At 46.0% G+C, this 64,917-nt stretch overlaps 2 protein-coding genes across 2 annotated transcripts in view; both read right to left on the bottom strand.

The window, feature by feature from the left end:
* Window positions 1–5,484: 5,484 nt before the first annotated feature.
* Window positions 5,485–31,638, bottom strand: LOC143290339 (uncharacterized). The gene is made up of 5 exons (XM_076599692.1): window positions 31,525–31,638; window positions 10,933–12,316; window positions 8,937–9,123; window positions 7,605–7,825; window positions 5,485–6,822 (listed from the first exon to the last, which is right to left on the bottom strand). Exons 1-5 carry the CDS (start codon window positions 31,533–31,535, stop codon window positions 5,485–5,487), a joined length of 3,141 nt encoding a protein of 1,046 aa, XP_076455807.1. The 5' UTR covers window positions 31,536–31,638.
* Window positions 31,639–47,359: 15,721 nt separating this feature from the next.
* LOC143290338 (uncharacterized) overlaps window positions 47,360–64,917 on the bottom strand; it is a 23,999-nt gene continuing 6,441 nt past the window's right edge. Inside the window, exons 3-6 of the mRNA XM_076599690.1 lie at window positions 60,990–61,189; window positions 56,607–56,714; window positions 55,608–55,754; window positions 47,360–47,668 (exon numbers count right to left, since the gene is read on the bottom strand). Coding sequence (XP_076455805.1) covers window positions 47,360–47,668; window positions 55,608–55,754; window positions 56,607–56,714; window positions 60,990–61,189 — 764 coding nt within the window. The remainder of the gene's footprint in view (window positions 47,669–55,607; window positions 55,755–56,606; window positions 56,715–60,989; window positions 61,190–64,917) is intronic.

The raw sequence follows: 64,917 nt of genomic DNA, 5'->3' as shown, positions 1-64,917 counted from the left end.
CTTCATGTCTTACTATGTATGTATGACAGTCTGTCATGTCTTACTATGTATGTATGACAGTCCTTCATGTCTTACTATGTATGTATGACAGTCCTTCATGTCTTACTATGTATGTATGACAGTCCTTCATGTCTTACTATGTATGTATGACAGTCCTTCATGTCTTACTGTGTATGTATGACAGTCTGTCATGTCTTACTGTGTATGTATGACAGTCCTTCATGTCTTATTGTGTATGTATGACAGTCTGTCATGACTTACTGTGTATGTATGACAGTCCTTCATGTCTTACTATGTATGTATGACAGTCCTTCATGTCTATGTATGTATGACAGTCCTTCATGTCTTACTATGTATGTATGACAGTCCTTCATGTCTATGTATGTATGACAGTCCTTCATGTCTATGTATGTATGACAGTCCTTCATGTCTTACTATGTATGTATGACAGTCCTTCATGTCTATGTATGTATGACAGTTCTTCATGTCTATGTATGTATGACAGTCTGTCATGTCTTACTGTGTATGTATGACAGTCCTTCATGTCTTATTGTGTATGTATGACAGTCCTTCATGTCTTACTGTGTATGTATGACAGTCCTTCATGTCTTACTATGTATGTATGACAGTCCTTCATGTCTATGTATGTATGACAGTCCTTCATGTCTTACTATGTATGTATGACAGTCCTTCATGTCTTATTGTGTATGTATGACAGTCCTTCATGTCTTATTGTGTATGTATGACAGTCCTTCATGTCTTAGTATGTATGTATGACAGTCCTTCATGTCTTACTATGTATGTATGACAGTCCTTCATGTCTTACTATGTATGTATGACAGTCCTTCATGTCTTACTGTGTATGTATGACAGTCCTTCATGTCTATGTATGTATGACAGTCCTTCATGTCTTACTATGTATGTATGACAGTCCTTCATGTCTTATTGTGTATGTATGACAGTCCTTCATGTCTTATTGTGTATGTATGACAGTCCTTCATGTCTTACTGTGTATGTATGACAGTCCTTCATGTCTTACTGTGTATGTATGACAGTCCTTCATGTCTATGTATGTATGACAGTCCTTCATGTCTTACTGTGTATGTATGACAGTCCTTCATGTCTTACTGTGTATGTATGACAGTCCTTCATGTCTTACTGTGTATGTATGACAGTCTGTCATGTCTTACTGTGTATGTATGACAGTCCTTCATGTCTTACTGTGTATGTATGACAGTCTGTCATGTCTTACTGTGTATGTATGACAGTCTGTCATGTCTTACTGTGTATGTATGACAGTCTGTCATGTCTTATTGTGTATGTATGACAGTCCTTCATGTCTTACTGTGTATGTATGACAGTCCTTCATGTCTTACTGTGTATGTATGACAGTCCTTCATGTCTTACTGTGTATGTATGACAGTCTGTCATGTCTTACTATGTATGTATGACAGTCCTTCATGTCTTACTATGTATGTATGACAGTACGTCATGTCTTACTGTGTATTTATGACAGTCTGTCGTGTCTTACTATGTATGTATGACTAATCCGTGTCTTACTATGTATGTATGACTAATCCGTGTCTTACTATGTATGTATGACAGTCTGTCATGTCTTACTATGTATGTATGACTAATCCGTGTCTTACTATCACCACCATAACAACAAAAGAGGCAACTGATGTCCCGACTATCTGAGCTAGAATTGGATTATAGTAGAGTGTCTTGCTCAAGTTATATCATTACTCTCTCAGCCAAGAAGGCTTCAGGACAGTCAGCACTGGGATGGTCCTCTAAGGCCAGCTAGCCCCCAAGGCTGCAGCACTAAGAACCAGTGCAATCTTGTCCCCCTAGTTTGAGAGTCATAGTTCTTCACAAAATACAAACTTGTAAATGAATTCCCATTGTGTGGATAAACCTTTCATCACACAGCTCACTTTTGCTGTTGGCCTAACTGCAAGCTGATGTCAGTCTCTGACGAAGTCTAGTAAGCTGAGCCAGTATATTGTGTCGTAATAACAAATTGTGGTGCCTTCTTATGTGTTATCTTGTGTGAAATTTTGCTGTCAGTCTCAAGACAATTTTCCTGCCATGAATAATTATATTGCATAGTTTTAACTCATAGTGGTCCTTATTCCATGCTAGTTTTGTCTGATATTTTGCTGTCAATCTCAAGACAATTTTCCTTCATTAAAAGAAAATGTATAGATTGTTACTGTGTTGCTTAATTTTGTGAGAGTGTGTGTGTGTGTGTGTGTGGCCACAATATTGTTAGATAAGTCATAGTAGCTGCTCCATATAGAGTATAATCATAAAATACTAGTCGTGTGTATAACAGCATCAGTATTAGTGAAGCAGTGTTTATGCCATCTTTATGAATAATGTCCAGTTGGGCTGCTGTTAGTATTATAAGAATATAACACTTGTATTTTTTGAAATACCAATGTTTCTTGAAATTCCAGTCCTTCGCCAGTTTACTTTCTTAATTTACAAAGTCCACTTTTAATTTTTTGTTTGATTAAAAACATGGAAAAGAAGATGGCAAGAGTGTATGGAAAGCTGAACACTGTGTACAATAGAATGTCGCAGTGTATATCATTCATTTTGCTATGTTCTTTTGTCCTCTGTAGTAACTATCTTCTTCAGTCCTCATATATTTTTTTATCTGTTGGTGTTTTGCTCAAAAATTTTCTGATATGATTTATTTATCTATTGATATTTGCTGAGAAATGCTTATACTTAAAAGGTAGCCAAATTAGACCATTTTTACGAAATGATTTTCAGGATTATAGTGCTGTTTCCATATTACACAGATTTGCATTTTGGCGATGTTATTACATACATTTTTTTCTTTATTCTATTTTGTTTTGGTGTTAAGACAGACGAATTGAGTGGCCCCAGAGAGCCATGGAAGAAAGTCAGTGTCAGTGAAACACAGTGTTCATTTGTACAGGGTGGGGCTTTGGGTCTTCATCAAGCAGGACCATGGATCATGCTACCTTATTGAAAATGGAGATTTTGTTGTTGTGTTGCTGTTGTTGTTGTTGGTGTTGTTGTTGTTGTTGTGTTGTTGTTGTTGTTGTTATTGTGTTGGTGTTCTGCGACAGGAAACTTACATAACACTCCCCAGGAATAGAAATTCCCACATAACTTTTAGTTGTCAAACAACAACAACAACAACAACAACTGTACTTGTCTCCCCCCCCCCCCCCCCCCCCTTATTGAAGAGACGGTTGATGAAAGTAACTGGCAGTCTCACAGCAGAGCAATTGAAGTCAGCAGACATGAACCATTGTACAAGCTGTGTACTGCACAGGAAAAAAGACGTCATTGTTTCGTTACTAACACGAAGAAAGAAGTCACCAGTCACACACATAACTTGACGCTTTCCGCGTTGACACACTGTGTTCTAAGAACACATCTTGTCTCAGTGAAAAGGGGGTAGTGATAGTTATATTCACAGAACACACCTTGCCTCATTCACAGAACACACCTCACACCTTGCCTCATTCACAGAACACACCTCACACCTTGCCTCATTCACACAACACACCTTGTCTCATTCACAGAACACACCTTGCCTCATTCACAGAACACACCTCACACCTTGCCTCATTCACAGAACACACCTCACACCTTGCCTCATTCACAGAACACACCTCACACCTTGCCTCATTCACAGAACACACCTTGTCTCATTCACAGAACACACCTTGTCTCATTCACAGAACACACCTCACACCTTGCCTCATTCACAGAACACACCTCACACCTTGCCTCATTCACAGAACACACCTTGTCTCATTCACAGAACACACCTCACACCTTGCCTCATTCACAGAACACACCTCACACCTTGCCTCATTCACAGAACACACCTTGTCTCATCCAATCTGTTCTGCATCGCCGGCAAGATCTTTGCCCGCATCATACTGAACAGACTGGTTGACCATGTCTCCAACATAGTCATCCCTGAAGCACAGTGCGGCTTCCACTCGGGCAGGGGAACATGTGACATGGTGTTTGCCGTACGCCAGATGCAAGAGAAGTGCCGTGAGCAAAACAAGGAGCTCCACATGGTCTTTGTAGACCTGACTAAGGCCTTCGACATGGTGAGCCGCCGTGGTCTGTGGAAAATCCTCCTAAAGTTCGGCTGCCCAGAGAGCCTAATCCAGCTGATTGCGTCATTCCACGATGGCATGCAGGCGAGAGTACAGGAAAATACTGTCAGATCTGTTCTCTGTGGTAAATGGAGTGAAGCAGGGCTGCGTCCTGGCACCCACACTGTTCTCCATTCTCTTCTCTGCCATGCCGATTGACACCTTCCAAGACTGTGACCGGGGCATCTACGTTCAGTTCCGCACAGATGGGAAACTTTTCAACTTGCGGCGACTCCACGCCAGGTCCAGGGTGTTTGAGACACTGTTGAGAGAGTTCCTCTTCACTGATGACTGCTCTTGCTGCACACTCCCATTAGGACATGCAGTTCATTGTGGACAGGTTCTCAACCTCCTGCAGGCGCTTTGGACTCACCATCAGCCTCAGGAAGACCGAGTCCATGTACCAACCAGCTAGCTCACAGAACGCCAGTGCCTCCCCCCCACCTGCAATCAAGATCGATGACGCAGAGATCAAGTCAGTCTACAAGTTTTGCTACCTGGGCAGAACCCTATGCAGCAACGGAGCCCTTGATGCAAAAGTGACGCTGCGCATCACCAACGCCAGCTCCACCTTTGGCAGACTCAACAACAGGCTGTGGAACAACAAAGGCATCAGGCTCAGCACCAAAATCAAAACCTACAGAGCTGTTGTGCTGACCACCTTGTTGTACTGCTGTGAAACATGGATGACGTATCGCCGTCACATTCAACAACTTGAGCAGTTTCACCAGAGATGCCTACGAAAGATCCTCGGCATAAAGTGGCAAGACAGGGTCTCCAACCTCCAGGTCCTAGAGAGGAGCGGCCTGCCCAGCATCGAAAGCCTGCTGATCCAGTGCCAGCTACGCTGGACAGGACACGTTGGAAGACCCTGCAAGCGCTTAAAGGACACATTGAAGACTAACCTCAAAGCCTGTGACATAGACATCGCTTCCTGGGAAACTGATGCCCTTGACCGCTCTCGCTGGAGGATGCTGTGCTCTAGTAGCATAAAAACGTTTGAAAACAAGAGAATGCTGGCCATTAAGGAGAAGCGTGAGCGAAGGAAGCAAGGCTCAACTTCTGGAGACGTTTTCCCTTGCAACACCTGTGGGAAGTGCTGCACATCCAGAATCGGCCTCTTCTCCCATACGAGGACACACACCGACAGATAAGCCTGCCTGCCTACTCATCCGTCGGTCCGACGGGAGACTCCATCAGTATAATTACATAAAAGATGGCTGTGTCTCACGTGAATACATTTTGAATGACGACACACCATAGTATAATTACACACAAGATGGCTGTGTCCACGTGAACACATCTTGAATAACGACATGGGGGCTCACTGTGCGTCATCTTTCTTGGCGGACCAAGAGCTGACCACGTCTTCATGCACATGACCACGCAGTTTGTGACAGCGAGAGGATCCATAGATGAGCGAGACATCCCTTATGCGCTGCCTCATGCGGTCAGTCAAGGGAGGCTCCCAGTCAGCCAACCCCCGTGTGTGCAGGGCGTCACGTGGTACTGTGGCTCTGAATCTGTACAAAGGGCTAGTACCGGGTTTGTGAGGAGAGGCGGTGACGAAGGTCGGTTTCAGTTGTCTTCTCATGTTCTCTTTTGATTGTGAAGCAGCCTGACAGCTGGCTGTTCCGTGGAGGGGTGGGACAGCCTGACAGCTGGCTGTTCCGTGGAGGGTTGGGACAGCCTGACAGCTGGCTGTTCCGTGGAGGGTTGGGACAGCCTGACAGCTGGCTGTTCCGTGGAGGGGTGGGACAGCCTGACCCAGTGCAGACCTGTCTGCAGACGTGCTGGGGGGGAGGGAAGGTGGGGTGAGGGCCAGGAGGGATGGAGAACGGTCAGGGGGCGACACACGCTGATGACCACCCTCTGTTGCTGGCACGTCTGCTGCCTGTTCCCAGGTCCTGGGCTGCAGTGAACGATCCAGCATGAACTTCTGCTTGGGCTGGGCTCCTGCACTGAAAGGCCTGGACACTTGTCTGGTGCTGTTCCCCGGTGTGTGAGGTGGGTCTGAACGTCTGTCTGAACTTTGGCACGTTCCGCCTTCTGGAGGGAGGGCCTGGGTTTCCAGGGGCATGTTGAGGCCATTCTTTAGAAGCTGATGAAAAATCCTCGGCGCCCACGTTTTGAAATAGTTCATCCTTCTGTCGATCTGTCGCCGTTTGGTCAGCAGGAGGAACGCCCTTTTCAACAGCCCCACACTGTCCACTTCCACACACCCGTCCAGACAGCTCGCACTGTGGCAGCGCGTATGGGTGTTGCCGACCCTCCACTGACTGTTGCAAGGCTTTAGGTGAGGGAGGTGAGTGCCTGTGTGTTTGTGGTCCACACTGTCTCCACCGCTGCCTGAAGGTTTTTCCTCACCTTGGTCACTTCTGCCCTGAGGTTCAGGTGTGGAGTGGTGTCCAGCTTTGTCTCGTGTGTCCGTCCTCCTGGCGTGAACACAGCTTTCAGTGGATGACTTCTGCTTTCTGGGCCTGTCCTGTGGAGGGCGTGTCTGGCACGTGTCTGTCTGTGGCTTGTGTGGGCGTGGCTCTGGGACCAACGTGGGAGGAGCCTCTTCGTCTGAACTCTGACCTTCCGGTGTGACACGTTCGCCAGGACTGCGCTGGTCACGTGATGCTGTGTCGTCTGCTCTATCTGTGGATCTGGACTGGGCCTGAAACAGGGAGTTGCATCTTTTGATCCACTCGCATTCACACCTCAATGATGATAATTATTCACGCGTATCATTTGGGCAGTAATTCCCAATTTTAGCATCCTAAATTTTGGCACGTACTTAAATGAAAATTTATTGAGCATCGATCCTATATTGATCCTACCAAACAAATGATCGAACCAATACAACCAACTACTGAAAAACAGGAAACGGAGGAGAAGAAGGAGTAAAAGCAAAAGAGGAAGAAAAAAACAAAGAAGGAGAAACAGCAGAAGACGTTGACAAAGAAGAACGATGAGAACAAGAAGAGAACGAAGAAGATGAAGCAGCAAGAAGGGGAGCCAGTAAAAGCAAGCAGCCCAGCTGAACCTAAAGACCCAGTATTCAGCACACCAGTCATGGCCGTCAGCTCTCCCCAAAGACCCTGTATTCAGCACACCAGTCATGGCCGTCAGCTCTCCCCAAAGACCCTGTATTCAGCACACCAGTCATGGCCGTCAGCTCTCCCCAAAGACCCTGTATTCAGCACACCAGTCATGGCTGTCAGCTCTCCCCAAAGACCCTGTATTCAGCACACCAGTCATGGCCGTCAGCTCTCCCCAAAGACCCTGTATTCAGCACACCAGTCATGGCCGTCAGCTCTCCCCAAAGACCCTGTATTCAGCACACCAGTCATGGCCGTCAGCTCTCCCCAAAGACCCTGTATTCAGCACACCAGTCATGGCCGTCAGCTCTCCCCAAAGACCCTGTATTCAGCACACAGGTCATGGCCGTCAGCCTACCTCAGTTCTCCGCCGCTGCCTCCGAAGCCGAGCCGACCCGAGCCGCACGAGGGCCTCCTGAAGCAGCAGCACGTGGTACGCGGCCTGCCAGCGGCTGTGCAGTCCGGGAGTCCTCTGGAAGCGGCGGGGGTGTGTCTGGTGTCGGACCATCAGTGAGTCCTTCGGGAAACAGTGGCTGATCACGTGGTCCAGGGCTCTCACACGCAGCTCCAGCATAGAGCCTGGGGGGGCGGGGGGGGGAGGACGTCACAGAGAGACACTTGGACACTCTGACGTCACAGAGAGACACTTGGACACTCTGACGTCACAGAGAGACACTTGGACACTTTGACGTCACAGAGAGAGACACTGGACACTTTGACGTCATGGAGAGACACTTGGACACTTTGACGTCACAGAGAGACACTTGGACACTTTGACGTCGTGGAGAGACACTTGGACAATTTTGACGTCATAGACATTTTATGTCGCAGAGAGACACTTTGACACCTCGACGTCACAGAAAGACACTTTGACATTACAGAGAAACTTGGACACTGACTTCACATATACACTTGACACCTTAACGTCACAGAGAGACACTTTGGCACTTTGACGTCACAGAGAGACAGTTAACGTCACAGAGAGATACTCTGACGTCACAGATACTTTGATATCAGAAAGAGAGAACTGGACACTGACTTCACAGATACACTTTGACATTTTGACGTCACAGATACACACAGACAATTTTACATGACAATGAGACACCTGGACACTTTCATGTCACAGACACCTGGAAACTGTCTTCACAAAGTGTATACTTCCACACGCAGAAAGACACCTGGATACTTTGACGTCACAGAGACGGACAATTTGACGTCACATAGAGAGAGCGTGTATGTGTGAGAGACAGAGATAGATAGATAGATAGATAGAGAGAGAGAGAGAGAGAGAGAGAGAGAGAGAGAGAGAGAGAGAGAGAGAGAGAGAGAGAGAGAGAGAGAGAGAGCAATATCATGCTGTTCAAATTTCACACAGATAAATCTGTTGTGATAAAAACGAAATACACTCTGATAGAAATGTAGAAACCAGAGGTGGTTCTGCAAACCTTGCTTCCTCCTCACAACCCCCCCTCCTCATTTAACACACACAAACACTCACAGACACACGCACACACACATGTTGATTTCTATGTAAATTAATAAAGTGGTTTTGATTGATTGATTGATCAAACACACACACACACACACACACACACACACACACACACACACACACACACACACACACACACACACGCACACACACACACAGACACAGACACACACACACACACGTGTCCACACTGACCAACGTGATGAGCGGGGCCCAGAACGCTGTGTGGGGCGGGAGGGGGTGCGGGGGCGGGCTGGTCAGTGACGTCACGACGCCTGTCCATCAGCTTCTGTCTCCGGGACCTGTAGAGGAGGGTGCCCCTCCCCCCTCCCTGCCCCCCTCCCCCCGCCTCCTCCCGCGACGGGCGGCGTGGCTGCCGTGTCTGCAATCACCACGAACAGCTGATGACAGCTTCTGCACAGTTCTTCTTCAGGCAGTGTTTGCTGCCAATACCCGTGTCAGGCAACGGCTGACAGAGAGAACTGCACTCTGTCTGTCTGTCTGTCTGTATCTTCCTGTCTGTCACTCACTCATTTCATCAGCCTGAAGAAAAGCCCGTGGCTCAGAACGTCGCCTTTTTGTCTCATGTAAGTCGACGTTACCAAGATTCTTTTAGTCTGCCTCTTACTGCACCAGACAGGCCCTGACCTGGAAGCCCCAAGGGAAGAGAGAGAGAGGCTGAGCGAGAAAGACGTCAAGAAGAGGCCTCCAGGCAGACACCAAGAAGATGGGGTGACCTGGAGTAGATAGAGGACAAAGGAAAGGGAGCTGGGGACTGGCGCTGTCTATAGACCTGCAGGCCTGGCCCGGGAAGGGACGACCTAGGTCAGCAACCACTGGACCTATATATACTGTCTGCCCTTTAACAAATACCCCACCATTACCACCACCACTGCCACACCCACCCACACATATACTGTCTGCCCTTTAACAAATACCCCACCATTACCACCACCACTGCCACACCCACCCACACATGTACTGTCTGCCCTTTAACAAATACCCCACCATTACCACCACCACTGCCACACCCACCCACATATATACTGTCTGCCCTTTAACAAATACCCCACCATTACCACCACCACTGCCACACCCACCCACACATATACTGTCTGCCCTTTAACAAATACCCCACCATTACCACCACCACTGCCACACCCACCCACACATATACTGTCTGCCCTTTAACAAATACCCCACCATTACCACCACCACTGCCACACCCACCCACATATATACTGTCTGCCCTTTAACAAATACCCCACCATTACCACCACCACTGCCACACCCACCCACATATATACTGTCTGCCCTTTAACAAATACCCCACCATTACCACCACCACTGCCACACCCACCCACATATATACTGTCTGCCCTTTAACAAATACCCCACCATTACCACCACCACTGCCACACCCACCCACACATATACTGTCTGCCCTTTAACAAATACCCCACCATTACCACCACCACTGCCACACCCACCCACACATATACTGTCTGCCCTTTAACAAATACCCCATCATTACCACCACCACTGCCACACCCACCCACACATGTTTCACACATTCACACCACACCGCACTCACACACATGCTCACACATGCACATGCATATACACATAACTACGCACACACACACGCACGCACGCACACACACACACACACACACACCATCACACAGACACCACACACACACACACCACACACACACACACACACACACACACACACCACACACACACACACACGCACGCACACACACACACACCACACACACACACACACACACACACACGCACGCACACACACACACACACCACACACACCACACACACACACACACACACACCACACACACATACACACACGCACGCACACACACACACACACACACACACCACACACACACACACACACACACCATCACACACACACACACACACCATCACACACACACACACACACACACACACACACACACCACACACACCACACACACACACACACACACCACACACACACACACCCACCATCACACAGACACACACACATCATCACACACACACACACACACACACCATCACACACACACACACACACACACACCACACACAGACACACACACACACACACCATCACACACACACACACACACACACACACACACACACACACCAAACTGACCCGCACACCAGCACCACCGTCACAAACGCCAGGAAGCAGCACGGAGCACTCCGGGCTTTCCAACGTCACCGAGAAACGAACCCTGCTCCTCCGACCTTGACCTTCATCCTGCCCGCTCCCGCCAGGTGTCGCCCTGGACCCTCCATCCGGGTCCTCAGGCCACACACCCCTTTTCTGTTTCCCTGGCAGCGAACCTCTGGTGGAGTCTGAATGGTGGGGTGACAGTGAAGCACTGATTTCTCCCGGCCTGGGTTTGGCCATGGACGTTTTCCTTCCCAAGGTAGTGTCCTGAGCTGGTGGTCTCTCCCGTTCAGTCAGTCCTGCACTGTCTTCTTGCAGAGCTAGTTCTCCACAACTGTCCCTCTGTTGCTTGGAAGTGGAACACCTTTTGTGGGTGAGGCCATCCTCTTCCACAACTACTTGGCTTGCTGGTGGGGCAGTACCTTTCACACATTGCTTCGTGGGGGAAAAGTGTGGCTTTAAAGGACATGGAGTTTGTTTCGGGTTTTTGTTGCCCGTGATGTTGATTGGTGTCCGGATGTGGTGTTTATTGCTGGTGGGGTTCGTCCTTTGTTCTGTGGGACTCAAAGTTTGCATGGGGTCTTTGTTTTTCGTGAGGTTCGTTCTTTGTTCTGTGGGACTCAAGGTTTGGGTGGGGTCTCTGATGCTGGGGAGGTTCGTCCTGGGTTCTGTAGGACTCAAGGTTTGGGTGGGGTCTCTGATGCTGGGGAGGTTCGTTCTGGATTCTGTAGGACTCAAGGTTTGGGTGGGGTCTCTGATGCTGGGGAGGTTCGTTCTGGATTCTGTAGGACTCAAGGTTTGGGTGGGGTCTCTGATGCTGGGGAGGTTCGCTCTGGGTTCTGTAGGACTCAAGGTTTGGGTGGGGTCTCTGATGCTGGGGAGGTTCGCTCTGGGTTCTGTAGGACTCAAGGTTTGGGTGGGGTCTCTGATGCTGGGGAGGTTCGTTCTGGATTCTGTAGGACTCAAGGTTTGGGTGGGGTCTCTGATGCTGGGGAGGTTCGTCCTGGGTTCTGTAGGACTCAAGGTTTGGGTGGGGTCTCTGATGCTGGGGAGGTTCGTTCTGGGTTCTGTAGGACTCAAGGTTTGGGTGGGGTCTCTGATGCTGGGGAGGTTCGTTCTGGGTTCTGTGGGCGTGGAGAGGCTGCAGCCGTCAGCATCCTCCCTGTCCTGGGCTGGACAGCTGTGGGTGATGACGTCTCTGGAAGCAGGTGTGAGTGTTTTTCTGGCGCTGGACTTGATGAGGTGTAGGTGTGAGGTTTTGGGTTCCCTCCCCGGCCTCAGCCCCCCGGGGGACTCTGTCCTGTGCCTGTCACCAGCTGTCGGGGCGGGGTGGTGGTGATGGTGGGTCTTTCCTTCAGCCATCCTGGGACATAATTAAAAAAAAACAACCCAATAACAACAACATTTCTGTTTCAGTTTCAAAAGGTGGCAGAATGTTTATCTGTCAATACAATGTCAATGAAGATCTGGGGTCGAATCCTGGTCTGGCCCTTTCTCTCACGTTTGACTGGAAACTCAAACTGAGCGTCCAGTCATTGGAGACGATAACCAATAACCAAAACCAATAAACAAAATGAGATCAAACGAAACAGCACAAAACAAAATGAGATCAAACGAAACAGCATAAAACAAAATGAGATCAAAGGAAGCAACACAAAACAAAATGAGATCAAAGGAAGCAACACAAAACAAAGTGAGATCAAAGGAAGCAACACAAAACAAAATGAGATCAAAGGAAGCAACACAAAACAAAGTGAGATCAAAGGAAGCAACACAAAACAAAATGAGATCAAAGGAAGCAACACAAAACAAAGTGAGATCAAAGGAAGCAACACAAAACAAGATGAGATCAAAGGAAACAACACAAAACAAAATGAGATTAAAGGAAGCAACACAAAACAAAATGAGATCAAAGGAAACAGCACAAAACAAAATGAGATTAAACGAAACAACAAAACAAAGTGAGATCAAAGGAAGCAACACAAAACAAGATGAGATCAAAGGAAGCAACACAAAACAAGATGAGATCAAAGGAAAGAGCACAAAACAAAATGAGATCAAAGGAAGCAACACAAAACAAAATGAGATCAAAGGAAGCAACACAAAACAAAATGAGATCAAAGGAAGCAACACAAAACAAAATGAGATCAAAGGAAGCAACACAAAACAAAATGAGATCAAAGGAAGCAACACAAAACAAAATGAGATCAAAGGAAGCAACACAAAACAAAGTGAGATCAAAGGAAACAACACCAAACAAACTAATGGAGCAGAAAGGGAAGGAGGAAGAGAAGAGAGGAAATGACCCAACATGGTCTCCACACAGCGGGACGCTGTAAACACATGCCGGACATTCCCACAGAGGGAGCCACCATTCACGATGCTGAGGCACACCATATAGATAATTTGCATTATTTTGCATACATATTGCTTTCAACACAATGACCCACACGGTTCAATACATCAGGTTCATCAATGCAAAACAAGCCACAGAAAAAATCAAGCACTGAAAACGCACCAGTAATTATGCCCACACAATAATGTCTCTCTGGGAACAGTCACCCTTTGAAACAGAAATTGTAGCGAAGAGAGGAACCAATGGACAGTGTCCGCGTCACATCAACCATGGGCCTGGGTTCGTTTCACGCATGGCCCACCAGAAGAATGCCGCCACGCTGTCTGAAATTGCCCCAATAGGAACACGTCACACTTCACCTGAAAGCCTTGCACTGCCTGCTCCCTACCCAGACCGGGCGTTCTTACAAACTCTCTTCAGCCAGTTTCTCATTTCTCACTGTCACTGGCCATGAATACCGGTGATAGTCTTCGTCAATACAGCCCATCTCGAAATACAGTTCTGATAATCCTACTGTCTGTGTTTCATCTATCAGAACAAAATACCTTGGTCAACATACTCTTTCCTAACAGAGTTCCACCATGAGGAACACCTTTCCATCTATCAGAACAAAATACCTTGGTCAACATACTCTTTCCTAACAGAGTTCCACCATGAGGAACACCTTTCCATCTATCAGAACAAAATACATCGGTCAACATACTCTTTCCTAACAGAGTTCCACCATGAGGAACACCTTTCCATCTATCAGAACAAAATACATCGGTCAACATACTCTGTCCTAACAGAGTTCCACCATGAGGAACACCTTTCCATCTATCAGAACAAAATACATCGGTCAACATACTCTGTCCTAACAGGGTCCCACCATCAGGATCACCTTTCCATTTAAGATCAGACACTTCACTTCCACTGCCTCTGTTAAATCTGTTTTTCTCTCTGAAGACCATTCTATTTCAGCAGTACTCGTCCACCACAGTACTAAACAGCGTTTCATCCATGCCGCTGTGTGTGTGTGTGTGTGTGTGTGTGTGTGTGTGTGTGTGTGTGTGTGTGTGTGTGTGTGTGTGTGTGTTAAAATATAAACTATGTGAATCTATGAAGGTGTCGAATTTTAATCGTAGTTTTAGCTTTTCAGTAATAGTAATGTTTCAGATGAAATAGAATTTGTGAACATTTGATGTCTTTTTCTTCTTCTTTTGTTTCATAGCTGTTAGCATATTTCGACTGAATGTTTTTCTAGTGGGCATATGTCAGCGCACACCCATGTATACCTACAACATGTGTAAAGCAACAAGCGGCAACAAGAAAGTTGTCCATAGCAAAATGACGTACAGCAACATACAGCAACAAGAGAGTTGTCCATAGCAAAATGACGTACAGCAACATACAGCAACAAGAGAGTTGTCCATAGCAAAATGATGTACAGCAACATACGGCAACAAGAGAGTTGTCCATAGCAAAATGATGTACAGCAACAAGCGGTAACAAGAAAGTTGTCCATAGCAAAATGACGTACAGCAACATACAGCAACAAGAGAGTTGTCCATAGCAAAATGATGTACAGCAACATACGGCAACAAGAGAGTTGTCCATAGCAAAATGATGTACAGCAACAAGCGGTAACAAGAAAGTTGTCCATAGCAAAATGACGTACAGCAACATACAGCAACAAGAGAGTTGTCCATAGCAAAATGATGTACAGCAACATACGGCAACAAGAGAGTTGTCCATAGCAAAATGATGTACAGCAACAAGCGGTAACAAGAAAGTTGTCCATAGCAAAATGACGTACAGCAACATACAGCAACAAGAGAGTTGTCCATAGCAAAATGACGTACAGCAACATACAGCAACAAGAGAGTTGTCCATAGCAAAATGATGTACAGCAACAAGCGGTAACAAGAAAGTTGTCCATAGCAAAATGACGTACAGCAACATAAGGTAAAAAGAGAGTTGTCCATAGCAAAATGACGTACAACAACATACAGCAACAAGAGTGTTGTCCTTAGCAAAATGACGCAGACAAACCCCCCTCTATTAGAAAAAACCACACTGTTATACACGTAGACAGAGAAACAAGAAATGGGTGCCGCTGCACTTTGACGTGAAGGGCTCCATTCTAACACAGGGACATCTGTCATGACAGCAACGATAACGCTGTGTACTGCTGCCACACTGCACACTGCAGTGTACTGTTGCCACACTGGACAACGCAGTGTACTGTTGCCACACTGGACAACGCAGTGTACTGTTGCCACACTGCACACCGCAGTGTACTGTTGCCACACTGGACAACGCAGTGTACTGCTGCCACACTGGACAACGCAATGTACTATTGCCCACACTGGACAAAGCAATGTACTTCTGCCACACTGCATAACGCAATGCACTTTTGCCACACTGCATAACGCAGTGTACTGTTGCCACACTGCACACCGCAGTGTACTGTTGCCACACTGGACAACGCAATGTACTATTGCCCACACTGGACAAAGCAATGTACTTCTGCCACACTGCATAACGCAATGCACTTTTGCCACACTGCATAACGCAGTGTACTGTTGCCACACTGCACACCACAGTGTACTGTTGCCACACTGCACAACGCAGTGTACTGTTGCCCACACTGGACAAAGCAATGTACTTCTGCCAGACTGCATAACGCAATGCACTTTTGCCACACTGGATAACGCAGTGTACTGTTGCCACACTGGAAAACGCAATGCACTTTTGCTATAGTGCATAACGCAATGTAATTTCGCCACACTGAACGTCTGTTAAGTCAAGCGATGCCATGGGGCATGTGGGTGGGGGTGGGGGTGGGGAACAAAGGAGTGTGCAGTGAACCATACCCCAGAACCAGAGACCGTGACTGTGCTGGTGTCACACGTTGACTGTGCTGGTCCGTCACGTGCAACCCTATTCAGGCTATGGGAAACCATCAGCGTCAAGAGTTTGAGAGAGACAGAGACAGAGAGAGAGAGAGAGACTGAGAGAGAGAAAGAGAGAATTAAAAGGGGAATTAAACGATACTTCCATGCCAACATATAATTGAAGTTGTGAGCACAGGAGTAGCTTTGGAAAATCTTGAAATTGATACCAGTATCTTTTAGCTTCTGCAAATAAAATAGTGTAGACTGGCATTTCTTATGAATACGATCAATATTCCTCTCAAAATGTAGATTATTGTCTAAAATAGTCATTATATATATTCGTTGACTCTCTCCATAGTTTCACCATCTATAACAAGGTTAAGTACAGGCAATTTCTTCTGTTTTAACAACGTTTAAATCAAGATGGCTCTCCTCATACCTGGAACATAACTTTCTAATTTTACTGAAATAAATAGTATCCGATTTGGACAGATCTTCAACAGTTGAGTAGTCAGAATATTTCCTAAATAATGTGTATGTATTCTATTATACTGTATTGTATCAATTGTATTGTATTGCATCAATTGTATTGTATCACTCTTTTGTCACGACAGATTGTACCTGAATCTGAAACTCACCGCACGTGTGGGGACACAACTCACCTGACCATTCTGCATCAAGGGGAGTTATGTACCCTGGGATATCCAGGAATGACCAGAAACCAGGCACGTTGACTTGTACTTTATCATGGGATCTTCAGCTGATGCAGAACCTCTGTCTGCCTCTCTCTGTGACTGTCTTTCTGTCTGTCAGTCTCTCTGTCTGTGTGTCTGTTTCTATGTGTTTGTGTCTGTGTGGTTAAAAGTGGATGTTGCCATCAAAGCCATCAAAACATTCATGAGAAATGAACTTTGGAGGAAACAGCGATATTGATGTAACTGGAGATGGGTCATTCTCTCTGTGTGTCTTTCTGTCTGTTTGTCACACACACACACACACACACACACACACACACACACACACACACACTCTCTCTCTCTCTCTCACACACACACACACACACACATGCACACACACACACACACACACACACACACACACACACACACACACACACACACACACACACACTCACTCACTGTAGGGAAAACGGAAAATCAATGTGACAAAAACCTGAGGGATCAGAGTGAGTGTGACACCCACATCTCATCCTGCATTCCCAGCAGGTACAGACACCGGCATCAACCGGACACAGCAGACTGACAGACTTCTGTGCACATGGATCGACGACAGTTTATGCGAAAGCCGGGTATAGGCTTTTTTTCTTTACAACTGACGTGATGTAGCGTTTATGGATCAGTCCGAACGCTTTAACCCTTGTAAAAAAAAACTGAAGGCGAAGCTGACCGCGTGTTTGGGGACACAACTCTCCTGACGTCGCTGTATTCAGGGGAGTTCTGTACCCTGTAGATTTCCGGGAATTGCAAGAAACGCAATGTATTAACTGACTCGTCCTTCATGTTGGGATCGTCAGTGTGTGTGTGTGTGTGTGTGTGTGTGTGTGTGTGTGTGAATACGTGCACGCAGATGACTGTTAACACCCTTCTTTTTCTGTCAACTGCCCACAGTTCCCTCTTCTTCCCCTCCCCCACCCCCTCCCCCACCCCTCCTCATCGTCAATGTCAGTCAGTACAAATACATCCATGCTCATGACAACAACGTTGACGACAATGAAGATAATCACCACCACCATGATGAACATCGTCAGAATGATTGATTTTCTGTTGCCACGTTCATTTCACCAAAACAACGTTACCACCACCACCACCACTGACACAAAACCAAAACTTAATTTCCATACATTGCACTTAAAACCCCAACCAACACGATCAGTCAACGCTAACATTCATGAAAAATGCAAAGCACGTGCGAATCGTGCGCTGTGCACCAAGCTCTGAAACCTGATCCCGGCAGGGGGACAGAGAAGTCCGCGGAATCCCACATGGCCACCCTTGAGCTGTTTCCATGCAGCCACACACACCTACCCAAGTTTCTCTCATTTGTTGCTGTGTTGAAGTGGCGGCAGTGAATATTGAAATCAGCCCGTAGTTAACGAGCCGCAGCGCGATGAGCCAGAAGTTTGTTGCTGTGTTGAAGTGGCGGCAGTGAACATTGAAATCAGCCCGTAGTTAACGAGCCGCAGCGCGATGAGCCACAAGTTTGTCGTTGTTGTTCTTCCTCTCACCCTCAGCCCGCCCCCACTCCCCCCCCCCTCCCCTCGCCATCAAAGCTTTCAAACGTGTTGTCAATCTGGAAATGGTTTCACCAGCCAGAGAACGCAGCACACACCGGTGTCATGATTTCTGGGGTGCTCCCTGTCGGATCTATCCACCCAAGCTAATTTTTGTCCGTTTGTTTTTCTACACTGATCAATGTTGTTTTTGGCTGCTCTATCGTCTACGCTATTTCCGTGGTAATTATATCCCTACCTACCCCCACCCCCCCTCCCCACCCCCATCCTCACACCCCACTAAGCACACCCTGACTGTCCCATTCACAGCGACACCCAGACATATCTTTCACCTTCCCAGCAGCAGTTGTCCATACGGCTGTATCAGTGTTTTGGACGCCATGAGGTCACACACCACAGGAGACTCTGCACTGCTGCTGTTGTTACTTTGGAGCTGCTCTTTAGTGCCTGGTCTGATTCAACATATGTGGGACATGCAGCAACCAGTTCCAGAGTGAGTGAACGCCCCCCTCCCCCTCCCCCTCCCCGGACCCCCACCCCACCCCCAAATTTTTGTTGTTCTTACCACCATCACTCCACCGTTCCTCCTTCTACACACACACACACACACACACACACACACACACACACACACACACACACACACACACACATCCTGCAAAGCATTATAATTACGATAGTAATAATAATAATAATGATAATATTTATATAGCGCTGAATCTTGTGCAGAGACAAATCTAAGCACTTTCCCACCAGTCATTCACACGCATGCATAACTCTAAAACTGTAGAAACTAAAGACAGGGAAGAGGCAGGCAAGGGACGCTATTTTGGGAAGAGGCGGGTTTTAAGGCCAGACTTGAAAGAACCGAGTGCGGAGACCTGACGAAGCGAAAGAAGTTCATTCCAAATACAAGGTCCAGAGACAGAGAAAGAACGGCGTCCAACAGTGGAGTATTTGAATATGGGTATGCGTAAACAGAGTGGATCCGAAGCCGTTCGTAGTGAGCATGATGGAGTGTAGAGGTGAAGGCAGCCACAGAGATAGGAAGAGGCAGATTTGTGAATACATTTATAACATAGAGTGCTGATCTCGTACTTTATTCTGTGTGAGACAGGGAGTCAGTGGAGCTGTTGCAAAATAGGAGTGATGTGCTCAGATCTTTTCGTTCTGAGGACGAGTCGGGCAGCAGAGTTTTGTATGCGCTGAAGGGACTGAATGGATGAAGCAGGCAAACCAGACAATAGAGAGTTACAGTAGTCAAGGCGAGAGAGATTGTGAAAAACGACAAGTCTAGATGTTGCGTCAATGCACAGATATTTCCGAATGGAACTGATGCGTCGCAATTGACAGTAGCAGGATTGACATGTCTGACTGATAATTTTTTGCATGGATAGTGTGTTGTCAGGGACAATGCCGAGGTTCCTGACTGAGCTGGAAGGAGGGATGGATGTACTGCCAAGTTTGATTTTGTCAGCTGTCATGGAAGAGAGTTTTTGTTTAGTTCTTATGATCATTGCTTCGGTTTTGTCTGCGTTCAGTTGTAACTTATTTAGAGTCATCCACTTTTGAATGTCCAGGAAGCAGTTGGATGTTTCTTGCAAGAGCGAGGACAATTTCTCAGGGGTATCACTCTTCTGAAGTTGAGTGTCATCAGCATAAGAATGATGACTAACATTGTGGTGGTTGATAATTTCAGCGAGAGGAGCAGTGTACAGTGTGAAGAGCACTGGGTCTAAAACAGATCCCTGTGGGACTCCGTGTTTGATTTTAACAGGTTCAGACTGGAAATTATCGACAATGACAGACTGGAATCGATCAGTGAGATAAGATTTGAACCAGTTGAGAACAGTGCCGTTGATGCCAAATGTAAAATGAAGACGGGAAAGAAGGATTGAATGGTCCATCATGCCAAAGGCGGCTGACAAGTCGAGAAGAGTGAGGAGGGAATTTTTTTCTGAGTCGGACGCTATCAGTAGATTGTTCAGGATGTGAAAAGAGTGGTTTCGGTGCTGTGGTCAGCACGATATGCAGACTGAAAAGGGTGAAGGAGATTGTTGAAACAAAGGTGGTTGTTGAGCTGCTTCAGGACAGATTTTTCAAGGTGTTTGGACAGGAAAGGAAGGTTAGAAACTGGTCGATAATTTTTCAGAATATTTGCTTCAAGGTTGGGTTTCTTCAGAAGAGGCCGAACGATTGCAGTTTTGAGTATCAGTATCAGTATCAGTAGCTCAAGGAGGCGTCACTGCGTTCGGACAAATCCATATACGCTACACCACATCTGCCAAGCAGATGCCTGACCAGCAGCGTAACCCAACGCGCTTAGTCAGGCCTTGAGAAAAAAAACAAAAACAAAACAAAAAAAACAACAAACAAACAACATATATATATATATGTAAGCGTACATACATAAATAAATAAATAATAATTATGAAAAAAAAGAAAAAAAAAGAACAGAAAAAAAAGATAGTAGTAATGAAAATAATGATAAAATAATAATAATAATAAATAAATAATTAAATAAATAAGACAACAATGATGATAAATAAGCAAATAAATATAAACCATGAAGACACACATCCACACACACACCCACACATGCACAACAGATACGCCCCCAAAACGCAGTTTCACAGATATGAAAGCACAGTCAAATACATATAAACGTACATGAGCTCCAACACACACACACACACACACACACACACACACACACACACACACACACACACACACACACACACACACACACACACACACACACACACACACACACACACACACACACCACAAATTTCCCTGCACCTCCTCTACCCCCCTCCTCCACACACTCGGAGTTTCTAGTCTATGTATCGCAGCTTCCACGGCACACACACACACACACACACACACACACACACACACACACACACACACACACACAGACACGCACACGCACACGCACACACACACACACACACACACACTCACACACACAGATGAACACTTACTTGTACAAGCACACACACACACGTCCATATCTCCCACCCCCAACCCCACACACATATATACAAAGATATATATATATAATATATACGTTCCAATATCCTGATGCTCCCACAGTGTAGGCATGCATACACTCACATACCTCATCCTCTATCTCACCTCCTCCCTGCACCCCCACCTCCCCCTCACACACACACACACACACACACACACACACACACACATGCACAGAACTCTCCTGACACTTGTGTACACTTACACTCTCACGCATGCACAAACGCACTCAAAAACATAGACCCACACATACACACAAACACACACATACACACACGCACAGAGGCTGCTACTGATTGGCCGCAAGAGGGATGGGAAAAGATCTCTGATGCCAAGAATGTGGCGTCTAGTGTGTTGCTCAGTCTACTGCATTTGGAAAAGCCCACAGAGACTCTGTTCCGTTTTGAAGAAGTTTGCGCAATGTTGGTTTGGAAATGATGCCGATATTTGTTTGATTTACAAAGCATCGTGCTCTACCTTTCATGTTAGACTTGCGGCCGCTCCCGCTCTCTGCTTTTATTTCTTTGAGGCGATCGATGGTGTGATGGCCTTGTACCTGTTCTTTTTGATATTCTTTGACTTTTCTGAGGATTTCCGATTTTCCTAGATGTAGGCCGCTCGTTGGTGTTGCGTTACCAGCAAGTCTGTCAGCTCGCTCATTTCCCTTAACTCCTGCATGTCCCGGGCAGTATGACCATGTGAGTTTTTTTATCTGAAAGTTGCGCATTGCCTTATGCCACTCTGGGCTTCCCATTCCGTTTTCAATTTTCTGTATGAGGTTCATTGAGTCGGTTAGAATCATGGCATGTTGGTTTCCGGGCGTATGGATGGACGATAGCCACTGGAGGGCATGTGTCACAGCTTCAACTTCCATCGTCAGGCTGGAGGTTGTGACTTTGTAGGCAGCATTCTCTTCCCTAACTGTTTTTCCATTTTGTTTCGCAGTGAATCCCCAACCGGATTGGTCTTTGGTGACTGAGCCATCTGTGTATATGATGATGTCCTCTTCTTTACTGTTTTCTTCTATGAGTAGCTTCACTTCCGCATCAGTTTTGCCCTCTGGCCATTCCCGACAATGTCTTCCTAGAGTGGGTGAAATGGCTGTGTTGAATAGATGGTTGAGGTTTTCGGGGTTTTTCTCCCATTCTTTTGTTTCTTTCAGGTCTTGTAGTCGGCATACTAGCTGGATTGTGTCTTCTGCTTGCCCCATCCATGATCTTCCTCGCCCTAGACGGCTGCCTTTTGGTTCTTTGACTGCGTAATGCAGTGGGTTTTGAGGGTTTTCTAATGCTTTGAAGTAGGTCTTGACCTGTTCTAACTTGTTTCTGGCCTGCACTGAAGGAAGGTCAAGCAGGTATCGCATGGTTTCTGTGGGCGTGTCTTTTGTTGTTCCAAGGATCAGCCTCATAGCTTCATTTTGTACTCTTTCTAATTTTAGGAGGTTGCTTTGAGACGGTGTTGTTAGCCCAAGTCCGTAGTCGATCACACTGAGGACGAGTGATTGGTATAGCAGGAAGAGGTGGCGTTGTTCAATACCTTTGGTTGCCATTGCTTTTAAGACTGAAAGGCCCTTTTTGCATTTGAGAACAGTATTTTCCGTATGTTTTCTGAAGGTCAGCATCCTGTCGAAGTGTATTCCTAGGTAGCGTAGGCATTCAGTTTTCTCGATCTGAATCCCATCGAGTGACACAGAAGGTGGTGATTTGCTCGCGGTTCTGTTGTTGAGGGTGCACAGCAACGTTTGGGCTTTCGCTGGATTGATGGAAGATCCTGTGTCTTTGCACCATTGAGCAATATTGTTTAGTTGTTTCTGGACGGCTTTGGTTCTTTCCTGAGCATCTTTCGAAGTTTTGAAGACCAGGCCATCATCCGCAAGAGTAAGCACCCGAGCTATTCCATTGTTGTTTAAGTCTGCAAGGCCCTTCGTGTAGACATTGTAGAGGACAGGAGAGAGCGGAGACCCTTGTGGCAGTCCCATGGATAGTTTAGAAGGTGCAGACATCCAATCTCCGAGGCGTAGGACGACGGTTCTTTCCTGAAGCGCTGCTGCTATCCATCTTGTCAGTGTCAAACTTACTCCATACCTTAGTAGCAGCTCCATGAGGTGTGCAAACTGGACTTTATTGTAGGCATCTTCAAGGTCGATTGCTACTGCTAGTGTTTCTTCTTTCCTTTGAAATCCTTCATACACCTCATATGCAAAAGCAGCTGCATTTTCCCATGCGGACTTGCCTGTTCTGTAACCACCTTGATTTGAAGGGAGAATGTGCCTGTGTTCAAGATCCCTTGCAAGTTTCCTGGCTATCATGCGTTCCATGAGCTTTCCAGCAATGTTTTGCATGGTTAGGATCCGGTAGCCGCTTACCTGATGATGGTCCTTTCCTGGTTTTGGTATGGGTTTTAAGAAGCTGTGTGTCCAGTCCTCCGGCACATGTCCATTGTGGAAACTGTTTTGATATAGACTGAAAAGTTTGCTTCTGTCTTCTTCCGATAGTTCCTTGATGTCCGAGTAGCGAACTTTGTCTGGGCCAGGGGCAGATTCTTTCTTGCATTTAGCTATTGCTTCATTTAGATCATCTATTGTTAAGTCATCATCAGGTCCAGTCTGCATAAGGGTTTGGTTTAACTCCTCAACATATTTCTTTTTCTCATCTAAGTTTCTTTGATCGCTCTGTTGTATGAAACGTTTGAGCAGGGCGGATCCTTTTTCTTCGTTTGTCTTAAGCTTGGTTCCGTCAGTGTCTACCATGTCTGGGGTTGTTGTTGTGCACGTTTTCCCTTCCATGCGACGATAAAATTGCCAGAAGGAAGGAAGGAATTTTTGTTTAATGTCCCGTCACACATATCGGTGATTGAAGACATTTTGTAAAAGTATTTATGAATACATCTGAGTATTATCGGTTAGAAGGGGTGGGAGATGTGGATGAATGGAGGGTTTGGGGAAACTGGGCAAATGAGGGTAAAAATGTGGGTGAAATTTGAAAGAAAAACAAAACAAACAAACAAACAAAAAAAACCCCTCTAAATACAGTTACAGGAAATTACTTAAAGGACTTCGTAAAAGAGAAGTCGTTAAACTGACAAGCGAAACAACTGATAATGAATGCAAAAAGTCAAAAACATCAACGTTCTCAGTCACTTTTGAAGACACACTTTCGTGTACAAAAGGCTTCATCAAGCTACAGTGAAAAATTATATGCTCAATTGTCAGGTTATTAAAGCATATACACTTGACATTAGAACAATACTTGGTCCGTAATGAATTTGATAATAGTCTGAGAACTAAGCTCAGAATTGGTCTGCGAATCGGACCAAAGTCTGAGAGAGTCAACTGACGAGGTTTTAGACTTGAATTCAAGCACCTATAAAAGTCTCTTTCTAGTATATTGCTTATTTCCTTGTATGACAATGGGCAATATACTTTTATACTATCTATATGATTTTTTGCTCCCCTTTTTGCTGCCTCATCTGCTTGGTCGTTATAACGGAATCCAGTGTGGGATGGTATCCAACAAAAATCAACATTTGTACCCTTCACAAATAGGGAGTGCAATAAATACCTAATTTCAAAAAATAAATCTTCTCTTTGATTATTCTCAAAAAGGAGCAAACCTTTTAAGACAGATTGAGAATCAACACAAAATAGGATATTACTTATTATGATTGGTATATCAACAAGATGATTTAAAGCCATAAGGATGGCCACCAATTCAGCTGTAAAAATTGAATGTCCCTTACCTAAATAATATGATTTTTCTGTTTTTAGGTCAGGAATGACAAAAGCAGATCCTGCACTGCTATCATCCAGGACCGAGCCATCAGTGTAAACTTTTAAATGATAATAAAAATTTTCTTCTAATTCAATTCTGACAGATGCTGCTATTATATGTGGAGATTCTCCTTTTGTTGTGTCAGAAGCACATATGTTGACGTTTGCTTTTGTTAACTCCCAGGGAGGGACAGGTGGCACCAGAACACGAGGTGCGATATCATGCAAATCAATGTCTGAAGAATTTAAAATATCTGACACATATGTGCGAATGGTTTGTAGATTTGAATTATTTTGTGCATTTTTTGGAAAATCAATATCAGACCTAATATTTATTTCCTCAAAATCATCCACTGCTGTACATCTCACAATATATTTAGCAGAACTTAATTTTCTGATTTCATCTAGTGGTAGAATACCCGCAAGCTTATAGGCTTCTGAGGTCTTAGTATGCACAGGTACCCCTAAAGCCAGTTTCACAGCTTTACTGTCAATTATTCGCAGCTTCTTTAGGAACGTCGGCGGGGCAGAAAAGAAAATTTCTTGACCGTAGGTCAATCTTGATCTTACGAGAGATGTCGCTAAATGTAAAAGAATTTTGGAGTCTTGTCCCCAAGGAGAGTGACTTACAATTTTTAAGAAATTTAAACTTTTAACTGCTTTAGTCATCATTGAATCAATGTGTTTGACAGAACTCTGTCAATGTTGAGTCATAACTGAGTGCCTCGCAAAACTGTTTCCACTTGTCATTTTTGGCCTCTTGAGCAATGGTTTCAAACTGTTTAGTTTTTTCTTTCATTTTTGTTTCAATATCTTTGTCTGGAGATGGTTTTGTTCTTTCTTTTTGCCAAAGTTTGACAGCCGCATGTTTTTCTATCCAGGCTCTTTCTGTGTCGGTATTCCACCATGGGGGCTGAATAGTTTGCATCCTGTTCAGTGCCGTTCTTTTGTTTCTTCTGCGTCTTAATTTTTCGATGACGGTTGTCTCTTTGGTTTCATACTGAAATGGATCACGCGGTTTCATGCAGCGTTTATCTTACAGTTTCTGTAGACTGAAAACTACCGGGAGGTGGTCACTGCCTTGGTGTGGAAGCGTCTCTGCATTCATTTCTGCTCTGAATTTTGGAGATGTTAGAGCAATGTCAATCACACTGTCACTGTCCCCTTGTCTTGTTCCAAGGCGAGTTGGGGATGTGGTTGTTAATGGGCTAAGAAGAATTTCCCCTATCATTCCTTCAAGTGCGAGTCCTTGTGGGTTGGTGTTCCGCTGGTCCCATAGCTTGGATCTTGCATTGAGGTCTCCACAGATAATGACCGAGTCTCCAAGTTCGTTCTCTATTTCCTCTAAAAAGGCCCAATCCTCTTTTGTTGTGCAGGTTCCTGGGTGAACATAGGCATTGATGAGCACGATGCTTTTGTGAATTCCGTCAGGTTTTTCGAGACGCACCCCCACTAGTTCACATGAGTTGCTACACCATTTCTCTAGATTTATGGTGGAAACTTTCTTTTTTAGGTTTTTGTTCAGTATGATTGCTACTCCTCTTCCTTCATTCCTTTGAAAGACTGTGAAATTCTCAAAATGTATTGGTCTGTCTGCACTTGTCCTGGTCTCTTGGAGACATAAAATGTCAAAATCATATGCCAATTTCTCAATTGTTGAGATTCTCATTCTTGCGCTGGAACAATTCCAACTGCCGGTTCTAAAGAATTTCTTTGACAGCCGCTCTGCTTTTGTCATTCTGCTACCTAAGCACAATCTTTTCCCACCTCTTTTGCCACGCCTGTTTTGGGGTTTTGGGGATCTGAATTTATGTCTCGTGCTATGCAGCTGATCCCCGAGGTGCACGCGAGACAGGGTTTTGTTGGTATCCATAGAAGGGTGTTCTATGTGGTGAGGGAAAATATTCGGTCACCCTGACAGAGCCTCTTATCAGGGAAGGGCAATGGATGTCCATCTGTGTGGAGTCCGTCAGCCTGGTGTCGCCCTAAGGCCAGACTGCATACAGTTAGTGACTGTTTAACCCAACAGCCATTCATCCCATTGGTACTGTATGAAAGCCGTGGGATTGGGGATTTTTGTCAGGTTATCTCCTCTTAGCCAGTGGAAGGGTACATCTGGGTATTGTTGCGTAGCAGATTTTATTTTGCAGAAAAATACAGGTCCTTCTCTAATATTCCCCGAGCGATTTTGAAAGTGGATGGAAACGTTCCAGTAAGAAGGGATGAGTTGACAATATTGGTGATTGTGGGGAGAAGCTGTGAGACACTGGGAAAAGACAGAGGCTGGTATAGGATCGAGTTCATAGGATTTTATTGTCATTTCTTTCAGGATTTCATTCACTTCTGTTTCAGTCAGTGGATTAAAGGAATAGAGAGGAGTGCCGTTGAACTGAGGATCAGGATGAGCAGGTTGGAACAAATATTTTGGACTTTGTTGAAAAAGAAAGAGGAGAAGACATTGGGGAGTTCAGGTAAAGTGTGGGCAGAAGGAAGAGTCTTTTTTTGCAATACCGAGAAGATTTGACATGATAGAGTAAAGAGATTTGGTGGATGTGGCATCGAGAACTTGAGAAGAAAAGAAGTTTGTCTTCGCTGATGAGATCATATGTTTGATTTTATTTATTTGTTTTCGGAAGATTTGATTGTGGACTTTCAGTTTTATTGATCGCCATTGCCGTTCCAACTGGCGACGTTTGCGTTTTGCAAGTTGAATGTCTTGTGTGTGCCATGGGGCAGAAGGTCTATCAGGGAGCATGTGGGTAGTGGGGGATGCATGTTCATCCAGCAGTTCAGAGAGAACGATGTTGTTATGTGTGGAGACGTCGGTACAGAAGAAATTATGGAAAGACGTTCAGCAGCTTGAGAAGAAAAAGTGTTGATGTTGATGGATTTTAGGTTAGGACGAGTAGCGGATTTCTTGGTTCTGGTAGGTTTTGAAATATTAAGCGAGAATACAACAGCAGAATGGCCAGAAGAAAGTTCGTCAGTTACAGTCACTGACGCAATCATGGCATCAGAGTCACGTGTGATGAGTCAGTCCAACGTATGGCCAGATCTGTGTGTTGGTTCTGTGATGAGCTGAGAGAGAGAATGATTGGGCAGAGATTGACGTAGGCGTTTGACATCAGTGAGAAATCTCCTCAACTATAAAATGCGATAAAATGAAAGAAAGAGGATAATCATCCGAAACCAAGTGACTTGTTTGACTGTCATGATTTTCAGAAAACATTTGCCGATTATGTATTAGAGTGCGTGCGGCTAATATGACCATTTCGTTGTTGCTGTTGTTCTTTTGCTGTGTCTCAAGTCCTTTTGGGTTTCATGACGATAAATGAAGTCACGTCAAGTTAACTCACACACACACACACACGCACACTACAACACAACACAACACAACACAACACGTGATTCAGCTCTGCAGTCCCGCCAAATCAAATCAGGCTCCTTATCAAATCTTACACCTCCTTCCCCAGCCAGCCAAGCCAAACGGCCCAGTCAAAAACACGCCAACAGTCACGAACAGTCCAGACAGAAAGCAGAGTGTCTGTGCAGTACAGAACACCTGTAGGAAGTTTGGAAGGGGGAAGGGATGGCGATGTTATTCTTCACCATTGCCTCACCATGTGAAAACACGGGATTCAGCAACACCTACCCTTACCGGGTGAATTATTAATACAGTAAAGTGGTGTGATGTTGGTGTGTGGTTGACACTGAGAGTGGTCCGGGAACCACAGACACTTATCCCTCACAGGGTGACACATTGTTAGTGTCTGTGCCGTGCACACTTCATGCCTCACAGAGTGACACATTGTTAGTGTCTGTGCCGTGCACACTTCATCCCTCACATGGTGACACATTGTCAGTGTCTGTGCCGTGCACACTTCATGCCTCACAGGGTGACACATTGTTAGTGTCTGTGCCGTGCACACTTCATGCCTCACAGGGTGACACATTGTTAGTGTCTGTGCCGTGCACACTTCATCCCACACATTGTTAGTGTCTGTGCCGTGCACACTTCATCCCTCACATGGTGACACATTGTTAGTGTCTGTGCCGTGCACACTTCATCCCACACATTGTTAGTGTCTGTGCCGTGCACACTTCATCCCACACATTGTTAGTGTCTGTGCCGTGCACACTTCATCCCTCACATGGTGACACATTGTTAGTGTCTGTGCCGTGCACACTTCATCCCTCACATGGTGACACATTGTTAGTGTCTGTGCCGTGCACACTTCATCCCTCACAGAATGACACATTGTTAGTGTCTGTGCCGTGCACACTTCATCCCTCACAGGATGACACATTGTTAGTGTCTGTGCCGTGCACACTTCATCCCTCATAGGGTGACACATTGTTAGTGTCTGTGCCGTGCACACTTCATCTCTCACATGGTGACACATTGTCAGTGTCTGTGCCGTGCACACTTCATCCCTCACCTGATGACACATTGTTAGTGTCTGTGCCGTGCACACTTCATCCCTCACCTGATGACACATTGTTAGTGTCTGTGCCGTGCACACTTCATCCCTCACCTGATGACACATTGTTAGTGTCTGTGCCGTGCACACTTCATCCCTCACCTGATGACACATTGTTAGTGTCTGTGCCGTGCACACTTCATCCCTCACAGAATGACACATTGTTAGTGTCTGTGCCGTGCACACTTCATCCCTCACAGAATGACACATTGTTAGTGTCTGTGCCGTGCACACTTCATCCCTCACAGAATGACACATTGTTAGTGTCTGTGCCGTGCACACTTCATCCCTCACAGAATGACACATTGTTAGTGTCTGTGCCGTGCACACTTCATCCCTCACAGAATGACACATTGTTAGTGTCTGTGCCGTGCACACTTCATCCCTCACGGCCCATGGGGGTGGGGGGATTGGAGGGGGGGGGATGAGGGGCCAGGGGGAGAGGGAGTGAGGGGCCAGGGGGAGGGCAGAGGGGGGTGAGGGGCCAGGGGGAGAGGGGGGTGAGGGGCCAGGGGGAGAGGGGCCAGGGGGAGAGGGGGGTGAGGGGCCAGGGGGAGGGCAGAGGGGGGTGAGGGGCCAGGGGGAGAGGGGGGTGAGGGGCCAGGGGGAGAGGGGGGTGAGGGGCCAGGGAGAGAGGGGGGTGAGGGGCCAGGGAGAGAGGGGGAAGAAGTGCGGGTGGGGGACTGGAGGGCAGCGACATTTACATTCCGCCTGCCTGCCTGTCCGTCCGTCCGTCCGTCTGTCTGTCTGTCAATGTCTTGATGTATGTTTGCCTCTATTTCAATGCGCCGCGCGCGAGTGTGTGTGTGTGTGTGTGTGTGTGTGTGTGTGTGTGTGTGGAGGTGTGTGTGTGTGTGTGTGTGTGTGTGTGTGTGTGTGTGTGTGTGTGTGTGTGTGGAGGGGTGTGTGTATGTGTGCGTGCGTGCGTGCGTGCGTGCGTGCGTGTGTGTGTGTGTGTGTGTGTGTGTGTGGAGGGGGTTGTGTGTGTGTGTTCGTGTATACTGCCAACGCCCCTGCACATATCAAAATAAAGCGATATATATACACATAGCGAAAACTGTCTGGTGATTTTTAGCGCCTGACATCTTAATAGACATATTTTAGTTTAAGAAGAATTACATTGATGGCATTGCTCGCAAAAAACATGGTCAGTTCTTTCCGGGATTTCCCTGTTGATCCACTAGTGCCGACTGTTTTCATTGAAAAACATGGTCAGTTCTTTCCGGGATTTCCCTGTTGATCCACTAGTGCCGACTGTTTTCATTGAAAAACATGGTCAGTTCTTTCCGGGATTTCCCTGTTGATCCACTAGTGCCGACTGTTTTCATTGAAAAACATGGTCAGTTCTTTCCGGGATTTCCCTGTTGATCCACTAGTGCCGACTGTTTTCATTGAAAAACATGGTCAGTTCTTTCCGGGATTTCCCTGTTGATCCACTCATACCGACTGTTTTCATTGAAAAACATGGTCAGTTCTTTCCGGGATTTCCCTGTTGATCACTAGTGCCGACTGTTTTCATTGAAAAACATTGTCAGTTCTTTCCGGGATTTCCCTGTTGATCCACTCGTGCCGACTGTTTTCATTGAAAAACATGGTCAGTTCTTTCCGGGATTTCCCTGTTGATCCTCAAGAGCCGACTGTTTTCATTGAAAAGCAAAACAAATATTTCAGCATGCAAACACAACGTTAACGCTTACTCACAGACGCTTCTACATATTCACACGCCCCAAACACACACACACACACACACACACACACACACTATATTACAAACATCAGAAGACAACACTGAAGCTCACCTTACTTTCATCAAAGACTGCAGTGGCTTGAAATGTCGGTATCACAAGGCAGGAAGCGGCCACACCACACTTAAAGTTCACTTCTTGTAGCGCTGCCACACAACACACACCAGCCTCTTGTAGCGCTGCCACACAACACACACCAGCCTCTTGTGGTGTCCTGCCACACAACACACACCAGCCTCTTGTGGTGTCCTGCCACACAACACACACCAGCCTCTTGTAGCGCTGCCACACAACACACACCAGCCTCTTCTTGTAGCGCTGCCACACAACACACACCAGCCTCTTGTAGCGCTGCCACACAACACACACCAGCCTCTTCTTGTAGCGCTGCCACACAACACACACCAGCCTCTTGTAGCGCTGCCACACAACACACACCAGCCTCTTGTGGTGTCCTGCCACAAAGCAGAACGGTGTCACACCACACTCACCATAGTGAGTCTTGAAAGATGTCACACCACACTCACCATGGTGAGTCCTGAAAGATGTCAAACCATCACACTCACCGTAGTGAGTCCTGAAAGATGTCAAACCATCACACTCACCATGGTGAGTCCTGAAAGATGTCACACCACACTCACCGTGGTGAGTCTTGAAAGATGTCACACCACACTCACCATGGTGAGTCCTGAAAGATGTCACACCACACTCACCGTGGTGAGTCTTGAAAGATGTCACACCACACTCACCGTAGTGAGTCTTGAAAGATGTCACACCACACTCACCATAGTGAGTCCTGAAAGATGTCACACCACACTCACCGTAGTGAGTCCTGAAAGATGTCACACCACACTCACCGTGGTGAGTCTTGAAAGATGTCACACAACACTCACCGTGGTGAGTCCTGAAAGATGTCACACCACACTCACCATAGTGAGTCTTGAAAGATGTCACACCACACTCACCATAGTGAGTCCTGAAAGATGTCACACCACACTCACCGTGGTGAGTCTTGAAAGATGTCACACCACACTCACCATAGTGAGTCTTGAAAGATGTCACACCACACTCACCATAGTGAGTCCTGAAAGATGTCACACCACACTCACCGCTCTCTTGTAGTGTTCAATCTCACAGCCCCCACCCCCCACGATGTAAGACCAACATAAAAGTAAGACTTAGTGGTGGTGGTCAATGAAGATTACAATAAAAGCAAACGACAAATCACTGTCAGAACAGACTGTTAGTAATGTAGTTCCTATTTCAGTTGGATTTTTCGTGCACAGTTGAAGCTACAGTACCTATAGTGAGTCCTGTGACCCGTTCCACCAATGTGCTTTTGGAGTCGGTATTGAGGGTTATTGTAGTTCATTTTGATACCAGACTTTGTCCTACACCAATGTGCTTTTGGACTGTATTGAGGGTTATTGTAGTTCATTTTGATACCAAACTTTGTCCTAAATCAATGTCATTTTGCATTCTGTATTGAGGGTTATTGTAGTTCATTTTGATACCAGACTTTGTCCTACATCAATGTGCTTTTGGACTGTATTGAGGGTTATTGTAGTTCATTTTGATACCAGACTTTGTCCTAAATCAATGTGCTTTTGGACTGTATTGAGGGTTATTGTAGTTCATTTTGATACCAGACTTTGTCCTACACCAATGTCATTTTGCATTCTGTATTGAGGGTTATTGTAGTTCATTTTGATACCAGACTTTGTCCTACACCAGTGTGCTTTTGGAGTCGGTATTGAGGGTTATTGTAGTTCATTTTGATACCAGACTTTGTCCTACACCAATGTGCTTTTGGACTGTATTGAGGGTTATTGTAGTTCATTTTGATACCAGACTTTGTCCTAAATCAATGTGCTTTTGGACTGTATTGAGGGTTATTGTAGTTCATTTTGATACCAGACTTTGTCCTAAATCAATGTGCTTTTGGACTGTATTGAGGGTTATTGTAGTTCATTTTGATACCAGACTTTGTCCTACACCAATGTGCTTTTGGACTGTATTGAGGGTTATTGTAGTTCATTCTGATACCAGACTTTGTCCTACATCAATGTGCTTTTGGACTGTATTGAGGGTTATTGTAGTTCATTCTGATACCAGACTTTGTCCTACATCAATGTGCTTTTGGACTGTATTGAGGGTTATTGTAGTTCATTTTGATACCAGACTTTGTCCTACACCAATGTGCTTTTGGACTGTATTGAGGGTTATTGTAGTTCATTCTGATACCAGACTTTGTCCTACATCAATGTGCTTTTGGACTGTATTGAGGGTTATTGCAGTTCATTTTGATACCAGACTTTGTCCTAAATCAATGTGCTTTTGGACTGTATTGAGGGTTATTGTAACTCATTTTGATACCAAACTTAGTCCTACACCAATGTGCAGCTGTCTTACCAGCTCGGCAAAATGGTCTGCAATGACGTGTTCATTCATTTTCTTCCAACCACAGAGCCCGCTCCTTCCGTGTTTTTCCCCCACCCCTCTTCCCCCAGCACGGCCCTGAAGCATGGAAATTCTTGTTCCACAGGTCCCAGAACTTTGCTTACCAAAGTAGGAATTCACCAATCCACGATACAAACGACAAATCACTGCTGCTGTATCTGACGCACACAGCAACACGGTGTATCTGACCCACACAGCAACACGGTGTATCTGACCCACACAGCAAAACGGTGTATCTGACCCACACAGCAAAACGGTGTATCTGACGCACACAGCAACACGGTGTATCTGACGCACACAGCAAAACGGTGTATCTGACCCACACAGCAAAGCGGTGTATCTGACCCACACAGCAAAACGGTGTATCTGACGCACACAGCAACACGGTGTATCTGACCCACACAGCAAAACGGTGTATCTGACCCACACAGCAAAACGGTGTATCTGACCCACACAGCAAAACGGTGTATCTGACGCACACAGCAAAACGGTGTATCTGACGCACACAGCAAAACGGTGTATCTGACGCACACAGCAACACGGTGTATCTGACCCACACAGCAACACGGTGTATCTGACCCACACAGCAAAACGGTGTATCTGACGCACACAGCAAAACGGTGTATCTGACCCACACAGCAAAACGGTGTATCTGACCCACACAGCAAAACGGTGTATCTGACGCACACAGCAAAACGGTGTATCTGACCCACACAGCAACACGGTGTATCTGACGCACACAGCAAAACGGTGTATCTGACCCACACAGCAAAACGGTGTATCTGACCCACACAGCAAAACGGTGTATCTGACGCACACAGCAAAACGGTGTACCTGACCCACACAGCAAAACGGTGTACTTGACGCACACAGCAAAGCAGCGAAAGCTGCAGTGTGTTCCACTCCAGCCTTGTCATCCGTAATTCCCCGCCCACTGCTCTGCTGACAACAGATCAGTTTGGCCATGCTGAATCCTGTGTTCGCCGTGAAATAGACACTGCGGCCTGTGTTGGGGAGGGGGGGTCCTGCTGTCCTTGTCAGTTTCCAGTGTCTGTCGTGCATCACGTGCATCAGTCAGCACCCTCCTGTCTCGTGTTGTACGGTGTGACCGGAATGGCTGATGAAGAGAGATGTGTGAGTGAGTTTTTTTTTCTGTTCTTTAATACATTTTACAGCATATAACATCTATGGGTGTGTGTGTGTGTGTGTGTGTGTGTGTGTGTGTGAATTCAGGTTATTCTATGTGTCATGGGGTCTCAATATGTTGGTTTGTGGGTTGAGTTTTCAGTTTCTGATTCTCAAGGAGGCATTACTGCGTTCGGGAAAATCCATATTTTTTTTATGCTACACGTCTGCTGGGCAGATGTCTGACAGCAGCATTATAAGCTAACGCATTTGTCAGGCCTCGAGTGCATGCATGTGTATTCACATACCTATCAGGCTGGATTTTTTTTCCTACAGAATTTTGCCAAAGGACACTTTTGTTGCCGTGGGTTCCTTTTAGTGCGCCAAGTATGTGCTGCATACGGGACCTCGGTCTATCGGCTCATCTGAATGACAGGACGCTCAGTTCCTTCTTCGTTCGTCAGATCATAGTGGACACTCCAGGCCCTCCATACAGCCCTACAGAACTCATTTCATTGTCGTAAAACCCATCATTGGAATCATGGACACTATAAACTAAACGCAACAAGCAAACAAAAAGTAAAAGCAATAAGTTGTGAGCACATGCAGGATATTCCTACAGCTTCCGGGTCACTGGGGTTGGGTCGGGCCAACGCTCAGTTGGATTTTTTCCAGTCAAACTTGGGAGAAAGGGCGACAGCGAGATTGGAACCCAAACCCTCACAGACACTGTAATGGCAGATGAACACCTTAACCATTCTGCCACGTTGTTCCCTAATGCACGTCTTTAGAGTCGGGCCTTGTGTCTATAAAACTGCAAATAGTGTGTGTGTGTGTGTGTGTGTGTGTGTGTGTGTCCACGTGTAGGTACGTGTGGGTGCGTGGGTTCGTTGAGCGTGGCCCATTGTTGTTCTTGTTTTTATTTCAATCATAGGCCTTCCACGTAGTTTTTCCATCACTATATTTTGTCTATCTACTTATATATTTTGGGTTAAAAAGTTACTTCATTTTCTATGTTGCTGTCTTACACAAACCTTCAGGCATCTGCTGATTTTTTTCAGTAGATGTGGTGTAGCGTTTATGGTTCCGTCAGCACACTTTGACACCTTGAAACTGTTTCCAGTGTGTGTGTGTGCGTGTTGTGTTGTGTTGTGTTGTGTTGTGTGTGTGTGCGTGCGTGTGTGTGTGTATGTGTGTTGGGGGGGAGACAGCGAGAGAAAGACAGAGAGAGGATCACCCATTTCCGGGAGCATTAGGAGTATTATTTATCACCAGATATTGAGAAGAAAGAAATGCTTTGGGTGTCTGCAAGCAGCACTTCTGTGTAATCTGAGCTCACTGTATTGTATTCGTTCCCATGGTTATTCTCTAAAAACTTGACCTGCTTTATTGCACACAGACAGAAACGCATTCTGGGGTATTTTATTATCATTGTGAACACTTCAATGCGTGCGTGTGTGTGTGCAGCTGAAGACAAAAATTAATGATTGCATTGTGCTTTGAAGGATATGTACACAAACTGGGTGACGATATATGAGCACATTGTGCTTTAAAGGCTACTTACACAAACTGGATGACGACATACAAAGTACATTGTGCTTTAAAGGATACTTACACAAACTGGATGACGACATATGAGCACATTGTGCTTTAAAGGCTACTTACACAAACTGGATGACGACATATGAGCACATGGTGCTTTAAAGAATATGTACACAAACTGGGTGACGACATACAAGCACATTGTGCTTTAAAGGATATGTACACAAACTGGGTGACGACATATGAGCACATTGTGCTTTAAAGGATATGTACACAAACTGGGTGACGACATATGAGCACATTGTGCTTTAAAGGATATGTACACAAACTCTATGTCAGGTCAGGTCATTAGATCTGCTACTGGTAACCTGTAATCCAGTACAACCTGTTCAGGGTCGGGTTGCCGGCGACTAAACCGGCACTCCCACCGCTCCCTTCTGGGACTGGTGAGGCGGGTGGCTAGACACCCTTATGGAGATCCATAAAAGGGCGTTGGCTCAGGAGAGCCACCGACGGCCATCTAGCTCCACTGTGCTGTGTGCATGCCACACGCAGTTGGCCCCCGGGGTGTGTCTACCCATGCATGCGAAGTCTGGATCCGGCAGAATCTGCGGAAGAAACCTATCGGTTCAACGGAGAGGAAGGCGGTTACAGCAACGCACTGTGGAGTGCAGAGAGCAAGATGAGACACCGAAAGGATATCTTGGTCATCCACTGCATCCGTGCTCATCCTCCAGTCGTCTCGACTTAGTCTTGCCACTGGAAATTGGTGGACCCGGACGAGAGAGTGAGGTTGACGTTGCGCAACTCCTCTTCACTTTAAACAAACTCATCGCGCAAGTCATCAGTCATCCAAAATGACCTTTCATCCTTCATCATTTCATCACCCCCAAGTCCTGTGGCGACAGGCGAGCGACGAAACGACAGGTGTGGGTACACTGGCAGTCGCAGTCGCAGACCTGCACACAGGCGGCTCAGGCCATAGGGTCGTTCTTCGTCGACAGGAGCAGCGATGGAGCTCGGCAGCCGTCTGAGCGTCTGAGCAGCCCTCTTTAGGAATGCACTGCTCACCTCCCTGGCATGAGGAAGGGGCTAGAAAAGGTGCCCTAAAAATTGCCTGCTCCATATCACCCTGGCCAGCATACCGCGGCTGGCGGGGACCCTACATCAGCGGTCGAAACAAAGAGAAAGAAAAGAAAAAAACAAGGATCGTTCCTCTCACCATTGGTGCTTGGAACATAAGGACTCTCCTGGACAGAGATAACGCGGACAGACCCCAAAGGAGAACGGCACTAGTTGCATCCGAACTCGCCAGATACAACATTGACATCGCAGCCTTGAGTGAGACTCGGCTTGCAGGTGAAGGCGAGCTCTGTGAACGGGGATCTGGTTACACCTTCTTCTGGAGTGGACGAGGAAGCGAAGAGCGACGTGAGGCTGGCGTTGGTTTTGCAGTAAAAACAGCACTTGTCAGCAAGCTAGCTGGAATCCCAAAGGGAGTCAACGATAGGCTTATGACCATGAAACTCCCACTGGCATCTGGCCAGAAGCACCTCACCATTGTCAGTGCCTACGCCCCAACCATGACCAACCCGGATGAAGTGAAGGCGAAGTTCTACGAGGACCTTCACTCTGTCATTGCTGCTATCCCTAAAGCAGACAAGCTCATCATTCTTGGGGACTTCAATGCTAGAGTTGGCTCTGACTACATCTCCTGGGATGGAGTGATTGGAAAGCATGGTGTGGGCCACTGCAACCCAAATGGATTGCTTTTGCTTCAGACCTGTGCAGAGCACGAACTGCTGATAACCAACACAGTTTTCTGCCTCCCTACCCGTAACAGGACGTCATGGATGCACCCTCGCTCAAAGCATTGGCATCTCATCGATTATGTCATCGTCAGGAAAAGGGATAGGCAAGATGTACGTGTAACAAAGACCATGTGTGGCGCCGAGTGTTGGACAGACCATCGCCTTGTAGTCTCGAAGCTGAATATTCGAATCCAGCCCAAGAGACGCCCCCAAGGCCAGAAGGCTCCAAAACGGCTCAACATCGCTAAGCTGAAAAACATCACCATCAAACAGTCCTTTGTGGAGCTGCTGGAAGATCGTCTGGAATCCGCCTCTCTGGACAACCAGAATGTGGAGTCTGACTGGAGGACCCTGCGTGAGCTGATCTATAGTACAGCTTCAGAGACCCTGGGACCCATGTCCAGAAAGCACAAAGACTGGTTTGATGAAAACTGTGATGAAATCAAGCAGCTTCTGGATGAGAAACGCCGTCTGCATCAAGCCTACCTGAGCAACCCAAAGTCCACATCAAAAAAGGATGTGTACGATGCCATCCGCAGGACTGTTCAGCAAAAGTTACGCCAGATGCAGGATAAGTGGCTGAGTGACAAAGCTGATGAGATCCAGGGATATGCTGACAGGCACGATATGAAGAGGTTCTATGATGCCTTAAAAGAAGTCTACGGCCCCACATCCTCAGGATCATCCCCCCTCCTCAGTGCAGATGGGAATACCTTGATCACCGAGAAGGAGAAAATTCTCGAACGCTGGGCTGAGCACTTCAACAGTGTCTTAAATCGCCCTTCCTCCATAAATGATGAAGCCATAGACCGTCTCCCACAAGTCCCCATCAACGAAGCACTGGACGATCCGCCAACACTTCTTGAGACCCAGAAAGCAATCCGTCTGCTATCCAGTGGCAAAGCACCTGGCTCAGACTCCATACCAGCAGAGGTCTACAAGGATGGAGGCACTGTGCTGACTGAGAAGCTCCATCAGCTGTACTCACTCATGTGGAAAGAAGAGACGATCCCCCAGGATTTCAAAGATGCATCTATCATTCACTTGTACAAGCGAAAGGGGAACCGGCAAGCCTGTGATAACCATCGGGGCATTTCCTTGCTCTCCATCGCAGGCAAGATACTTGCCAGGATCCTACTAAACCGCCTCACAGCACACCTTGACCAAGGTCATTTGCCTGAGAGCCAATGTGGATTCCGGAAAGAGCGCGGAACCACCGACATGGTGTTTGCTGCAAGGCAGCTGCAAGAGAAATGTCAGGAGCAAAATGCTGATCTGTTCTCCACCTATGTCGACCTCACTAAGGCCTTCGACACCGTGAGTAGAGAGGGATTGTGGAAGATCATGGCCAAGTACGGATGCCCTCGGAAATTTATTTCCTTGGTCAGCCAATTCCATGAAGGCATGCAGGCTCGAGTCCAGGACAAAGGCGAAACATCTGCTCCTTTTGCTGTCACAAATGGTGTCAAGCAAGGCTGCGTCCTGGCTCCAACGCTGTTCAGCCTCATGTTCTCTGCAATGCTTACTGATGCCTTCAGAGATGGCGATGTTGGAATCGGCCTAAAGTACCGAACAGATGGTAAGTTGTTTAACCTCAGAAGGCTTCAAGCAAAAACGAAGGTCATGACAGACATCATCAGAGACTTTTTGTTTGCTGATGATTGTGCCCTCAACGCTGGATCTGAAGCTGACATGCAACTCAGCGTTGACAAGTTTGCCACTGCCAGCAGGAACTTCGGCCTTACCATCAGCACGAGGAAAACTGAAGTTCTCCATCAGCCAGCCCCAGGGAAACCCTACGTTGAGCCCAACATCACAGTCAACGGTCAGAGACTCAGTGCGGTGGAGCGGTTCACATACCTTGGCAGCACACTGTCACGAAATGCGACCATCGACGATGAAGTGAACGTCAGGATTGCAAGAGCAAGTGCAACTTTTGGTAGACTTAGTGCAAATGTCTGGAACAGAAGAGGCATTAGTCTTGAGACCAAGCTAAAGGTCTACAGAGCAGTAGTTCTCCCCACACTACTGTACGCCTGCGAAACTTGGACAGTGTACCAACGACATGCCAAGAAGCTGAACCACTTCCACACAACATGCCTCAGGAAGCTACTGAACATCAAGTGGCAAGACAAGACCCCAGACACAGAGGTGCTCGCAAAAGCCACCCTTCCCAGCATCTTCACCATCCTGATGCAGTCCCAGCTTCGCTGGGCTGGACACGTGGCGCGCATGCCAGACCATCGGCTGCCCAAAAGGCTCTTCTATGGCGAGCTGCAACAAGGGAAGAGATCACACGGAGGTCAGAAGAAGCGCTTCAGAGATACTCTGAAAGTCTCTCTGAAAGTGTTTGATATCAACCCTGACTCCTGGGAGGAATCTGCAGTGGACCGTGACAAATGGCGTGCTGCTGTGCACAAAGGCGCCAAGTTGTGTGAGGCCAACAGGACTGCTGCAGCTGTTCAGAAGAGGCAGGCCAGAAAGTCACGGGCAAACAAGCTCCCTGACAATGGTATGCCTGTCTTTGTCTGCCCCAAATGTCAGCGAACATTTCGTGCACAGATTGGACTATTCAGCCATCTGCGCATTCACAGATAGATTCATGAGCATCCTCCCCCCCACCCCACCACCACCCTCCCCCCATCCCCCAGCTGGATGACAACGATGGTCATCATCGATCTCGATGGACACACACCACACAAACTGGGTGACGACATATGAGCACATTGTACTTTAAAGGATATGTACACAAACCAGGTGTTTGGCCCACTCTGACACAGCTGATAACGACAACACAGAGAAGAAAATGAGAACACAGAAATATCTTCTTCTTTAAAACTTGTTTTATTCAATACAACGACACAGTAAACGACCACATTCCAACGCCTTTTCTATGTTTTAAAAGTAAAAGTACATATACTCGTGAAAAAATGGCAGGGAGATGGATGCAATACATATATAAGTGGGAAAGGAAGAGAAAAAATAGTTAACATATATAAGTGGGAAAAGAAGAGAACAAATAGTTAACATATATAAGTGGGAAAAGAAGAGACAAAATAGTTAACATATATAAGTGGGAAAAGAAGAGACAAAATAGTTCACATATATAAGTGGGAAAAGAAGAGAACAAATAGTTAACATATATAAGTGGGAAAAGAAGAGAACAAATAGTTCACATATATAAGTGGGAAAAGAAGAGACAAAATAGTTAACATATATAAGTGGGAAAAGAAGAGAACAAATAGTTCACATATATAAGTGGGAAAAGAAGAGAAAAAATAGTTAACATATATAAGTGGGAAAGGAAGAGAAAAAATAGATAATCGATATATTTACATATGAGAGGGTCACAATTACTCTGTGATGAAATACAGACTGCAGATATACTGTCAGGAACAATTTTATTATCATCATTATCATCTTTAAAGGAAACCTCATGAGCACTGTACTATACAGTACAGCACACTTTACAATGACACTAAACATTTTTTTGAAAAACTGAAACATAAAAACATACATGAAAATGAAAGAATGTTTAATCTTTCTCAATCACAAGATCATTCAGTCCCACCTGTATACACACATCCACCTACACACACATCCACCTACACACACATACACTCACAGTTTGAACATATCCCAGCCAATGCACACACACACACACATACAAAGCACACACATATACTTTACAAACATTCTCACACATACACACATCAGAGTGTGCAGAAAACAAGAGATTAAGAACGAAATGAACACTACTAATGGCACACAAAACACTCACACACATCTAGGAAGTTCACACTCTCTTGGTGTCTTGGGCTCCATTCCTTGCAGAAAGAACTGAGGTAAATACCAAGACTGGTAAAATATAAAAACATCAGCAACAGTACTATATACATACATACATATATATATATATATACATATATAGATAGATAGATAGATAGATATACAGTTGTATATAACTGATAGAAGAGTCCAAGAAACAAGTTAAAAGTTGTATCACCTTCTTGGTTTGATTGCCCTGACCACTGGGTGACTACAGAAATGCTGTTGCCCTCACCCTGCACCTCATTTCTCCTCACACACACGAGTGAAAATCATATAACATATACAAGCACTTTAAAATGTAGTGTAAAATTAAAACACTATTAAAATCTGGAGTCACAGTGGACAGACGAGTGTAAGCACACACATTACATCCAGCAGTAAACAGTAATAGTGAGTTTAAAATCAAGCGTCTGTTCCACATGACAAAGATGATGAAATTGTTGCAGCAGTTTACACGTGCACCATGCACAACACTACCCCTCCACGGCACCCCACTGCTTTCCAAGTGCCCATCACAACACACACACACACACACACACACACACACACACACATACACACACACATGCACGCACATACACACGCACACACACACAGACATGCACACACACACACACACACACACATGCATGCACACACATACACAACTTCCCAGCCACCCACACAAAAAACACTTACATACATCTCTCTCTCTGTGAGGGTGGCAGGTGATTGTTCAGTCTTGTTTTTTTTCATGTGAGAAAGTAGAGAGAGAGAGAGAGAGAGAGAGAGAGAGAGAGAGAGAGAGAGAGAGAGAGAGAATGAATGAATGAATGAATGGTTTATTCATATAGGCCATTGCCCCTCATGAAAGGGTGTCAGACAAAAACATATGTGAGAAGAAAAAATAAAATAAAATAAGCAAGACAAATATCATACGTTGTCATGCAGTATACACTTAACTAAGTAGTACACAGCAGATAAATAACAACACGCCTATTTAACTGAACTCAATAAAGTAATCGTGTCATCAGAAGTGGCACAAGCTTAATAAATGAATTTTACGACGTAAGAGTGGATCGAAGCTTAAACGCTTTGTACAGATAAATTGAGAAATTTCTGATAGTTTGTTCGTGTGTAGATGCCATAAGTAGCGATAATCTAAACTGACTAGGGAACTTAAAAAATTTCAACGGTATGTATTGCATTCTTAAGTCATACATAACAGGACAGGATAGAACAAAGTGCACTTCATTTTCCTTCCCCTTCTTACACAGTGGACATAATAAATCAGACTCATCATGTACTTTATAACGGTGACTATGTTCTGCAATTTCCGAAATACCAAGTCTAAATCTAGTCATTATATACTTTAAATGTTTATCTATATTCATCAATAAATAGGTTTTGACATCGGGTATAGTACAAAAGGTTTTATAGGCATTAAATCTTTCACTGTTGTTAACATGGAAATCCCATTCTTGCCATCTACAAACAATAAGTCTTTCTTTAAAAGTCCGAAGAAACTCATCAATCCCCTCTACACCTTGATTAAGCCATACATACCCAAATCCAAACATAAACAGTTTACAGCGTATACTTGTAGCCCAGTTTCTTTTGCCACACGCATCAAGATCAAATAACATTTTATAGGCTTTGTGAGGCAGTCTAGACTCATGCATTCTCAGTAACTGTAACCAATACTTCATGCACTTTATAACTGAATTTATATAGATAGGATATCTGTTTGTTTCCCCGTATATCAAATCATTGGGAGTTCGCTCTTCTACGCCTAAGAACTTCTTAAGTGCAAATAAATGTATCTTTTCACACTGAAATGCAGCTTTATCGAGTCCCCATAATTCGGCACCATATTGGACTATTGGTTGAATGAGAGAGACAGAGAGAGATAGAGAGAGAGAGATAGAGAGAGAGAGACAGAGAGAGAGAGAGAGAGTGTGTGTGTGTGTGCGTGTTTGTGTGTGTGTGAGTGAGTGTGTGTGTGTGTGTGTGTGTGTGTGTGTGTGTGTGTGTGTGTGTGTGTGTGTGTGTGTGTGTGTGTGTGTGTGTGTGTGTGTGTTCATTCTTTAGTTTAGCGTCTTTTCACTATCAGTGATATTAGACGATTCAAAAAAAAAAAAAAAAAAAAAGAAAGAAAACAAAAAAAGAAGGTGGGGTGGGATGGGGAGAGGGGAAAGAGAAGTCAGGATAAAACAGAAGACGTAGAAAACAACAAAGAAATGCGTAACTAACATGAAATTAGCTTTAACAGTACCAATTCAATAATGATGATAATAACTAAAACCATTAACATTATTAAGAAATGCGTAACTAACATGAAATTAGCTTTAACAGTACCAATTCAATAATGATGATAATAACTAAAACCATTAACATTATTAAGAAATGCATAACTAACATGAAATTAGCTTTAACAGTACCAATTCAATAATGATGATAATAACTAAAACCATTAACATTATTAAGAAATGCATAACTAACATGAAATTAGCTTTAACAGTAACAATTCAATAATGATGATAACTAAAACCATTAACATAATTATGAAGTACATTAAAGGAATGTAGAAATAGGGCTATGAACTAATGCCTTTCAAAGTTCTACAAAAAGAACCTCGTTAGAAATAACTTCCCCAAAATCATCTGCAGAATAGCTACTCTCTGTGAAATACTTGGCAAGAAGATATGTAACTGCTGACATTGAAACAAACTATGATGCAAGCCGAACTGCTTACCACAAATGCATATAACATTTTTACTATATTTTGTCTTCAGCGCGTCAAGTGTGTGTGTGTGTGTGTGTGTGTGTGTGTGTGTGTGTGTGTGTGTGTGTGTGTGTGCATGTGAGTGTGAGTGTGTGTCTGTGGTAAACTTAAACATTCTTTCCCCTGGAAATACTTAGTCTGTTGACACCACATTTAGCTTGAAAATGGGAAAAAAATCAGTTGTTCTTTCCACACCCTCTAATTGTAATAACAATGCACTTTTAGGAAGGGCACAAAAATTTTTTTTTAAAAGCCAAACCTGTTTCCAAAGTCAGATTACTGTTCTAATTTCTTGCTCACAAAACTCAGCACTTTTATCTGGTAAACAGATACTGATGAACAACAGTAATGTCCACCATGTGTAGTTAATAAAACAGGAAATGCCTTTCTCTACTGAGGCGGGCGAAAAAGGGATAGACCAGTAAAAGCCACTAAAAAAAAAAACCCAAAAAAACCACCACCACCAAAACAACCCTTTTAATACCAGTGATATGACTACAATACCTATTTTTAAAACAATATGTTCTGCAGTTCAATCACAGTTCAATCAGAAATAAACAATCAAGAATACCATAATCAATCAGTGATTACTGATCACTTTAAATCAAGAGGCAAAGCCTTCAAGGCTGACATGTGATTCCTGCTGAACACAAGTCAGAGCAAGGGATACTGCACTGTGGTTGGTAAGCATCTCCTGAACCACATCAAAAACAGTGTATAGCATGCCTCTTCTTCATCTTAAACAACAGTGTAACAAAAATATTGACCTATCACTCACACACACACACACATGAACATGTACACACATATGCTCTCTCTCACAAACACAGATGCACGCATGCATGCACATGCACACACACACACCCATACACACACCGCAGCCTCAACAGGCAGCAGGGAAATAGGACAGTGTCACCTGGTTGATCACCTGGCCTTCCTTCTCCATGGAGCACACCACACACCTGTCCCCCTCCCCTCTCCACACCTGTCCCCCTCCCCTCTCCACACCTGTCCCCTCAACAGGCAGCAGGGAAATAGGACAGTGTCACCTGGTTGATCACCTGGCCTTCCTTCTCCATGGAGCACACCATACACCTGTCCCCCTCCCCTCTCCACACCTGTCCCCCTCCCCTCTCCACACCTGTCCCCCTCCCCTCTCCGCACCTGTCCCCCTCCTCCCTCCACACCTGTCCCCCTCCCCCCTCCACACCTGTCCCCCTCCCCTCTCCACACCTGTCCCCCTCCTCCCTCCACACCTGTCCCCGTCCCCCCTCCACACCTGTCCCCCTCCCCTCTCCGCACCTGTCCCCCTCCCCTCTCCACACCTGTCCCCCTCCTCCCTCCACACCTGTCCCCGTCCCCCCTCCGCACCTGTCCCCCTCCCCTCTCCGCACCTGTCCCCCTCCCCTCTCCACACCTGTCCCCCTCCCCCCTCCACACCTGTCCCCCTCCCCCAACCACACCTGTCCCCCTCCCCTCTCCGCACCTGTCCCCCTCCCCTCTCCACACCTGTCCCCCTCCCCCAACCACACCTGTCCCCCTCCCCTCTCCGCACCTGTCCCCCTCCCCTCTCCACACCTGTCCCCCTCCCCTCTCCACACCTGTCCCCCTCCCCTCTCCACACCTGTCCCCCTCCCCTCTCCACACCTGTCCCCCTCCCCCAACCACACCTGTCCCCCTCCCCTCTCCACACCTGTCCTCCCCCCTTCTCCACACCTGTCCCCCTCCCCCAACCACACCTGTTCCCTCCCCTCTCCACACCTGTCCCCCTCCCCTCTCCACACCTGTCCTCCCCCCTTCTCCACACCTGTCCCCCTCCCCCAACCACACCTGTCCCCCTCCCCCAACCACACCTGTCCCCCTCCTCCCTCCACACCTGTCCCCCTCCCCTCTCAACACCTGTCCCCCTCCTGTCCCCCTCCCCTCTCAACACCTGTCCCCCTCCCCCCTCCACACCTGTCCCCCTCCCCCAACCACACCTGTCCCCCTCCCCTCTCCACACCTGTCCCCCTCCCCTCCACACCTGTCCCCCTCCCCTCTCCACACCTGTCCCCCCACACCTGTCCCCCTCCCCTCTCCACACCTGTCCCCCTCCCCTCTCCACACCTGTCCCCCTCCCCCCTCCACACCTGTCCCCCTCCCCCCCCCACACCTGTCCCCCTCCCCCTCCCCTCTCCACACCTGTCCCCCTCCCCTCCACACCTGTCCCCCCTCCCCCCTCCACACCTGTCCCCCCTCCCCCCCCCCCACACCTGTCCCCCTCCCCTCTCCACACCTGTCCCCCTCCCCCCCCACACCTGTCCCCCTCCCCCCTCCACACCTGTCCCCCCCCACCCCCTTCTCCCCACCTGTCCCCTCAACAGGCAGCAGGGAAATAGGACAGCGTCACCTGGTTGATCACCTGGCCTTCCTTCTCCATGGAGCACACCACACACCTGTCCCCGTCCCCCCTCCACACCTGCACCCTCAGCACGTCGCCCTCCACGCTCTCCCCCAGGTACACCACCCTCAACTGTCGCACACCTGCCCTCACGTCTTTCTCTGTCAGTGCTCCGTCCAGCCGCCCAAGGTGAAGTGCGTCATGCACAGCGTCCACCGCAAAGCGCACGTAGTTGCTGTAGTTGGTGTGTCGGTACATGTCTGTGTCACTCCATGCGATCTTTACCTGGAAAAGATCATTGTGTTGTATGTAGTGTTGTGTTGTGTTGTATGCATTGCACTGCATTGTGTGTTGTATTGTATTGTATTGTATTGTGTTGTATTGTCTTACTCTTTTGTCACAACAGATTCCTCTGTGTGAAATTCGGGCTGCTCTTCCAAGTGAGAGCCGTCACTACAGTGCATAGTATTGTATTGTGTTGTTTGTACTGTACTGTGTCGTCATGTATTGTATTGTACTGTATTGTGTTGTATCATACTGTATTGTACTGTCTTATACATTGTATTGTATTGTACTGTATTGTGTTGTATCATATTGTATTGTACTGTATTGTGTTGTATCATATTGTATTGTACTGTCTTACTCTTTTGTCACAACAGATTCTTCCCACTGAAAGCATGTCGCTACAGTGTATTGTATTGTATTGTACTGTATAGTATTGTATTGTATTGTACTGTATAGTATTGTATTGTATTGTACTGTATAGTATTGTATTGTACTCTATAGTACTGTATTGTGTTGCATTGTACTGTATTGTTTTGTATTGCATTGTAATGTATTGCACTGGATTGCATAGTATTGTATTGTGTTGTATTATATTGTTTTGTATTGCATTGTACTGTATTGCACTGGATTGCATTGCATTGTATTGTCTTACTCTTCGGTCACAACAGATTTCTCTGTGTGAAATTCAGGCTGCTCTTCCCAGGGAGACTGCGTCGCTTCACTGAGAGCGCCACCCTTTTTTCTGCAACTATATCTGTTTTCCTATCAAAGTGGACTTGTCTTTCAAAATGTGCCAGGGGCAGCCTCTTTGTTGACCTAGGTTCTTAAATGTGAGCTAAGTGCATGCTACACATAGACCTCAGTTTATTGTTTCATTCAGATGACTAGCGTCCAGACCACCACTCAAAGTCTAGTTGGGGGTGAGAAAAGACTGGCTAGTGTGGGTTTCACTCAGATTCTCTCACATTCTTTTGATTTTGTTTTTTACCTGGAATGTTGATTAGACACAGTGTGCTGTCAATGACCCATCACTCACAGCAAGGCCTCAGAATGACTGACCACACTCAACCATACACACATTTCCAAACAGCTCCATTTAACAGTGAAGAAATAACAAATCAGAAAGATGCCTCATAGAACAGATGAGTGACGGACACAATAGCCGAGTGGTTAAAGCGTAGGACTGTCAATCTGAGGGTCACGGGTTCGAATCACGGTGACGGCGCCTGGTGGGTAAAGGGTGGAGATTTTTACGATCTCCCAGGTCAACATATGTGCAGACCTGTTAGTGCCTGAACCCCCTTCGTGTGTATGTGCAAGCAGAAGATCAAATACACACGTTAAAGATCCTGTAATCCATGTCAGCGTTCGGTGGATTACGGAAACAAGAATATACCCAGCATGCACACCCCCGAAAACGGAGTATGGCTGCATACATGGCGGGGTAAAAACGGTCATACACGTAAAAGCCCACTTGTGTGCACACAAGTGAACGCAGAAGAAGAAGAAGAAGAAGAGGAAGACATGAGTTTTTAGCTGATTCAAACAGAAAGAGTGTTGGTTGGTGCCAAAGACCAAAAGGTAGTGAATTCCAGACAGTGGAAGCAAAACAAAACAAAACAAAAAAAAGTGCTTGACACAATTTTTACTTGGAGGAGTGCTCCATGTAAGAGTCCATCAGTTACTTCTCCAAACTCCACTGGGTTTTTTCAGTTATCTCCCTTATCTAGTTCCCCGTGATGAAACTGTTTGTTTTCCCTCTGGTCAAATGAAGATGGGCAGCTGAATGGAGAACAGACTTGGGTGTCAAGGCTCCATCTTGAGCGTTTACCTGATAGACGCTGAGTGGTCATACCATGTGTAGTATGGCGTAGTTACCTGATAGACACTGAGTGGTCCATACCATGTGTAGTATGATGTAGTTACCTGATAGACACTGAGTGGTCCATACCATGTGTAGTATGGTGTAGTTACCTGATAGACACTGAGTGGTCATACCATGTGTAGTATGATGTAGTTACCTGATAGACACTGAGTGGTCCATACCATGTGTAGTATGGTGTAGTTACCTGGTAGACACTGAGTGGTCATACCATGTGTAGTATGATGTAGTTACCAGGTAGACACTGAGTGGTCATACCATGCGTAGTATGGTGTAGTTACCTGATAGACACTGAGTGGTCCATACCATGTGTAGTATGGTGTAGTTACCTGATAGACACTGAGTGGTCCATACCATGTGTAGTATGATGTAGTTACCTGATAGACACTGAGTGGTCCATACCATGTGTAGTATGATGTAGTTACCTGATAGACACTGAGTGGTCCATACCATGTGTAGTATGGTGTAGTTACCTGATAGACACTGAGTGGTCCATACCATGTGTAGTATGATGTAGTTACCTGATAGACACTGAGTGGTCCATACCATGTGTAGTATGATGTAGTTACCTGATAGACACTGAGTGGTCATACCATGTGTAGTATGATGTAGTTACCTGATAGACACTGAGTGGTCATACCATGCGTAGTATGATGTAGTTACCAGGTAGACACTGAGTGGTCATACCATGTGTAGTATGGTGTAGTTACCTGATAGACACTGAGTGGTCATACCATGTGTAGTATGATGTAGTTACCTGATAGACACTGAGTGGTCATACCATGTGTAGTATGATGTAGTTACCAGGTAGACACTGAGTGGTCATACCATGTGTAGTATGGTGTAGTTACCTGATAGACACTGAGTGGTCATACCATGTGTAGTATGATGTAGTTACCTGATAGACACTGAGTGGTCCATACCATGTGTAGTATGGTGTAGTTACCTGATAGACACTGAGTGGACCACACCATGTGTAGTATGATGTAGTTACCTGATAGACATTGAGTGGTCATACCATGTGTAGTATGATGTAGTTACCTGACAGACACTGAGTGGACCATACCATGTGTAGTATGGTGTAGTTACCTGATAGACACTGAGTGGTCATACCATGTGTAGTATGGTGTAGTTACCTGATAGACACTGAGTGCTCCATACCATGTGTAGTATGGTGTAGTTACCTGATAGACACTGAGTGGACCATACCATGTGTAGTATGATGTAGTTGCAGTCAGGTCAGGTCATTAGATCTGCTACTGGTAACCTGTAATCCAGTACAACCTGTTCAGGGTCGGGTTGCCGACGACTAAACCGGCACTTCCACCGCTCCCTTCTGGGACTGGTGAGGCGGGTGGCTAGACACCCTTATGGAGATCCATAAAAGGGCGTCGGCTCAGGAGAGCCACCGACGGCCATCTAGCTCCACTGTGCTGTGTGCATGCCACACGCAGTTGGTCCCCGGGGTGTGTCTACCCATGTATGCGAAGTCTGGATCCGGCAGAATCTGCGGAAGAAACCTATCGGTTCAACGGAGAGGAAGGCGGTTACAGCAACGCACTGTGGAGTGCAGAGAGCAAGATGAGACACCGAAAGGATATCTTGGTCATCCACTGCATCCGTGCTCATCATCCAGTCGTCTCGACTTAGTCTTGCCACTGGAAATTGGTGGACCCGGACGAGAGAGTGAGGTCGACGTTGCGCAACTCCTCTTCACTTTAAACAAACTCATCGTGCAAGTCATCAGTCATCCAAAATGGCCTTTCATCCTTCATCATTTCATCACCCCCAAGTCCTGTGGCGACAGGCGAGCGACGAAACGACAGGTGTGGGTACACTGGCAGTCGCAGCCGCAGACCTGCACGCAGGCGGCTCAGGCCATAGGGTCGTTCTTCGTCGACAGGAGCAGCGATGGAGCTCGGCAGCCGTCTGAGCGTCTGAGCAGCCCTCTTTAGGAATGCACTGCTCACCTCCCTGGCATGAGGAAGGGGCTAGAAAAGGTGCCCTAAAAATTGCCTGCTCCATATCACCCTGGCCAGCATACCGCGGCTGGCGGGGACCCTACATCAGCGGTCGAAACAAAGAGAAAGAAAAGAAAAAAACAAGGATCGTTCCTCTCACAATTGGTGCTTGGAACATAAGGACTCTCCTGGACAGAGATAACGCGGACAGACCCCAAAGGAGAACAGCACTAGTTGCATCCGAACTCGCCAGATACAACATCGACATCGCAGCCTTGAGTGAGACTCGGCTTGCAGGCGAAGGCGAGCTCTGTGAACGGGGATCTGGTTACACCTTCTTCTGGAGTGGACGAGGAAGCGAAGAGCGACGTGAGGCTGGCGTTGGTTTTGCAGTAAAAACAGCACTTGTCAGCAAGCTAGCTGGAATCCCAAAGGGAGTCAACGATAGGCTTATGACCATGAAACTCCCACTGGCATCTGGCCAGAAGCACCTCACCATTGTCAGTGCCTACGCCCCAACCATGACCAACCCGGATGAAGTGAAGGCGAAGTTCTACGAGGACCTTCACTCTGTCATTGCTGCCATCCCTAAAGCAGACAAGCTCATCATTCTTGGGGACTTCAATGCTAGAGTTGGCTCTGACTACATCTCCTGGGATGGAGTGATTGGAAAGCACGGTGTGGGCCACTGCAACCCAAACGGATTGCTTTTGCTTCAGACCTGTGCAGAGCACGAACTGCTGATAACCAACACAGTTTTCTGCCTCCCTACCCGTAACAGGACGTCATGGATGCACCCTCGCTCAAAGCATTGGCATCTCATCGATTATGTCATCGTCAGGAAAAGGGATAGGCAAGATGTACGTGTAACAAAGACCATGTGCGGCGCCGAGTGTTGGACAGACCATCGCCTTGTAGTCTCGAAGCTGAATATTCGAATCCAACCCAAGAGACGCCCCCAAGGCCAGAAGGCTCCAAAACGGCTCAACATCGCTAAGCTGAAAAGCATCACCATCAAACAGTCATTTGTGGAGCTGCTGGAAGATCGTCTGGAATCCGCCTCTCTGGACAACCAGAATGTGGAGTCTGACTGGAGGACCCTGCGTGAGCTGATCTATAGTACAGCTTCAGAGACCCTGGGACCCATGACCAGAAAGCACAAAGACTGGTTTGATGAAAACTGTGATGAAATCAAGCAGCTTCTGGATGAGAAACGCCGTCTGCATCAAGCCCACCTGAGCAACCCAAAGTCCACATCAAAAAAGGATGCATACAATGACATCCGCAGGACTGTTCAGCAAAAGTTACGCCAGATGCAGGATAAGTGGCTGAGGGACAAAGCTGATGAGATCCAGGGATATGCTGACAGGCACGATATGAAGAGGTTCTATGATGCCTTAAAAGAAGTCTACGGCCCCACATCCTCAGGATCATCCCCCCTCCTCAGTGCAGATGGGAATACCTTGATCACCGAGAAGGAGAACATTCTCGAACGATGGGCTGAGCACTTCAACAGTGTCTTAAATCGCCCTTCCTCCATAAATGATGAAGCCATAGACCGTCTCCCACAAGTCCCCACCAACAAAGCACTGGACGATCTGCCAACACTTCTTGAGACCCAGAAAGCAATCCGTCTGCTATCCAGTGGCAAAGCACCTGGCTCAGACTCCATACCAGCAGAGGTCTACAAGGATGGAGGCACTGTGCTGACTGAGAAGCTTCATCAGCTGTACTCACTCATGTGGAAAGAAGAGACGATCCCCCAGGATTTCAAAGATGCATCTATCATTCACTTGTACAAGCGAAAGGGGAACCGGCAAGCCTGTGATAACCATCGGGGCATTTCCTTGCTCTCCATCGCAGGCAAGATACTTGCCAGGATCCTACTTAACCGCCTCACAGCACACCTTGACCAAGGTTATTTGCCTGAGAGCCAATGTGGATTCCGGAAAGAGCGCGGAACCACTGACATGGTGTTTGCTGCAAGGCAGCTGCAAGAGAAATGTCAGGAGCAAAATGCTGATCTGTTCTCCACCTATGTCGACCTCACTAAGGCCTTCGACACTGTGAGTAGAGAGGGACTGTGGAAGATCATGGCCAAGTACGGATGCCCTCGGAAATTTATTTCCTTGGTCAGCCAATTCCATGAAGGCATGCAGGCTCGAGTCCAGGACAATGGTGAAACATCTGCTCCTTTTGCTATCACAAATGGTGTCAAGCAAGGCTGCGCCCTGGCTCCGACGCTGTTCAGCCTCATGTTCTCTGCAATGCTTACTGATGCCTTCAGAGATGGCGATGTTGGAATCGGCCTAAAGTACCGAACAGATGGCAAGCTGTTTAACCTCAGAAGGCTTCAAGCAAAAACGAAGGTCATGACAGACATCATCAGAGACTTTTTGTTTGCTGATGATTGTGCCCTCAACGCTGGATCTGAAGCTGACATGCAACTCAGCGTCGACAAGTTTGCCACTGCCAGCAGGAACTTCGGCCTTACCATCAGCACGAGGAAAACTGAAGTTCTCCATCAGCCAGCCCCAGGGAAACCCTACGTTGAGCCCAACATCACAGTCAACGGTCAGAGACTCAGTGCGGTGGAGCGGTTCACATACCTTGGCAGCACACTGTCACGAAATGTGACAATCGACGATGAAGTGAACGTCAGGATTGCAAGAGCAAGCGCAGCTTTTGGTAGACTCAATGCAAATGTCTGGAACAGAAGAGGCATTAGTCTTGAGACCAAGCTAAAGGTCTACAGAGCAGTAGTTCTCCCCACACTACTGTACGCCTGCGAAACTTGGACAGTGTACCAACGACATGCCAAGAAGCTGAACCACTTCCACACAACATGCCTCAGGAAGCTACTGAACATCAAGTGGCAAGACAAGACCCCTGACACAGAGGTGCTCGCAAAAGCCACCCTTCCCAGCATCTTCACCATCCTGATGCAGTCCCAGCTTCGCTGGGCTGGACACGTGGCGCGCATGCCAGACCATCGGCTGCCCAAAAGGCTCTTCTATGGCGAGCTGCAACAAGGGAAGAGATCACACAGAGGTCAGAAGAAGCGCTTCAGAGATACTCTGAAAGTCTCTCTGAAAGCGTTTGATATCAACCCTGACTCCTGGGAGGAATCTGCAGTGGACCGTGACAAATGGCGTGCTGCTGTGCACAAAGGCGCCAGGTTGTGCGAGGCCAACAGGACTGCTGCAGCTGTTGAGAAGAGGCAGGCCAGAAAGTCACGGGCAAACAAGCTCCCTGACAATGATATACCTGTCTTTGTCTGCCCCAACTGTCAGCGAACATTTCATGCGCAGATTGGACTATTCAGCCATCTGCGCACTCACAGATAGATTCATGAGCATCCTTCCCCCCACCCCACCACCACCCTCCCCCCATCCCCCATCCCCCATCTGGATGACAACGATGGTCATCATCGATCTCGATGGACACACCACCACCAGTATGATGTAGTTACCTAACAGACACTGAGTGGTCCATACCATGTGTAGTATGATGTAGTTACCTGATAGACACTGAGTGGACCATACCATGTGTAGTATGATGTAGTTACCTAACAGACACTGAGTGGTCCATACCATGTGTAGTATGATGTAGTTACCTGATAGACACTGAGTGGACCATACCATGTGTAGTATGATGTAGTTACCTGATAGACACTGAGTGGACCATACCATGTGTAGTATGATGTAGTTATCTGACAGACACTGAGTGGTCCAGACCATGTGTAGTATAATGTAGTTACCTGATAGACACTGAGTGGACCATACCATGTGTAGTATGGTGTAGTTACCTGATAGACACTGAGTGGTCCATACCATGTGTAGTATGGTGTAGTTACCTGATAGACACTGAGTGGTCCATACCATGTGTAGTATGATGTAGTTACCTGATAGACACTGAGTGGTCCATACCATGTGTAGTATGATGTAGTTACCTGATAGACACTGAGTGGTCCATACCATGTGTAGTATGATGTAGTTACCTGATAGACACTGAGTGGACCATACCATGTGTAGTATGGTGTAGTTACCTGATAGACACTGAGTGGTCCATACCATGTGTAGTATGGTGTAGTTACCTGATAGACACTGAGTGGTCCAGACGAAGGGACGTCCTGACGCCTGATGACCAGGGGCTGTCCTCGCACACACTGGGCCTGGTACTTATCTCGCCACTTGTCCTTAATGGGCGTGGGGCGCCGCGTCACCTTGTCCACCAGCACAACCTGCACTCACACCACGCTCTGTGCCATGCATGGTCCACATAGGGACATGGGGAAATTTGGGGACGGACACACACACACACACACACACACCACGCCACTCTGTACCATGCACAGTACACATGGGGGCATGGGGAAATTTGGGGACACACACACACACACCCACCAGTGATGATACAATAAATGAAATATCAATCAAATCACTGGAACATATTTGAAGTAGAACCACACACACACACACACACACACACACACACACACACACACCAGTGATGATACAATAAAAGAAATATCAATTTAATCACTGGAACATATTTGAAGTAGAACCACACACACACACACACACACCTGTGATGATACAATAAAAGAAATATCAATTTAATCACTGGAACATGTTTGAAGTAGAACCACACACACACACACACACACACACACACCTGTGATGATACAATAAATGAAATATCAATCAAATCACTGGAACATGTTTGAAGAAGAAACACACACACACACAAATCACCTTTTGCAATGTGACAACACGTGAGGAGTACAGTCGGATTTTAACACAGATTTATGTTGTGAGAAAACAGTACTACAAGACAGTCAAGAAGTCAGTATTTCCAGAGACTGTCTGGCCACCTGTTCATCTATTCTAGAAACCTGAATGATCTGTTCTACCATCTGCTAACCTGTTGTGCCCTACCTGCTAACTGTTGATGTGTTCTACGTGCTAACTGTTGATGTGTTCTACCTGCTAACTGTTGATGTGTTCTACCTGCTAACTGTTGGTGTGTTCTACCTGCTAACTGTTGATGTGTTCTAACTGCTCACTGTTGATGCATTCTAGTGACCTCTCACCTGGGTGACCTGGGTCATCAGTGTCTGTGGGTCAGGCTGTGTGCAGGTGGTCATGGTTGATACGGTGCTCAGTGAGGTGCGACCAATGTGACCCCCCTCCATCTTCACCTGCACAACACAGTCATGTTCCTTGTAGTCCTTATGGTACATCACTAACAGCTGTGAGGACTTCCCACCCTATGTACAATCCTACATCACTAACAGCTGTGAGGACTTCCCACCCTATGTACAATCCTACATCACTAACAGCTGTGAGGACTGTCCCACCCTATGTACAATCCTACATCACTAACAGCTGTGAGGACTTCCCACCCTATGTACAATCCTACATCATTAATAGCTGTGAGGACTGTCCCACCCTATGTACAATCCTACATCACTAACAGCTGTGAGGACTTCCCACCCTATGTACAATCCTACATCACTAATAGCTGTGAGGACTTCCCACCCTATGTACAATCCTACATCACTAACAGCTGTGAGGACTGTCCCACCCTATGTACAATCCTACATCACTAATAGCTGTGAGGACTTCCCACCCTATGTACAATCCTACATCACTAATAGCTGTGAGGACTGTCCCACCCTATGTACAATCCTACATCACTAACAGCTGTGAGGACTTCCCACCCTATGTACAATCCTACATCACTAACAGCTGTGAGGACTGTCCCACCCTATGTACAATCCTACATCACTAACAGCTGTGAGGACTTCCCGACCTATGTACAATCCTACATCACTAACAGCTGTGAGGACTGTCCCACCCTATGTACAATCCTACATCACTAATAGCTGTGAGGACTTCCCACCCAATGTACAATCCTACATCACTAAGGACTGTCCCACCCTATGTACAATCCTACATCACTAACAGCTGTGAGGATTGTCCCGCCCTATGTACAATCCTACTTTACTAACAGCTGTGAGGATTGTCCCACCCTATGTACAATCCTACATCACTAAGGACTGAGTCACCTATGTACAATCCTACATCACTAAGGACTGTCCTACATCACTAATGAATGTCCCACCCTATGTACAATCCTACATCACTAAGGACTGTCCTACATCACTATGGACTTTCCCGCCCTATGTAAATCCTACATCACTATGGACTTTCCCACCCTATGTACAATACTACATCACTAAGGACTGTCCCACCCTATGTACAATCCTACATCACTATGGACTGTCCCACCCTATGTACAATCCTACATCACTATGGACTGTCCCACCCTATGTACAATCCTACATCACTAAGGACTGTCCCATCCTATGTACAATCCTACATCACTAAGGACTGTCCCACCCTATGTACAATCCTACATCACTAAGGACTGTCCCACCCTATGTACAATCCTACATCACTAAGGACTGTCCCATCCTATGTACAATCCTACATCACTAAGGACTGTCCCACCCTATGTACAATCCTACATCACTATGGACTGTCCCACCCTATGTACAATCCTACATCACTAAGGACTGTCCCATCCTATGTACAATCCTACATCACTAAGGACTGTCCCACTCTATGTACAATCCTACATCACTAAGGAATGTCCCATCCTATGTACAATCCTGCATCACTAAAGAATGTCCCACCCTATGTACAATCCTGCATCACTAAAGAATGTCCCACCCTATGTACAATCCTGCATCACTAAAGAATGTCCCACCCTATGTACATTCCTACATCACTAAGGACTGTCCCACCCTATGTACAATCCTACATCACTATGGACTGTCCCACCCTATGTACAATCCTACATCACTAAGGACTGTCCCACCCTATGCACAATCCTACATCACTAAGGACTGTCCCACCCTATGCACAATCCTACATCACTAAGGACTGTCCCACCCTATGTACAATCCTACATCACTAAGGACTGTCCCACCCTATGTACAATCCTACATTACTAAGGACTGTCCCACCCTATGTACAATCCTACATCACTATGGACTGTCCCACCCTATGTACAATCCTACATCACTATGGACTGTCCCATCCTTTGTACAATCCTACATTACTAAGGACTGTTCCACCCAATGTACAATCCTACATCACTATGGACTGTCCCACCCTATGTACAATCCTAATTCACTATGGACTGTCCCACCCTATGTACAATCCTACATCACTAAGGACTGTCCCACCCTATGTACAATCCTACATCACTAAGGAATGTCCCATCCTATGTACAATCCTACATCCCTATGGACTGTCCCATCCTATGTACAATCCTACATCACTAAGTACTGTCCTGCCCTATGTACAAATCTACATCACTAAGGACTGTCCCACCCTATGTACAATCCTACATCACTAAGGACTGTCCCACCCTATGTACAATCCTACATCACTAAGGACTGTCCCACCCTATGTACAATCCTACATCACTAAGGACTGTCCCACCCTATGTACAATCCTACATCACTAAGGACTGTCCCACCCTATGTACAATCCTACATCACTACGGACTGTCCCACCCTATGTACAATCCTGCATCACTAAGGACTGTCCTACATCACAAAAGACTTTCCCACCCTATGTACAATCCTACATCACTAAGGACTGTCCCACCCTATGTACAATCCTACATCACTACGGACTGTCCCACCCTATGTACAATCCTGCATCACTAAGGACTGTCCTACATCACAAAAGACTTTCCACCCTATGTACAATCCTACATCACTATGGACTGTCCCACCCTATATACAATCCTACATGACAGTTACCCAGCACTAACAGCTCAGATTCAGAGGAATATAGCTGAAATACAGCAGAGGAAATCAGTCATATTTTCCATGCTTTTCCATGCACTTAATTTCCATGTGGATTAATAAAGTTTGTTTTTTTTTTATTTTATTTGATTTGATTTGATTTGATTTGATGCTTGAATCTTTTCATTCAGGTAGATTTTCAGTTAACATCAACACACCTCCCCCATCAATACATAAAGCTCAGTTTGTAAAAATAGGAGTAAAACCAGTCTTGCCCTTTGCACTATGACCCTGACCCCATCAATGTCAGTGCCCCTGCTGGCAGTGAACCTTTACTTGGACATACTGTGGTTCCATGGACTACATTTTTGGTAGGAGTTTCAGTTCCAATATCTCAAGGAGGAGTCACGGCCTTTAGACAATTCCATGTACACTACACATCTGTAAGGCAGATGCCTGACCAGCACCATAATCCAACCAGCTTATTTAGACCTTGAGTGCATGCATATATTTATGTACCTGTAAGTGTGAATTTCTTCCACATAATTTTGCCAGAAAACAATTTTTATGTTGCCATAGGTTCTTTCTCACTGTACCAAGTGCACACTGCACACTGCTGTCAACATGTTGCCATAGGTTCTTTCTCACTGTACCAAGTGCACACTGCTATCAACATGTTGCCATAGGTTCTTTCTCACTGTACCAAGTGCACACTGCTATCAACATGTTGCCATAGGTTCTTTCTCAGTGTACCAAGTGCACACTGCTATCAACATGTTGCCATAGGTTCTTTCTCAGTGTACCAAGTGCACACTGCTATCAACATGTTGCCATAGGTTCTTTCTCACTGTACCAAGTGCACACTGCTATCAACATGTTGCCATAGGTTCTTTCTCACTGTACCAAGTGCACACTGCTATCAACATGTTGCCATAGGTTCTTTCTCACTGTACCAAGTGCACACTGCACACTGCTATCAACATGTTGCCATAGGTTCTTTCTCACTGTACCAAGTGCACACTGCACACTGCTATCAACATGTTGCCATAGGTTCTTTCTCAGTGTACCAAGTGCACACTGCACACAGGCTGTCAACATGTTGCCATAGGTTCTTTCTCACTGTACCAAGTGCACACTGCTATCAACATGTTGCCATAGGTTCTTTCTCAATGTACCAAGTGCACACTGCACACTGCTGTCAACATGTTGCCATAGGTTCTTTCTCAATGTACCAAGTGCACACTGCACACTGCTATCAACATGTTGCCATAGGTTCTTTCTGTGTACCAAGTGCACACTGCACACTGCTATCAACATGTTGCCATAGGTTCTTTCTCACTGTACCAAGTGCACACTGCACACAGGCTGTCAACATGTTGCCAGAGGTTCTTTCTCACTGTACCAAGTGCACACTGCTATCAACATGTTGCCATAGGTTCTTTCTCAATGTACCAAGTGCACACTGCACACAGGCTGTCAACTCATCCAAAGGACTAGACGCTCAGTTTCCAGTCAGGCTTGGGAAAAAGGGTGAGACTTGGATTTGAACTCAGACCATCAAGGACACTATACTGGCAGATAAATGTCTTAACCATTCTGCCACCTTCTTCCTTTACCTTAAATGTTAAAAAACAAAACACACCCACACACCTCCAAGGGCCATTTTGGAACAGCGGAATCATACATGCCAGGAAAGATGTCAACTTGAGTGGAAGCGATGAAAGTGTAAGAGCCACTGGTCATGTGATTGTACTCCAGAAAGGTCTGTCCCTCCTCATTCATAGGCACGTGCATGGCGTAGATTCTGGCGAAGCTTGCTGTTCTCAGAATGCCCACCAGTGAGGGATGGGCTGAAACAGTATGTCTGTGCTGAGGAAAAGGACAAAAGTGCTCACACAATGATGCTTTAAAAAGTTTCATCAGAAAAAGAAAACCCATTTGGTACAGCATATGGAAAGGCACATATTGTAATGAGGTTTATTACAAACCTAAGGCAAGAAGTACATCCAAAGGGGTGTGTCTGACTTTTCTGCTTTCCACTCTACTGGACCTGCCTGTCTTTGTAAACGTATCAGTGCTTACACTACCTCTAGAACTCTCCATTCTTCCACTGGCTGCTACATTCTGAAAATTCCTCCTGTCAATACGAGAACCTATGGTGTATGCTCTTTCCTCTTTGCTGCTGCTCATACAGAAAAACCTTCCACATCATATCCATTTATCTGACTCCATCAGCTGTGCTTAATTCTGCCTACAACTTGAAGAGGAGCTGTCATACTGTTGGCTGTGCTTAATTCTGCCTACAACTTAAAGAGGAGCTGTCATACTGTTGGCTGTGCTTGATTCTGCCTACAACTTAAAGAGGAGCTGTCATACTGTTGGCTGTGCTTGATTCTGCCCACAACTTAAAGAGGAGCTGTCATACTGTTGGCTGTGCTTAATTCTGCCTACAACTTAAAGAGGAGCTGTCATACTGTTGGCTGTGCTTAATTCTGCCCACAACTTGAAGAGGAGCTGTCATACTGTTGGCTGTGCTTAATTCTGCCTACAACTTAAAGAGGAGCTGTCATACTGTTGGCTGTGCTTAATTCTGCCTACAACTTAAAGAGGAGCTGTCATACTGTTGGCTGTGCTTAATTCTGCCTACAACTTGAAGAGGAGCTGTCAACATGTTGGCTGTGCTTAATTCTGCCTACAACTTAAAGAGGAGCTGTCATACTGTTGGCTGTGCTTAATTCTGCCTACAACTTAAAGAAAGAGGAGCTGTCATACTGTTGGCTGTGCTTAATTCTGCCTACAACTTAAAGAAAGAGGAGCTGTCATACTGTTAGCTGTGCTTGATTCTGCCTACAACTTAAAGAGGAGCTGTCATACTGTTGGCTGTGCTTAATTCTGCCTACAACTTAAAGAGGAGCTGTCATACTGTTGGCTGTGCTTAATTCTGCCTACAACTTAAAGAGGAGCTGTCATACTGTTGGCTGTGCTTAATTCTGCCTACAACTTGAAGAGGAGCTGTCAACATGTTGGCTGTGCTTAATTCTGCCTACAACTTAAAGAGGAGCTGTCATACTGTTGGCTGTGCTTAATTCTGCCTACAACTTAAAGAAAGAGGAGCTGTCATACTGTTGGCTGTGCTTAATTCTGCCTACAACTTGAAGAGGAGCTGTCATACTGTTGGCTGTGCTTGATTCTGCCTACAACTTAAAGAGGGGCTGTCATACTGTTGGCTGTGCTTGATTCTGCCTACAACTTAAAGAGGGGCTGTCATACTGTTGGCTGTGCTTAATTCTGCCTACAACTTAAAGAGGAGCTGTCATACTGTTGGCTGTGCTTAATTCTGCCTACAACTTGAAAAGGAGCTGTCATACTGTTGGCTGTGCTTAATTCTGCCTACAACTTAAAGAGGAGCTGTCATACTGTTCGCTGTGCTTGATTCTGCCTACAACTTAAAGAAAGAGGAGCTGTCATACTGTTGGCTGTGCTTAATTCTGCCTACAACTTAAAGAAAGAGGAGCTGTCATACTGTTGGCTGTGCTTAATTTTCCTACAACTTAAAGAGGAGCTGTCATACTGTTGGCTGTGCTTAATTCTGCCCACAACTTGAAGAGGAGCTGTCATACTCTGTTGGCTGTGCTTAATTCTGCCTACAACTTAAAGAGGAGCTGTCATACTGTTGGCTGTGCTTAATTCTGCCCACAACTTGAAGAGGAGCTGTCATACTCTGTTGGCTGTGCTTCATTCTGCCTACAACTTGAAGAGGAGCTGTCATACTGTTGGCTGTGCTTAATTCTGCCTACAACTTGAAGAGGAGCTGTCATACTGTTGGCTGTGCTTAATTCTGCCTACAACTTAAAGAGGAGCTGTCATACTGTTGGCTGTGCTTGATTCTGCCTACAACTTAAAGAGGAGCTGTCATACTGTTGGCTGTGCTTGATTCTGCCTACAACTTAAAGAGGAGCTGTCATACTGTTGGCTGTGGTTAAATCTGCCTACAACTTGAAGAGGGGCTGTCATACTGTTGGCTGTGCTTAATTCTGCCTACAACTTAAAGAAAGAGGAGCTGTCATACTGTTGGCTGTGCTTAATTCTGCCTACAACTTAAAGAGGAGCTGTCATACTGTTGGCTGTGCTTAATTCTGCCCACAACTTGAAGAGGAGCTGTCATACTGTTGGCTGTGCTTAATTCTGCCTACAACTTAAAGAGGAGCTGTCATACTGTTGGCTGTGCTTAATTCTGCCTACAACTTAAAGAGGAGCTGTCATACTGTTGGCTGTGCTTAATTCTGCCTACAACTTGAAGAGGAGCTGTCAACATGTTGGCTGTGCTTAATTCTGCCTACAACTTAAAGAGGAGCTGTCATACTGTTGGCTGTGCTTAATTCTGCCTACAACTTAAAGAAAGAGGAGCTGTCATACTGTTGGCTGTGCTTAATTCTGCCTACAACTTAAAGAAAGAGGAGCTGTCATACTGTTAGCTGTGCTTGATTCTGCCTACAACTTAAAGAGGAGCTGTCATACTGTTGGCTGTGCTTAATTCTGCCTACAACTTAAAGAGGAGCTGTCATACTGTTGGCTGTGCTTAATTCTGCCTACAACTTAAAGAGGAGCTGTCATACTGTTGGCTGTGCTTAATTCTGCCTACAACTTGAAGAGGAGCTGTCAACATGTTGGCTGTGCTTAATTCTGCCTACAACTTAAAGAGGAGCTGTCATACTGTTGGCTGTGCTTAATTCTGCCTACAACTTAAAGAAAGAGGAGCTGTCATACTGTTGGCTGTGCTTAATTCTGCCTACAACTTAAAGAAAGAGGAGCTGTCATACTGTTGGCTGTGCTTAATTCTGCCTACAACTTGAAGAGGAGCTGTCATACTGTTGGCTGTGCTTGATTCTGCCTACAACTTAAAGAGGGGCTGTCATACTGTTGGCTGTGCTTGATTCTGCCTACAACTTAAAGAGGGGCTGTCATACTGTTGGCTGTGCTTAATTCTGCCTACAACTTAAAGAGGAGCTGTCATACTGTTGGCTGTGCTTAATTCTGCCTACAACTTGAAAAGGAGCTGTCATACTGTTGGCTGTGCTTAATTCTGCCTACAACTTAAAGTAGGTAGCGGCAGCCCCCATGGCCGATGCCGGGAAACCTATGAACGCCTAAAAAATTGACTAATTTTGAAGTGCATTTTCTCAAATTTGATTTCATTTTGTGAAAAACTATCCAACTGAAATAATCATTTATCATCCATATTTTTAATTTTTATTGTGTTTGCTTTATGCAATGCGTGCATGAGTTCGCGGATGGAAGAAAAAAAGTGTACTGTAACGCGAAATAGCGATCCTTGTTCAATGGCGGCCGGCGTCTTTCTGAGCGCGACACAGTTAGTTTCAACCACATAGTGGAAAAAATCGCATCCGTTGTTTTCCATTCATTGGTTACTGTTCGAAAAACTGGGAGCCGTGAAAGGCGAAAGTTCAAGGAGAACTTTCGTGTGTTTTTTTCCAAGCCTTGGGCGAAGTAGGGTAGTTAGATCTGAGCGCAAAGTTACGGGAATTTTTCGGCTATCTTTCAACGCCTCGCGCAGTTC

The sequence above is a fragment of the Babylonia areolata genome, chromosome 15, assembly GCF_041734735.1.
Source record: "Babylonia areolata isolate BAREFJ2019XMU chromosome 15, ASM4173473v1, whole genome shotgun sequence".
NCBI classification, from domain to species: domain Eukaryota; kingdom Metazoa; phylum Mollusca; class Gastropoda; order Neogastropoda; family Buccinidae; genus Babylonia; species Babylonia areolata.
Note: the sequence above shows the minus strand (reverse complement) of the source record. Positions and strands in the feature narration are given on the sequence as shown.

Excerpts from the sequence above, each read along its gene's own strand:
- LOC143290339 (XM_076599692.1), bottom strand. Across the intron at positions 9,124-10,932 it reads ACGGTGGTGCTGGTGTGCGG|ACACGGCAGCCACGCCGCCC; the intron begins GTCAGTTTGGTG and ends TGGTGATTGCAG. Across the intron at positions 7,826-8,936 it reads GGGCCCCGCTCATCACGTTG|GCTCTATGCTGGAGCTGCGT; the intron begins GTCAGTGTGGAC and ends CCGCCCCCCCAG.